Source organism: Triticum urartu, chromosome 2 (genome assembly GCF_003073215.2).
Source record: "Triticum urartu cultivar G1812 chromosome 2, Tu2.1, whole genome shotgun sequence".
NCBI classification, from domain to species: Eukaryota; Viridiplantae; Streptophyta; class Magnoliopsida; order Poales; family Poaceae; genus Triticum; species Triticum urartu.
Genome location: NC_053023.1, coordinates 107,510,938 through 107,583,026, shown reverse-complemented (window position 1 = coordinate 107,583,026; position 72,089 = coordinate 107,510,938).

Sequence of the window (72,089 nt, the reverse complement as noted above, 5' to 3'; positions counted from 1 at the left end):
AGATCGATGAATTGTGGGTTTATGATCAAGTCTATCTATGAATAATATTTGAATCTTCTCTGAATTCTTTTATGTATGATTGGTTATCTTTGCAAGTCTCTTCGAAGTATCCGTTTGGTTTGGCCAACTAGATTGGTAGTTCTTGCCATGGGAGAAGTGCTTAGCTTTGGGTTCGATCTTGCGGTGTCCTTACCCAGTGACAGAAGGGGCAGCAAGGCACGTATTGTATCGTTGCCATCGAGGATAACAAGATGGGGTTTATTTCATATTGCATGAATTTATATCTCTACATCATGTCATCTTGCTTAAGGCGTTACTCTGTTTTTAACCTAATACTCTAGATGCATGCTGGATAGCGGTCGATGAGTGGAGTAATAGTAGTAGATGCAGAATCGTTTCGATCTACTTGTCACGGATGCGATGCCTATATACATGATCATGCCTAGATATTCTCATAACTATGCTCAATTCTGTCAATTGCGTAACAGTAATTTGTTCACCCACCGTAGAATACTTATGCTCTTGAGAGAAGCCACTACTGAAACCTATGGCCCCCGGGTCTATTCTCATCATATCAATCTCCATTACTTTAATCTTGCTTTGCTTTTTTACTTTGCTTTTACTTTTTACTTTGCATCTTTATACCAAAAATACCAAAAATATTATATCTATCAGATCTCACTCTCGTAAGTGACCGTGAAGGGATTGACAACCCCTAATCACGTTGGTTGCGAGTAGCTATCGCTTTGTGCAGGTACGAGGGACTTGCCCGTGGGCTCCTACTAGATTGATACCTTGGTTCTCAAAAACTGAGGGAAATACTTACGCTACTCTGCTGCATCATCCCTTCCTCTTCGGGGAAAACCAACGCAAGCTCAAGACGTAGCATCGGGATGAGACTCCGGACGAAAAATAAAAAAAAGAGGCCATAAAAAAAGAAGGCCCAAACAAAACAAATGAGAGAAAAAGAGAGAAGGGACAATGTTACTATCCTTTTACCACACTTGTGCTTCAAAGTAGCACCATGATCTTCATGATAGAGAGTCTCTCATTATGTCACTTTCATATACTAGTGGGAATTTTTCATTATAGAACTTGGCTTGTATATTCCAATGATGGCTTCCACAAAATGGCCTAGGTGTTCGTGAGCTAGCGAGTTGGATGCACACCCACTTAGTTTCTTTTGAGCTTTCATATACTTATAGCTCTAGTGCGTCCGTTGCATGGCAATCCCTACTCACTCACATTGATATCTATTGATGGGCATCTCCATAGCCCGTTGATACGCCTAGTTGATGTGAGACTATCTTCCCCTCTTTTTGTCTTCTCCACAACCACCATTCTATTCCACATATAGTGCTATATCCATGGATCATGCTCATGTATTGCGTGAAGATCGAAAAAGTTTTGAAAATGTCAAAAGTATGAAACAATTGCTTGGCTTGTCATCGGGGTTGTGCATGATTTAAATACTTTGTATGGTGAACATAGAGCATAGCCAGACTATATGATTTTGTAGGGATAGCTTTCTTTGGCCATGTTATTTTGAGAAGACATAATTGCTTTGTTAGTATGATTGAAGTATTATTATTTTTATGTCAATATGATCTTTTGTCTTTAATATTTTGAATCTGAATATTCATACCACAATTAAGAAGATTTACATTGAAATTATGCCAAGTAGCACTCTGCATCAAAAATTCTGTTTTTATCATTTATCTACTCGAGGACGAGTAGGAATTAAGCTTGGGGATGCTTGATACGTCTCCAACGTATCTATAATTTTTGATTGCTCCATGCTATATTATCTACTGTTTTGGACATTATTGGGCTTTATTATCCACTTTTATATTATTTTTGGGACTAACCTATTAACCAGAGGCCCAACCCAGAATTGCTGTTTTTTTGCCTGTTTTAGGGTTTCGAAGAAAAGGAATATCAAACGAAGTCCAAATGGAATGAAACCTTCGGAAACGTGATTTTCTCATCAGATAAGATCTAGGAGACTTGGACCCTCCGTCAAGAAAGCCACGAGGTGGTCACGAGGGTGGAGGGCGCGCCCCCTGCCTCATGGGCCCCTCGAAGCTCCACCGACGTACTTCTTCCTCCTATATATATCCACGTACCCCCAAACGATCAGATACGGAGCCAAAAACCTAATTCCACCGCAGCAACTTTCTGTATCCACGAGATCCCATCTGGGGGCCTGTTCCGGAGCTCCGCCGGAGGGGGCATTGATCACAGAGGGCTTCTACATCATCATCCAAGCCTCTCCGATGAAGTGTGAGTAGTTTACTTCAGACCTACGGCTCCATAGTTAGTAGCTAGATGGCTTCTTCCCTCTTTTTGGATCGCAATACAATGTTTTCCCCCTCTCTCGTGGAGATCTATTCGATGTAACCTTCTTTTTGCGGTGTGTTTGGTGAGACCGATGAATTGTGGGTTTATGATCAAGTCTATCTATGAATAATATTTGAATCTTCTCTGAATTCTTTTATGTATGATTGGTTATCTTTGCAAGTCTCTTCGAATTATCCGTTTGGTTTGGTCTACTAGATTGGTTGTTCTTGCCATGGGAGAAGTGCTTAGCTTTGGGTTCAATCTTGCGGTGTCCTTTCCCAGTGACAGAACGGGCAGCAAGGCATGTATTATATCGTTGCCATCGAGGATAACAAGATGGTTTTTTTATCATATTGCATGAAACTATCCCTCTACATCATGTCATCTTGCTTAAGGCGTTACTCTGTTTTTAACTTAATACTCTAGATGCATGCTTGATAGCGGTCAATGAGTGGAGTAATAGTAGTACATGCAGGAAGGAGTTGTTCTATTTGTCTCGGACGTGTTTCCTATATACATGATCATACCTAGATATTCTCATAACTATGCTCAATTCTGTCAATTGCTCAACAGTAATTTGTTCACCCACCGTAGAATACTTATGCTCTTGAGAGAAGCCACTAGTGAAACCTATGGCCCCGGGGTTTCTTTCTCATCATATCAATCTCCATCACTTTATTATTGCTTTGCTTTTACTTTGCTTTTACTTTTTACTTTGCATCTCTATACCAAAAATACCAAAAATATTATTTATCATCTCTATCAGATCTCACTTTCGTAAGTGACCGTGAAGGGATTGACAACCCCTAAGCGCGTTGGTTGCGTTGAGCTATTGTTTTTGTGTAGGTACGAGGGACTCGCGCGTAGCCTCCTACTGGATTGATACCTTGGTTCTCAGAAACCGAGGGAGATGCTTACGCTACTTTGCTGCATCATCCTCTCCTCTTCAGGGAAATCCAACGCAGTGCTCAAGAGGTAGTAGTACAGACAATGAGAAATAGTCCCTCGTCTATTGAGAAGAATGCTATATTCTGACGAGATGCTTGAACAACTTCACTGAGAAGTATCTGCATTACAAATAAGAGAGAGTTATGTTTCAAGAAGAAACCATGCCGAGAAGATTGTGTGATGGAGCTGACCCCTTACAATATTGCCGAAGTGGAAAAAAATTCTTTGGTGTGTCTTAAGTAGGATGACTGCAGTCGAGATGTGTGAAGGCGAAGTGAGATAAAGTAATTTTTTTCATTCTTTCTCTTTCTCTTATTTGAGTCATAGGTCTGTCGTACTATTAAGAGGGGTATAGGTATTCCAGACTTAAGTTTGTTATGATGCTTAGCCAAAACCTATGAAAGATCAATCTCTTCCATAGACTTCTCAGACATCATTAAGACATATTTGATTATGAGAAGTGCGACTTCATATAACTAAAAAAGTGTAATATGCACTTTTCTCACTTTTGAAAAATTACATGTTGCACTTTACATGAAATTTATCTTCTCCTCCTTTTTCCAACAAGTTCTCCCTCTCAGCGCACTTCCACTGTGTGGAGGAGGATCAATGGAACGTTCAGGGCAGGGAAGTGACGGCGGTGCTGGACAGCTACCCAGCCCTCCACCTCACCAAGGGGAGAAAGGTCCTCAAGATCAGGCCCTACATCAAGTGGGAAAAAGGAAATCAAGATTCTCTCGGTGAGTTACTCTTATACAACACACCAAGATTGTTCTAATCATAGCGGTTTCTTTAATGAAAATCGATGGTGCAGCCTGTTGTTTTGTTTAGAAAATGTTGCCACGCCCCGCATCGTCTGCAAAGAAATTGACACATGATTATCGCAACCGTGGTGGATTTTTAGGAGAAACTGAATATCATCATACTCGGTAGAAATACATACATACACGAAAATTACATGTGACCAAGAAAAGACCATAGCCCTGGAAACGTTGCAAAAGGAACCCAACAAAAAGACTTAAAAACACAGTGGCGGTTTCTTTAATGGAAATCAACAGCGCAGTCCATTGTTTGGGAAAAAAACATATAGTCCATGCTACTTGCTGAGGACATTAAGTTTTGATGTTTTATTCTTCGCAGGCTATGTGGGGTTTGGAGATATTTTCCCGAGAGACATCAAGGATGATCGCATAGATGAACATGCGTTCAAGGTATAGTGTGCGCTACACATGCCCTTTTTTGTGCTGATGTGCACTATCGATCGAATTCGATGAACTGACGCCCTTTTGCAAAACATTAAAATAGGTGTTGCGCAACATGGGACAAGGCATCAGAATCCTTGTGACCATGTTTCGAAAGGAAACTAGCGAATCCTACTCTCTGCATGAGCCTACTGAAGTATACAATACTCCAACATATATGTTAGGTATATTAGAATGCATGCATGTATATGTGCATAATACCTACATGCCTATTTTTGTGCAGTAATTCTATGCCTTCTAAAGTTAGCACGGCTAGCTACCTACCTAAAGCAACTACTGTTATACGGTGGTCACTATTTGGTAGATCTAGGAGTTTGGTGCATGGCATATATATGCTCTCGAACTGCTTCTCCATAAGGTTTGTTGTTTTAGTATATAAAGCAATGAAATATTAGGAATCACATCCCTCTTCTAGTCATGTGTTTTCAGTTTGAGATGAAATTAGTTTCATATGTGTAATCTGGCATGGTCATATACCTTATATGCATGTAAAGGGGTTCTTGCGCAAGCTAATGAAAATTAGGAGATCTTTGTGGTATGAAGCAGGCGTGGCTTCCCAACGGATGTGATTTACTTTAGAGCTGAGTCGGATGCGGTGCTCCAGATGGAGGTGGGAATGAGTGGCGAATCATCTGATCAAGGATTCCCGGGAGACTCCATGTCGGCATTAAGCACCGTGGCGTCTGTCAGGCTAGTTGACACATGAGACTCCAAGGCAGTGGCTCCCTGGTTTTGGTAGATATTGCATCTTCTTGGTGCACTAACTTGCCGCCTTGGGTTTTGGAGATTATTGACAGAAATAGTAAGGGGTACGATTTGTTTGATAGTGCACATAGAGAGAAATAGTCCTAGATTTATCAAGAAGAATGCTATATTCTGATGAGAAGTTCGAAGGACATCACTGAGAAGTATATGCATTTCAGAGAACAGAGAGTTATGATTTGGGAAGAAACCATGCCGAGAAGATTGTGTGAAGGAGTTAACCCCTTACAAAATTGCTGAAGTGAATAAAATTTTCTTTGGTGTGTCTGAAGAAGGATGACTGTAGTCGAGACATCTGAAGGAGAAGCGAAGATGCAGTATTTTTGTTTTGTTGTTTGTCTATCTCTTATTTGAGTCATAGGGCCACCGTACTATTAAGAGTGGTACATGTATTCGAGACTTAAGTCCGTTGTGATGCTCAGCCAAAACCTATGAAAGATCCGTCGGTGCCATAGCTTACTTAGATTTCATTAAGACACATATGATTATGAGAAGTGTGAATTCATATAACTGAAAAAGTGTAATATGCACTTCTCTCAAGTTCAAAAAAGTGCATGTTGCACTTTAGATGAAATTTGGTTTTTCCTCCTTTTTTCCTACTAGGTCTCCCCCTCGGTGCACTTCCACTGTGTGGAGGAGGATCAATGGGACGCTCTGGGCAGGGAGGTGAGGGCAGTGCTAGATGGCTACCCAGACTTCCACCTCACCAAGGGAAGAAAGGTCCTCGAGATCATGCTCTCTGTCAAGTGGGACAAGGGAAACACCCTCGAGTTCTGGCTCGAGACTCTCAGTGAGATACTCTTGCACAACACATTAAGATTGTTCTTATCATAGCAGTTTCTTTAATGAAAATCAACGGCACAACCTTTTGCTTTTTTATAAAATGTCGCCACACTTGCATCGCCTGTAAAGAAACTGACACATGATTGTCGTAACCGTGGTGGTTTGTTTTTGATAGAAACCAGATATTATCATACCCAGTAGAAATACAAACATACAAGAAAATTACACGATACCAAGAAAAGACCATAGCCATGGAAACGTTGCAAGGAACCCGATAAAAAGGTTTAAAAACACAGTGGCTATTTCCTTGATGGAAATGAACGACATAGTCCATTATTTGGTGAAAAAACAAAACATATAGTCCATGCTACTTAATGCATGTCTTATTAGTTAATCCTACTTGCTAATGACATTAAGTTATGATGTTTTATTCTTCGCAGGCTATGCGGGGTGTGGCGATGTTTTCCCGATATACATCGAGGATGGCCGCACATATGAGGAAGCGTCGAAGATATAGTGTGCACTACACATGCCCTTTTTTGCGCTGGTGTGCACTATCGATCGAATTCGATGAACTAATGCCCATTTGCAAAACATCAAAATAGGTGCTGCGCAACATGGGACAAGGCATCATAATCCTTGTGACCATGTTTCGAAAGGAGACTAGCACATCCTAGTGTCTCCGTGAGCCTACTGAAGTATGCAATACTCCAATATATATGTTAGATATACTATAATGCATGCATGTATATGGAATGCATAATAGCTGCATGCCTATTTTTGTGCAGTAATTTTATGCCTTCTAAAGTTAGCGCGGCTAGTTATCTACCTAAAGCAACTACTGTTATATGGTGGTCACTATTCTTGTTGTAGACCTAGCAGTTTGGTGCATGACATATATATGCTCTCGAACTGCTTCCCCATAAGGTTGATTGTGTCGAGATAAAAAGCAATGAAATATTAGGCGTCACATTCCTCTTCTAGTCATGTGTTTTGAGTTTGGCATGAAATTAGTTTCATATGTGTAATCTGGCTTGGTCATATCCCTTATATGTACGTAAAGGAGTTCCTGCGCAAGCTAATGAAAATTAGTAGATCTTTGCGGTACGAAGTGGGTGTGTCTTTCCAATGGATGTGATTTCCTCTAGTGTCGGGTCGGATGTGGTGTTCTGGATGGAGGTGGGAATGATTGACGAATGATCGGATCAAGGATGCACTGGAGACTCCCTGTCGGCATTAAGCATAGTGGCGTCCATCGGGCTAGTTGACACATGTGACTCCAGGGAATTGGCTCCCTGCTTTTGGTGGATATTGCAGCTTCTTGGTCCAATGACTTCCCCCCTTGGGTTTTGGCTATTGTTGTCAACAATAGTAAGGGGATGAGTTGTTCGATAGTGCACAACAAGAGAAATAGTCCCAGACGTATCGAGAAGAATGCTATATTCTGATGAGAAGTTCGATGGATTTCACTGTGGCACCCCAGCTCACAGGAACCAGAACACCCCGTATTCTAGCCCACAGATCAAGTCTTTTGGAATATGGCACTGCTTGGCATAGTACAAATCAGCTCTTTTATTACAAATGATATGGATACAAGGCTTCTGATAATACAAAGGATCATTGGCACGGCGAAGCTACACCTACTAAGACATGCTAGTAGCGGAACAACTCGTGGAAGCGGAATAGCTTCTAGCAGCGAAACAACAACGACAGTAATGAAATCCACTCTGCGGGGACTCTGGCTGAGACACAATCCTAGCTCGCAAGCTCGGGATCCTCGACAAGCAATCGATCATGGCATGACCTGCAATCTGGCATGACATGCCAGGTGAGTACTTTGAATGTACTCGTAAGCTCACAACAACCAAAGCAATCAATACAAACAACAACATGGCATTTACAGGTTAATTATTGAGCATGATACAACTAGAATAACATGAGAGTGAACATGGCAAGTACATGTTGAACATGATACAACTAGAACAATACGAGATGAGCATGGCATGAACATCTTACTCATGATGTGAACAACGATGATGCTAGCATGCAGCACTAAGGAAGATTGGATGGCTTGTGTTGGAAGCCATCGAGAGTATCGTGCTGGGGAAGATTGAATAGCTTGCGCTCAAATCTTACGTCGGGCAGCTTGCGGAAGAATACTTGGTACCGTACTTCAGAAGCTTCTCCTTTTGGTTGCTTGCTGGGGAAGATTCGGTACCTGATGCCCGAAGCTTTTGTAGTAGCTTACTGAAGAAACCTGAGTATCTTGTACGGGAAGTCATCCACATATCGTACTTGGGAAGATTGAGGAGCCTTGTATTGTAAGCTTCTCTGGTTGCTTGCAGAGGAATACTGGAGTTCCTTATGCCAGAAGCTCCTCCCGGTGATATGTTAATTCAGTGCCATATATATATATATATATGATATTATTGTTGTTGATTACTTGTATGGAAAGAGTTTGTAGGACTATCCTTCTTTCTGAGTACAACATGTTTCCGGGGTATAACGTGTTTCAAATGGTACTCATAGCAGAATCAGACCTTGTATATGAACCATACCTTTGACTCGAAATATATGGTTGGTTTTGCACACAACTTGTCTTCCAGCTAATTTCATCATTACTGATGTGAAGATTTCACACTGATGTGGACTTGATGCTAATAATCAAGCCAGGATATCATTTGCATTCAGACCAGTTATTCCCAATACAATGCAGTCGGCTGAGAATTCCCTAATGTTTAGCTGAGCTTCCAAATATTTGAACTCCTCACTAATTCTCTGGGTCCAGTGTTGGTTGATGAGCAACTTTCATAAGGGGAAGTAAGGTGACACCGAAGGCCCAAAGAAAGAAGCAAAAGAAATGACTAAAACAAAAGCACACAAAGCATCAAGATTACATACAAACAACATCATATTTTACTGCTATACACCTCAATATGCATGCCTAATTAAGCACACAAATCTCACAGAAAACTCCGGTATTATGGTCTAACATGTTGTGGTGGTGTGCACGAAGGTGAATCCATGTGTGGAAGGATTGGTGTAAACAGAGCTATGCCAAGCGCTGGCTTAACAACAGTTGCATATGGACAAACACAGAGTTGAGGACGAACTTGGTGATCATGTAGCGAGACACTGATTTCACGGGCACATTACAATCAAGTAGACGGAAGGGAACCATACACGTCCAAAGAATGGGTGACAAGGTAGGATAGCGGTGAAAAACGAGGCTCACTGGCATTGCCCTTTCCTGATAGCAAAGATCAGTAAGGGCTGCCAAAGCGGCGAGTGATTAATTGTATCTGTGTTGGTAATTCCCCGAAGAGGAGAGGATGATGTAGCAGAACAACTGTAAGTATTTCCCTCAGTTATGAAACCAAGGTTATCAATCCAGTAGGAGAACCAAGCAACACTATGTAAAAAGCATCTGCACAGAAACCACAAAAACTTGCAACCCAACGCGTAAGAGGGGTTGTCAATCCCTCCTCGGTATTGAGATAGATTAAATTTTATGAGATTGGATAAATAGATCTAGCAAAATCACAAAATAAAATAAGTAAAGGAAAAGTGCAGCAAGGTATTTTTGGATTTTTGGATTAATAGATCTGAAAATAATATGATAGGAAATAGACCCAGGGGCGTAGATTTCACTAGACGCTTCTCTCGAGAAAATAGCATGCGGTGGGTAAACAAATTACTGTTCGGCAATTGATAGAAGAGCAAATAATTATGACGATTTCCAAGGCAATGATCATGTATATAGGCATCACGTCCAAGATTAGTAGACCGACTCCTGCCTGCATCTACTAATATTACTCCACACATCGACCGCTATCCACCATGCATCTAGTGTATTAAGTTCATGGAAAAATGGAGTGATGCAAGAAGAACGATGACATTGATGTAGACAAGATCTATTCATGTAGGAATAGACCCCATATTTTTATCCTTAATGACAACGATACATACGTTTCATGTCTCCTTCTGTCACCGAGATTGAGCACCGCAAGATCGAACCCATCACAAAGCACCTCTTCCCATGGCAAGAAAAGTCAATCTAGTTGGCCAAACCAAACCAAAGTTTCGGAGAAGAAATGGCTATAACAATCATGCATAAGAGATTTCAACAAAGACTCAAATAATATTCATGGATAGAACTAATCATAAACTCACAATTCATCGGATCCCAACAAACACACCGCAAAAAGTCATTACACCAAATAGATCTCCAAGAACATCGATGAGAACATTGTATTGAAGATCAAAAAGAGAGAAAACCTATGGACCCGTAGGTCTGTGGTGAAATACTCACACATCATCAGAGGGGCAAGGGTGATGATGAAGAACCCCTCCGTGATCATTGACCCCTCCGGTAGAGTGCCGGAAAAGGCATGTAGATTGCATCTCATGGTTCTGGAACTTGCGGCGGCTGGAATTGCGTTTCGTCAACTCCCCTATGGTTTTTGGGATTTTAGAGTATTTATTGAGCTGATAGTCAGTGGAGAAGCCTCCCGAGGGCCCCACTACCCGCTAGGGAGTGCCTGGGCCTTCTGGCGTGCCCTGGTGCCTAGTGGGCCCCATGGGCCTCCTTTGGTGCACTTCCTTGGCTCCCTGGGTGTCTTATTTACGAAAAAAATTCTCGAAAAAGTTTTGTGGCATTTGAACTTCGTTTGGTATTGATATTATGCAAAGTAAAAAACAAGCAGAAAACATCAATTGGCACCGGGCACTATGTTAATAAGTTAGTCCCACAAAATGATACAAAGTTGCTAGTAAATGAGTATAAAACATCCAAGAATGATACTTTAATATCATGGAACAATAAAAAATTATAGATACGTTGGTGACGTATCAGCATCCCCAAGCTTAATTCCTGCTCGTTCTCGAGTAGGTAAATGATAAAAGCAGAATTTTTGATGTGGAATGCTACCCATCATATTCATCACATATTCTTTTCTTTTGTAGCATGGACATTTAGACTTTAGATGATTCAAAATAATAGTCTACAATTTGATTGAAAATCTCAATACTCAAGCATATCAACAAACAAGCATGTCTTTCAAACTATCAACACTAAAGAAAGTTATCCCTAGCCCATCATGCTCAATCATTGATCCATACATGAAACACACTCAAATATTAGCTACATGCAATTCTCAAGTATGATAATAGTGCTCCCTAGTTGGTGCTTGATAAGAGAAGATGGAGACTCAATAAAAAATAAAAATTGCATAAAGGTAAATAGACAGGTCCTTCGCAGAGGGAAGCAGAGATTTACAGGGGTGCCAGAGATCAAAGCTTAAATTGAGAGATAAAATTATTTTGAGAGGCATGATTTTCCAGTCAACGAAAACGACCGAGAATTCCCAATACTTATGATGCTAGATACATCACAGGCGGTTCCCAAACATAAAATACAGTCTATTCCTTTTTTCACCATGTTTTCACAATCCATGGCTAGCCGTATCCACGAGTGCCTTCCATACCAACATTTTCCAAGGAATTTATTATTGACAACATAAAGTAAATTTCTTTTTTAATTCGGGACTGGGCTTCCCTATTACCGGCCACACTCTTGTGCAATGACAACTGAATAAACACTCATCTTGAGAATAACACATCTAGTATGGAAAAATATTGGCCACCCCCTGCCGCTTCATGAGCGGTACGGGCACACAAAAAGAAAATTCATTTTAAAAATTAGAGTTGGCACATACAAATTACTTGGAACGACATGCAAATACCGCATATAGGTAGGTATGGTGGACTCATTTGAGACAACTTGGTTTAAGGAGTTTGGATGCACAAGCGGTATTCTCTCTTAGTACAAAGGAAGGCTAGCAATCTGCCGCACACATAGGGCAATCTACGACTAGGCCAGCACATGAAGGTAGCGACAGGCTACGATTTATAGCTCAAAAAAATGTGGAATCACAGGGTATCAAACCCAGGATCTCGTCCAAAGAGGCAAGGTGACACAACCAGCTGAGCTAGCGTGCTTTGGTGATTGTAAGACAACACAAACTATTAAGAACCAAACCCCAGCGCATATTTAAAATATTTCCGTAATTTCGGATGCAATTTTTTTAGGCAACGCAAATCATTAAAAACTATAATGTTTTCTGAAAATCGTGAACAATTTTCTGAAATGGGAACATTTTTTCAAATACCACAACAAAATTTGGAAAAGCGGACATATTATTAAGCTCCCAAACCAAATTTGAAACAAGAACATTTTTTGAAAACTGTGAACAATTTTTCAAACTCCTAAGAGATGGAAACATGAAAAATTTAAAAATTATTGAAATAAGATTTTTTATGTTTTGAATAATTTTTAATAACCTTACGAACAATTATTGAAAAAAAAAATTGGAAAAAAATTTGAACATTTTCGAAATTAACGAACAATTTTTGAAATACGAACAATTTTTCGTACTCCTGAAAGATGAAACCTGAACATTTTTAAATTTTTGTGAACTTTGTGAGCGTTTTTTAAACATTTGAAACCACAAACATTTTCCGAAATTATTCGACATTATTTCGAAAATTTTAAACATTTTTTGAAATTTATGAACATTTTTTTTAAACACGGACATTTTTTGAAAATCTGAAATTTTCAACTTTAGGAACATTTTGGAAACACAAACATTTTTTTAAAACTGAGAAAATTTTTGCAAATTTTTTAACATTGTTTTGAAAACACATTTTTTTCAATCCCAGAACATATTTTCAAATTTCTGAATTTTTTTGAATTCTAAACATTTTTATAATTTGCGTATTTTGAAAAATAAACAGAAAAAGCAAGAAAAGGAAAAAGAAGAAACAAAGAGAAAAGATAAAAAACTAAATGAAAACCAGCCACAAAAACAACAGGAAAAAAAGAAAAAAGCAATTCATGGAACCTTCTAGAAGATTCCCAAAACCGGAGAAAACCGTTAGCCTATCGATCCCGGCTTGCACATGAACCAACGAAACGCAATTGCCACAGCGCTACGCCAGCAGTTCCTGATACTTGCAAGGGCGCAACCCACTTGAAGCATGATGTGTCGGTTTTTTTTCATTTACTTTTTTCATTTTCTTTGCTTTTTTTCATTTTTTCTTCTCCGTTTTCTTTTTTTTATTATCTGAACGCCTAGTCAAGACTTTTCAAACACTAGTTACAAATTTTAATACTTATTGAACATTTTTAAAATTTTGGTTAAACATTTTTCAAATACTCGTTCAACATTTTTTTAAACTTATTTAACATTTTTGTCAAATGCTTATTTTATTATATATATATATATATATAGAAGGTCTATTTAAGACCCAGGGTGAAGAATAAGTAATTCTTCACCCGGGTCGATCGACCACGCCAGCCGTACCTTCGGTCCAACCAAGCCACAGTTGTGATATTGAAAAAACCCACCGTCCCCTTCGCTGTAAAATTACATCGTGGTCGACCTAATCTTACCTTTTGGAGGTTGACTGAAACCAGCCCACCTCCGCGTCCTTTTTAATCCTCCGAGGACAGTTTTTCTATATTCCCTAAAAGTAAGAGGATCGAACGGTTTTAAGAGTATATCGACGGCGAACAACGGCGTGGTTCTCCGCCAGTTGGCTCGAAGGCAAGCCGTCGGTGGATGGCAGTATGCTGCTCGGCGGTGTGGTTAGTGGCTAGTGTGCTCGACGTTGTGTTCGTCGCTGGGCAGGTGGGCCAGCGTGATGTTTGGGCGCGGCTGCCTAGGTCTTGGGAGGCGTTGTGGTTGTGATCGCGGATCAGCTGTGGGTTGTGATCGCGGTGAACCTGCACTGGGTGGTCGTGCTTGGTCTGCTTTGTGCGTGTGTGTGCACGGGAGGAGGTGAGCATCTCCAATTCTAGTGATCTCTGTTCCAAATTTCCATCATGAAGGATTCAGTACCAGATTTGCTATGTTGTGATTTGTTATCTGGGAGGTGATGATGTGTTTTATTTTGCAAGCGCTTATAGAAGAACCAGGAGATTTGTTGTTACTCGTTGTTGTGTTTCCTACTTTTTCAATAATGGTGTATTACGGAACGAGTAAAGAGATTTGCCGATAACGATATTGAACTAGGTATGAAGATACCGATGATCGAATCTCGGGCAAATAACATACCGATGACAAATGGAATAATGTATGTTGTCATTATGGTTCGACCGACAAAGATCTTCATAGAATATGTACGAACCAATATGAGCATCCAGGTTCCGTTGTTGGTTATTGACCCGAGAGGTGTCTCAGTCATGTCTACATAGTTCTCGAACCCGTAGGGTCCGCATGCTTAACGTTCGATGACGATTTAGTATTATATGAGTTATGTGATTTGGTGACCGAATGTTGTTCGGAGTCCTGGATGAGATCACATACATGATGAGGAGTCTCGAAATGGTCGAGAGGTAAAGATTGATATGTAGGATGATAGTATTCGGACACCGAAAGTGTTTCAGATAGTATCAGGTATTTATCGGAGTACCAAGGGGGTTACCGGAACCCCCCGGGGAATAATGGGCCTTATGGCTCATAAGAGGGGAGCACACCACCCCACAAGGGGTGGCACCCGCCCTTTAGGAAGGATGCCGAATAGGAGAAGGAAGAGGGGGTTCGGCCCCCTTTCCTTCTTCCCTTCCCTCTTCCCTTTTCCCCTTCCGGTATTAAGGAAAGGGGGGGCCGAATTGGGATAGGATCCCAAGTAGGATTCCTCCTACTTGGGGCGCCCCATGGCTGCTCCCCTCCCCTCCCACCTATATATACATGGGGAGGGGTGCCTAGAACACAGACCAACAATTGTTAGCCATGTGCGGCGCCCCCTCCACAGTTTACGCCTCCGGTCATATCTTCATAGTTCCTAGGCGAAGCCCTGCGTGGATCACTTCACCATCACCGTCACCATGCCATCGTGTTGACGGAACTCATCTTCTTCCTCGACACCTTTGCTAGATCAAGAGGATGAGGGATGTCATCGAGCTGAACGCGTGTAGAACTCTGAGGTGCCGTACGTTCGGTGCTTGATCGGTCGGATCTAGAAGAAGTTCGACTACATCAACTGCGTTGTCAAATGCTTCCACTTTCGGTCTATGAGGGTATGTGGACACACTCTCACCCTCTCGTTGCTATGCATCTCCTAGATAGATCTTGCGTGAGCGTAGGAATTTTTTTTTGAAATTGATGTTACATTCCCCAACAGTGGCATTCGAGCCAGGTCTATGCGTAGATGATATGCACGAGTAGAACACAAAGAGTTGTGGGCGGTGATCGTCATACTGCTTACCACCAATGTCTTATTTTGATTTGGCGGTATTGTTGCATGAAGCGGCCCAAACCAACCTTACATGACCACATTCATGAGACCGGTTCCACCGACAGACATGCAACTAGTTTTGCATAAAGGTGGCTGGCGGGTGTCTGTTTCTCCTACTTTAGTTGAATCGAATTTGACTGCGGTCGGTCCTTGTTGAAGGTTTAAACAGCAAACTTGATAAATCACCATTGTGGTTTAAATGCGTAGGTAAGAACGGTTCTTGCTAGAAGCCCATAGCATCCACGTAAAACTTGCAACAACAAAGTAGAGGACTTCTACACTACAAAAAAATACACTTCCGTGATAATATGTGTTTGTCACAATAGGTCACGTTTTTTTGTTATGCATGTACATCCATGACGATTTTACGACAGAATCAAGATAGTCATACCTGTGCTGTCATAGAAGTGTCCCATAACAATACCAAAATTATCATCACGGAAGTCTCCACTTCCATGACGATAAATGGCACGTCATGGAAGTGCTTTCGTCAAGGGCAACTGACACGTGGCATCCACCGTAACGGGTCGCCGTTAAGCTATCAGGTTCTGGTTTGGATCCAATAACCCGTTAACAGCCTGGACCAATGGGGATTTTCCACGTGTAAGCTCATCATTGGCTAGAGGACACACTCGTCGGCTCACTGTTGGGACAGTTGTCATCCACTCATTGGACCGAAGGCGCCTATGATACGTCGACACATGGCACGGCCCAACAGAGGCCCATTCCTGTGAAAAGGCTAGCCCATTTGACTTGGTCAAAAGGTAGCGGATGGGCCCACGAAAAGCCTATTAACGGCATGTTCGCATATATATAACCCATTTACAGCACGCTAACCCAGGGCCCGTTACGGCCTATCTGAATTAGGCCCAATAGCGTCATCTGGGCCGTCCAATATGATTCCAGCCAGTTGTAACTTCCAGACCAGGTATGGCCCATGAGGTCTTTCGGCCCATATGAGGCCCTTTGTAACGCTTAGCCCATTAACGACTCATGGTGAAACTGGCCCGTATTGAATAGTGTATCGCTTTATACCCATTAACGACCCATTATTCCATTGGTCCGTTTCCATCCCATGTTATCTTTCGGCCTTCTCAGGGCCCATTTATTCATGGACTCATTTCCAGCATTTGGTTACTTACGGCCCGTTACTGGCCTTTTCTGCTTGTGGGCCAAATTCAGCCCGTGGTTACAGTGGGCCCATTTGTGCCCCGTTAATCCTTTGGGCCATTTTCATAGCGTCATTAAATACGGCTGATTAACGAGGACCGTTATGTTCGGCCCATGAACGGACGATTCCAACTCTAGCCCATTTACGACCCATAACACGGTCCGTTATTGGCCCATATTTGGCCAAACGATCATACGGCCCGTAGAAGGCTCATTGATGCTACACCCCATAGAAGGCCCATTGTTTCTACGGCCCATAGGAGGCCCAGGGTCACTACAGTAAATATGTAGCCCATGGTTATTGTGGTCTAGTTCTAAAAAATAGGTTATTGCGGCCACTAGCAAACCACGAAAAAAGAACTTCACTGACTACTAGCAAACAAATAAACAAGACAACAAGGAAATAAATAAGCAAGCAACTTACGCTAGGCTATCACAGCTATTACACGTATTACATCCACTGGGCATCAAATTTTGCCACCAGTGCAAATATAGGGAACAAAGCAACATATCACATACACTGGTTGTCAAAGTTGGCGACCAGTGCAAATAAATGCCGCAGCAAAACAAGTCCAAAACTAAAACCACTTAAAAAGAGCTCAAGAAACAATATCCTGGGTATCCATAATGCTATCAAGATGCTTAGCAAGCTTATTAACTTTCTCTTGTTTGGCTCTTAAATCCTCCAGCGCTTGCTATTGCACCAGAAAGTATGCATCTCTGCAGGGACTTCCTTAGTCATTCGGCTTCCTATCACAAAACATCCGATTGATGCCTTTCAACTTGAAGTTGAGACTCAAGAAGCCGAACTGATTCAGGTAGCGAGTTCGAAGAGCTGGTGCCAGCAGTAGTGGCCAGTAACTCGAACACTACATCAAGATAGGACTTTGGGGTTGTCTGAGTGTCTTCAATATAGTTTTTACCAGCTTTCTTGGAGACCAACATGGATGTATGACTATCTTGAACCTTATCTGCATTACTTCCTTTACCATTTCATAACAGGGTACTCTTCTCCAATATTTTATCCTCATTCTAAAAAAGAAACAAACAGACATATCACAGGTTTACCATGATGTATATGAAACTCATTTTGGTAAACCAGTTCAGTAGTAAGGTGGACAGGATAATAGTAGGAAACAAACATATATCTATGTAGTATGGTCACTGTATGGTCTCTGTCATTCTATTTTTGTTGGAAATATGCCCTAGAGGCAATAATAAAATGGTTATTATTATATTTCCTTGTTCATGATAATTGTCTATTGTTCATGCTATAATTGTATTAACTGGAAACCGTAATACATGTGTGAATACATAGACCACAACATGTCCCTAGTAATCCTCTAGTTGACTAGCTCGTTGATCAATAGATGGTTATGGTTTCCTGACCATGGACATTGGATGTCGTTGATAACGGGATCACATCATTAGGAGAATGATGTGATGGACAAGACCCAATCCTAAGCATAGCACAAGATTGTGTAGTTCGTTTGCTATAGCTTTTCTAATGTCAAGTATCATTTCCTTAGACCATGAGATTGTGCACCTCCCAGCTACCGTAGTGTAGGATCGGAAGTATGTCTAGAGGGGGGGTGATTAGACTACTTGACCAAATAAAAATCTAGCCTTTTCCCAATTTTAAGTCTTGGCAGATTTAAGCAACTTAGCACAAACAAGTAATCAACCTACACATGCAATTCTAAGAGTGTAGCAGCGGAATGTAAAACAATTGCATATGAAGGTCAAGGGAGGAGTTTGGAGGGAGCAAACGCAATGTAGACATGGAGATTTTTGGCGTGGTTCCGATAGGTGGTGCTATCGTACATCCACGTTGATGGAGACTTCAACCCACGAAGGGTAACGGTTGCGCAAGTCCACGGAGGGCTCCACCCACAAAGGGTCCATGAAGAAGCAACCTTGTCTATCCCAGCATGGCCATCGCCCACGAAGGACTTGCCTCACTAGGGTAGATCTTCATGAAGTAGGCGATCTCCTTGCCCGTACAAACTCCTTGGTTCAACTCCACAATCTTGATGGAGGCTCCCAAGTGACACCTAACCTATCTAGGAGACACCACTCTCCAAAAGGTAATAAATGCTGTGTTGATGATGAACTCCTTGCTCTTGTGCTTCAAGTGATAGTCTCCTCAACACTCAACTCTCTCTCATAGGATTTGATTTGGTAGAAATATGATTTGAGTGGAAAGCAACTTGAGGAAGGCTAGAGATCAAGATTTATGTGGTTGGATTGGAATATCTTGACCTCAACACAAGTGTTGGTGGTTCTCTCTAAGAAAATGGATGTTGGAAGTGTAGGCATATTCTGATGGCTCTCTCCATGAATGAAGAGTGGGTGGAGGGGTATATATAGCCTCCACACAAAATCTAACCGTTACACACAAATCACCAAACTCGGTGGGACCGAATCATATAACTCGGTCAGACTGATTTAGTTCAAAATGTGAATGTTAGGATTTTCGGCGGGACCGACATGTCAACTCGGTGGGACCGATTCCTTTAGGGTTAGGGCATAACATAATCTCGGTGAGACCGATTACACAAACTCGGTGGGACCGATTTTGGTAATAGGAAAACATAGAGTTGGTCAGGCAAACTCAGTGGGACCGATTCGCTCATCTCGGTTAGACCGAAATGTCACGAAGGGGGGAAAGAGAGTTTGCATTGCAATCTCGGTGGGACCGATCGCTTATCTCGGTTGGACCTAAATGTTACGAAGGGAAACAGAGAGTTTGCAATCCCATCTCGGTGAGACCGAAGTCACTAGGGTTTCTGGCAGTAGCTATGTCAAGTGAACTCGATGGCGCCGGATAGAAGATTTCGGTGGGGCCGAGTCTGACTTTTGGTTTGGGACATATGTGGATATGAGAAATTAGTTGAGAGTTTTTGGAGCATATCACTAAGAATTTTGAGGAAGCAACTCATTAAGCAACACCTCACCCCCTTTTAATAGTATTGGCTTTTCCTATGGACTCAATGTGATCTTGGATCACTAAAAGTAAAATGTAGAGTCTTGTGCTTTGAGCTTGAGCTAATCTTTTGTTCTTAGCATTTTGAGGGGTCCACTTTCTAATCCATGCCATGCCAATCATTGATATTTTCCTGAAATATTTATCTTCAAGTAGCATTAGCTCAATGAGCTATATATTATTAGGAATTACCAAAACCACCCAGGGATAGTTGCACTTTCAATCTCCCCCTTTTTGGTAATTGATGACAACATATAGATCAAAGCTTTGACAAATGATTATAAGTGTCGGTGTACAAAAGTAGGGGCTCTCCTTTTGACCCCTTTACCTGTGCACGGGCAGTTAGAGCCACGTGCCGCGGCCACACTTAGCAGGGGAAAGGAGAGAAGCCGGAGTGGAGCCAAAGCACAAGGCAACCAAGGCAACACCAAGACCAGAAGTGCAGGAGGGCAAGAGGGCGAGGTGGACTCCCTTGGCAAGATCCTTGCCGAGGCGGCCGCGGCAAGAGCCTTGCCGGGGCAACTTTCCCAACGCCAGCAGAGCGAGCCACCCTTGAGCCCGACGGTTCCGAACACCGTCAATAACTGCATGGAACTAGGGCTCGGGAGGCACCTCTCAGGTGGCATGCAGATCTTCGTCAAGACCATGGACATATGAGTTCAGATGAGGACCAGAAGACGGCGACCCTCGGCAGGATCCTCGCTGAAGAAATCCCCGAGACCCCCAGCAAGACCCTTGCCGGGGATGAAGGCAACGCCACGGCAAGACCCTTGCCGGGCCCCCGGCAAGACCCTTGCAGAGGGCATCAACAGGGCCACTGCCAGGCCCTCACCAGCCAAGGCTCCGCCGCCGTTCGCATGGAGCTGCCAGCCCAACCAACTGGGCAGGCACCTGCGTGGCAACATGCAGCTTCCAGGCCAAATCAGCAAGCACCCGCGTGGCAGCATGCAGGTCTTCATGAAGGCCCTACCACCACGCCACCTCAACTGCTTGCCTGCCTACATGGCAATGCATGCACCACTAGCCTGGGCACGTGTCGAAGCGAGTCAGAGCAGCGACGGACGGGACGTGCCTCGTTCCCGTCCCCGATAAAGCTAATGGACACCTACGCAATGCATTTAATGCGCTTTGTCCCGTAATGCAGTGCGATAAGCTCGTGCACTATAGGCCTTTCCACCTCCTATGTGCCACTGTGGCGTCCCCTTTTTTCTATAAAAGGAGGCCCGAGGCAACCAGGAGCGGGATTCGGCTTTTTGGAACGGCGCAGCCACCATAGCTAGTTCAAGAAGCTTAAGAACACTCAATACATCGAACAAAGCATGAGTAGGGTTTTACGCATCCTCGCGGCCCGAACCTGAGTAAACGATCCGTGTGCTAGCTCCTAAACCTGCTCTCCTCACGACCTCGCGCCTGCCGACCATAGAAGGGATCTCGGTGATCCCATAGGTGTCATTCCCACCGACATCTCTGGCGCGCCAGGTAGGGGGCGCACAGTTGTGACAATTTGGTCTAGCAGTTAGCCTAGCGGTTCTTCGTCGCCATGGCTCCCAAGAAGAAGGCGGCCATGGCGGTCGGTTCATTGGGAGGCAGACGGCCCAAACCGGCGAGGGCAAGTAGCGGGCCGATCGCGGACAGGACCTGAGGCGCGGCCCGCAAGCACCAACACCGCTCTGGCACTCAGAGCCTGGCGAGCGGCGTCGTATGTGCGCCAGACGGCGGGCCGCACGCCACAAAATCCAGAGACGGAGCTGGGCCCCCCGTAGGCGGCGCGGGGGCCTTCGGGGTCGCCATCGCGCCACCCACGGGTGGCGCGACGACCTCCAGGACGCCCACCTCGGCGCCCACAACGCGCTCTTCCCATGGTGTGCGCGACGAGCAGCGTCACCACGCCGGCGACCCTGGACACCGCCATGGGAAGAGCCCTATGCATCATCTGTGGAACGAAGGGGGCTAGCCTGCCCGCCGAAGTGCTGGCGACAATGGAGGGCAGCCGCTGGGCCGTAACAGAGCTCCTTCTAACATGGTCAGAAGTCGAAGCGCGCCACAGTCCACGCATCTCTCGCCACCACCCGTGCCAGCGGAAGCTTTGGCGCGCGCAGCTGCTCCTCGACTTCCCTCCTGCTGCGGTGAAGCTCGACGAATGGAGAGCCACCATCCGGAGCCTCGTCGCCATCACCCACTAAGACGAGCCACGACCGGCAGGGCCCTCGGGCCGGCGCTCCGTCGGGCCACCACACGCCAGCGGTGGAAGGACCGGGGGAGCTGCATCCACAGTGCACTCTCCTCCCCCGCGCCAGCCGCCGCCAGTGTTGGTCCATCGTAACGACGCTGGTGATGACATTTGCATAGCGTCGTCCGACCCCCGGACCCACCGCGACCAACACCAAGTTCTTCGGGAGCGAGCCCACGAAGACGCTCGAACCACTATCGAGCGCCGACGCGATACACGCCACAAGTCTGATAAGCGGGCGGGACCCACTATGGACCACATAGCACCAGGGGGCTCCGGTGGCCTACCTTATGAGGTGGGTTGCCCAACCTTTACCCGTGAGCTGTGGCAGTTCCAGTGGCCGTCCCACCACACGTTCAAGCCCGACGTCGGTGAAAAGTACAACGGCAAGACCCACCCGTCAGAGTTCCTCAGCATCTACACCATCGCGATGCAAGCTGCCGGAGCTCGCGACGACAAGATGCTTGCCAATTACTTCCCATTGGCGCTGAAGCCCAATGTCATGTCTTGGTTGATGCACATGCCAGCGGATTCCGTTTCTTCTTGGTCGGATCTGTGCCACGAGTTCGTTGGTGCCTTCAGCGGGGGCCACCAAGCTCATGGCCAGGCCAGTGATTAGCATATCATTCCCCAGAAGGAAGGGGAAACCCTGCGCAAGTACATCCAGAGATTCAACCGAGTACAGTACAACATCCCCGATGTTCATCCCGCCGCCGTGATTAGCGCGTTCCATCAGAACGTGCGCAACTGCAAGATGTGCGAAGAGCTGGCAATGAACAAGGTTAAGGATGTGGCCGAAATTTATGTTCTGGACGATAGGTGCGCCCAGGCTGAAGAGGGAAGGAACTACCCCGGCGAGGACGCCGGCGTGGAAATCGACTCTACTGATGAAGACACCGCCGCCCCGATGAAGAAGGGTCGCTTTCGCAATAGGAAACGCAAGGGCATGACCGTACTTGCCGTCGAGGGATCCGACGACACCGGCGCCGCCAAGAAGGCCAAGGCAGACGACCCTGACAAGGATATTGCCGGGTGAGCCGCCTGCCGGGCCTTGGCGGCCGCCGACAAGCCAGGAGGCTCCAACAAGCAGTGTTGCAAGATCCACCGCACCAAGGGCCACGACCTCCAGAACTGTCGAAAGGTCGAGCTGCTTGCTGAAAAGCAAAAGGCCGAGTACAAGAGGCGGGACAAGACGAAGGGTCAGGATGGTGCCAAAGGATCCGGCAAGAAGCGCGGCGGGCAAGGAGGCTGCCGCTGCAAGGATAATCAGCAAGAGAGGCCCGCTCGGGGCCACAACAAGAAGCCGGAAGACGATGATCATGACGAGGACGACGAGTCCGGCGAGCAAGAGTTTCAGAAGGCTACGGAGGCCATGTGCGTCGATGGTGGCGCCTCGCTACACACTTCTCACCGCCAGCTCAAGCGGTGGGCGCGTGAGATTACGGCAGCAGAGCCATCGTTCGACGCTTAGAAGCCACTAAAGTGGTCCAGCATACCCCTCATCTTTGATGCCGAGGACCACCCTGACCGTAAAACTGCGGTCGTGTGTTTGCCGTTGTTGGTCTCGCCAACGATACGTAACCTCAAGGTGAACAAGATGCTGGTTGACGGCGGGTCCAGTGAGGGAGTCCTGGATTAGGGGGTGTCCGGATGGCCGGACTATACCTTCAGCCGGACTCCTGGACTATGAAGATACAAGATTGAAGACTTTGTCCCATGTCCGCAAGGGACTTTCCTTGGCGTGGAAGGCAAGCTTGGCGATACGGATATGCAGATCTCCTACCATTGTAACCGACTTTGTGTAACCCTAACCCTCTCCGGTGTCTATATAAACCGGAGGGTTTTAGTCCGTAGGACAACATACACAACAACAATCATACCATAGGCTAGCTTCTAGGGTTTAGCCTCTCTGATCTCGTGGTAGATCTACTCTTGTACTACCCATATCATCAATATTAATCTAGCAGGATGTAGGGTTTTACCTCCATCGAGAGGGCCCGAACTTGGGTAAAACTTCGTGTCCCTTGCCTCCTGTTACCATCTGGCCTAGACGCATAGTTCGGGAGCCCCTACCCGAGATCTGCCGGTTTTGACACCGACATTGGTGCTTTCATTGAGAGTTCCTCTGTGTCGTCGCCGTCAGGCTTGATGGCTCCAACGATCATCAATTGCGATGCAGTCCAGGCTGAGACCTTCCTCCCCGGACAGATCTTCGTCTTCGGCGGCTTCGCACTGCGGGCCAATTCACTTGGCCATCTGAAGGAGATCGAAAGCTATGCCCCTGACCTTTGGGTCAGATTTGGATGTTTAAACTACACGGCTGACATCCCCGGGGACTTGATCTTCGACAGATTCGAGCCACTACCGAGCGCGCTGCACTGTCACGACGAGCATGATCTAGCTCTGCCGCCGAACAGTGCCCTGGAGGCCGCACCCGCATCGGCTTCGACCCTTGGAGCCAACTGCGCCGATCGAGGATGGGTGGTTGGACGCCGCCTTGGGGGCTGCGATCCTAACGGCGATCGAGCCGAATACCAGCCCCGCACTCCGCGAGACTTGTGATTCTAAGGAGCTGGACTCCTCTCCGGACTCTGAACCATTCGCGCCTCTGCCGATCGAATCCGATTGGGCGTTGATCATGGAGTTTACTGCCGCGTACATCTTTCAGCACTCGCCCTTCGGTGATATTATGAAATCACTAGAGTCTCTCTCTTTATCAGGAGAGCCCTGGCCGGACTACGGTCAGCGAGATTGGGATGCGGACGATGAATAAATTCAAAGCCCACCCACCACCCACTTTGTAGCCACTATCGACGATTTAACCGACATGCTTGACTTCGACTCCGAAGACACCGACGGTATGGACACCGATGAAGGAGACGATGAAGAACCAGCGCCTATTGGGCCCTGGAACGCCACCTCGTCATATGACGTATACATGGTGGACACACCAAAAGATGACGACGAGGAGCGGAAGGACGCACCAAAGGCTTGTTCCCTGGAAAAGCAGTCAAAGCGGTGACGCAAGCGCCGCCCCAAATCCCGCCTCGACCGAAATAGCGATCACACAGACCCAGCACTGGAGCGGGGCGAACAGCTGCCGGACAACGGCAATCCAAATAATCAAACCGAACAAACAAATCCTATCAAGGATAATGGTCCGAACGACATAACGCCGGACAGACACCCGGAGCAGCAGACTGCCCGTAAAAGGCTTGTTGCCACCGCGAGGAGTCTGAAAAAGCAGAAGCAAAGGCTCAAGGCCGCGCAAGACACACTCCAAATCAGATGGTGTAAAATACTCAACACTGCAGCAAGGTACGGCGACAATCGCCCCTCCAAGAGCTACCCAAAGTGGAAGCTGCTACCCGAATTCGATGAGGAGGCCTCAGAACCCCCACAACCAAATATCAAAGCAGCCATCTGGTCGGATAGACGACCCCTCTACCAACACAGAGCGGCATACAACGCCGCTCACAATACAATACGCGACCCATGCGAGGGCTCGCACCCAAAGGACGGTGCAACAAGATCCATCTATGGACCACGCAAGCGCGCCCCAGCATACAATGCAACACAACAAACATCCGAACAACGCGGTACACCCAGCTACAGGGGTGCCGCACACCCCCTATGTTTCACCGATGAGGTGCTGGACCATGAATTTCCAGAGGGGTTCATGCCCGTAAACATAGAGGCATACGACGGAACAACAGACCCTGGGGTCTGGATTGAGGACTACATCCTTCACATCCATATGGCTCGAGGAGATGATCTCCACGCCATCAAGTACTTACCCCTCAAGCTCAAAGGGCCAGCTCGTCACTGGCTCAAAGGCCTCCCCGAAAGCTCCATTGGAAGTTGGGAAGAGCACGAAGACGCCTTTCGGGCAAATTTTCAAGGGACTTATGTCCGACCTCCTGATGCGGACGATTTGAGTCATATAACTCAACAGTCCGGAGAGTCAGCCCGAAAGCTTTGGAACAGGTTTCTTACTAAAAAGAACCAGATTGTCGACTGTCCGGACACCGAAGCCTTGGCAGCTTTCAAGCATAGCGTCCGTGACGAATGGCTCGCCAGACACCTCGGCCAAAATAAGCTGAGAACGATGGCCGCATTAACAAACCTCATGACCCGCTTTTGCACGGGTGAGGACAGCTGGCTAGCCAGATGCAGCACCAGCGACCCCAATATATCTGAGGTTAGAGATGGAAACGGGAAATCACGGCGCAATAACAATAACAAACGCCGGAATAAAGAAGACAGCACGAAGGGCACGACAGTAAATGCCGGATTCAAAAGCTCTCGGCCAGGTCAAAAGCCGCCCCCTAAAGGCACCAGGGATGAATTGTCCAGCCTCAACAAAATTCTGGACCAAGTATGTTAGATTCATAGTACCCCTGGTAAACCTGCTAATCATACCCATAGAGAATGTTGGGTCTTCAAGCAGTCCGGCAAGCTCAACGCCGTACATAAGGGGGAGGATACACCAAGTGAAGACGAGGACGAGCCCCCCAAGCAAGACACAGGGGGAACAAAAGAAATTTCCACCAGAAGTCAAAACAGTAAACGTGTTACACGTGATCAAGGGAAAAAACAACGCGGCACCCCCAGGAAAATATACCCAAGTGCCTGTCACCACGAAGCCCTGCCACTGGTCGTCTCAACCGATCACTTTCGACCATCGCGATTACTCAGCAAGTATCTGACACGCAGGATGGGCTGCCCTGGTATTAGACCCAGTAATTGGCGGATATCACTTCACACGAGTCTTGATGGACGGCGACAGTAGCCTAAACCTAATATATCAGGATACAATCCGCGTGATGGGGTTAGACCCAACACAAATTCGCCATAGCAATACTACCTTCAAAGGAGTAACGCCAGGCCCAGGGGCTCGTTGTACGGGCTCCCTCCTACTACAAGTTATATTCGGCTCCCCCGATAACTTCCGTCGCGAGCATTTAACTTTCCACATCGCTCCGTTTCAAAGCGGCTATCAAGCACTGCTCGGACGAGAAGCTTTCGCTCGCTTTAATGCAATACCACACTACGCCTCCCTCACACTCAAGATGCCCGGTCCAGGTGGCATCATTACAATGCACGGAAATATCAAGCGATCTCTGCGCGCCGAAGAGAGTGAGGCTGCCTTGGCAGCCGCACACTAAAGGCGCCCGGACCAGAAAGCGTCCAATAGGTCGTCAAGACCTCAGACACAACTAATCGAGTCCAATGCCGCTACTTATACCGAATAAACGGTCACACCCCTATTCGTCAATACAAGGGGCTCAACACGCGCAGACTAGTGGCAATTTCTTCTCATCTTGAATTATACATGGTTTCTTTAACAAACTATCTTTTTGCATGACAACTTTTTCACCTAAATTCCTCTCTTTTACAGACGATCATCGTGTACACCCGTCCACGATACGGCACAATGGAGACACAGGCACAGACATGCAGCAGGGACCCGCTCCAAGGATTCTTTTTAGATTAAGACCCTGCGTAAACCTTTTTTACTGTCTCTTGTTGATACATATCCACCATTGAGAAGGATGCTGACATCTTGGCATGTGGCCACGCTAGAACAATGCACGTACCTGGACACAAGGGGCTTCTTACAAAGGCCATTATTTAGGCCCGGTTTATACCACAAAGACCGAACACCTTAGGGAGTGTTCGGCATCGCGAGTTTGGCCCTATATGCATCAACTCCGAATCATTGTCTTTGGTCAAATGTTGGGTTTGCCCGGCTCCGGTGTTTTGGTGCCTTACGTTCTGCTTTACCGGCTAAGGTAGCACCAGGAGAACTACTGCGATTGTGCCCTGGTTCATCCGGACGAGCACCTCAGTAGAGAAAGCCGAAAACTGACTGTCATGATATAGCGTGAGACTGGTCAACCACTCGATGACCTGTGGGAATGTTAAAATTCCTCCGCCTTAACGAAGGGCTGTTTTCTGGCCAGGCATGTACGCACCCTGAGATCGAGAGAGTGCGGAGCCACTAGGGGCTATCTAGTAGCCCCACTGTCAAACTCCTATGGCTATGTGAAAGTGCTGAAGCATTATAGTCCGGTTGCCTCGCTCGCTCCGCTATCACCTCTTTAATAGGACCAAGAAGTTGGGTTAAGAGTGAATGCGTGTTTTTGTGAGCACCTCCGCATTATATGCGTGAGGGTTGAAGCCGACGACTGCAATCTTTCAGGTTATACACGTGTATACATAAACGGCCGCCCAGGAGGCATCATATTACTTTCAGGCAAAAGTATAAGAATAGCCTTATAAAAATTTATAAAAGCATTTCGCTTACAATGAGATTACATATCACTCAAGCATAATATTTTTTGAGCACTGGGTCTCTATCAAACGAGCACCCTCAAGAACTTCTTCAAAGTAGTGCTCAGGAGCCCTTCGGCCTATGGCCGAATCCCGCGCTGCAACAGTGGTAGCATCCATCTCCGCCCAGTATGCTTTAACACGGGCAAAGGCCATCCGTGCGCCTTCTATGCACGCCGACCTCTTCATCACATTAATGCGCGGCACCACGTCAAGGAACTGCTGCACCAAGCTGAAATAGCTGTTCGGTTTTGACCTTTCCGGCCATAGCTGGTCCACAAGAGACCTCATGGAAAGTCCGGACAACCTATTTAGTTCGGCCCATTTGGCTAATTGGTCAGTCAATGAAAGCGGACCCTCGGGAGAATGGAATTGTCTCCAAAACAGCTGGTCTACTTCACGGTCCATCTGACCCTGGAAATACTTGGCCGCATCGGCAGCGCTCGCCGCCAAATCCATATATACATCCTCCGAACTCCACAGCCGATCCAGAGGGGCATACCCTGGATCTCCGAACTTCCTCCACGACATAAAGGATTTCCCAGCTACAATATCCCCGGCTTCCCGTAGCTCCTCCTTCTTTGCCCTCATAGCAGAGCGGAGGTCCTTTTTCGTCGCAGCAGACTTCTCAAGGTCCGATGCCTTCACTTGGTTTTCCTTTTCAAGAACCCGGCAATGGTCGGTGGCGGCTTTTAATTCTATGGCCATCTTGGCCATCTTGTCTCGGCTCTTGCCATGCGCGGCCTTCTCGGCTTGCAACTCTTCGGCCTCCTTCAAAGCAGCCGCATTACCCAACCTCGCTTGTTCCTTGGCTCGGGCAAGTTCTGCCCACAAGGCTTCAACAGTGGCAGCTCCATCTGCAGTCACAACATATTAAAGATACTGGCACCATGCCGCTCTTCCTATGTGGCCTTTACCAGATAATGACACTTACCCTGTGCCTCGTCAAGCCTTTTGTTAACAAGCTCGATGTCGGCGTCTGCCGCATCCAACTGCCGTTCTAAATGGGCAAATTCGCTAGTCCGGCTAGCCACCGGAGCTTCCATCACCTGCACATTGAGGCAGTATGGTTATTACCTGGGAATATGATCCTCTGTTCGCCGTCGTTTTCGACGACAACCAGAGTCTCAAGGGCTACTATCTACACAGGGCACACCTAGCATGTGTAGGACTACCATACATTATTTTACGTACCTCAAAGCCTGTCAGTAGACTCATAAAAGCTTCATGCAATCCGCTTTCGGCAGACGATATTCTCTCCATCACCGTATTCATCATCACACGGTGTTCATCTGAGATGGCCGCTCACCCCACCAACTCCCTCAGAGCATCCGATCGCACACTATACGGTGCCGGACTCTTTTGTCTGCTCTCTTCGGGAGCCGGACACTGGGAGCTTCGGGGATCAATGGGATTGTCTTCCGGTCTCACTGGACTCAGAGAGGCCCTCCGCGACGACACTTCAGGGTCGCCCGCTTCAGGAGCGGAGGAGTCCGGAGGAGGCGTTTCGCTCTCCATCATCTCTGGAAGAAGATCCCCTGAAGACGAGCTCATTTGAGAGGGGCTAAGGCCCGAACTGCAAAAATATATGCGGTGGTTATTTTCTTAGAAGAAAAAGATGGCATATCTGTACTACTAAAGTATTTCGGGTCACTTACGACTCGCGGGAGAATTGATCCCCCCGCGGACTTTGTGCGGCAACATCGCCCCCCAAGGTAGGACCCTCTGTGGGAGACTTCTTCTCCCGTTTGGAAGCTTCGGCTTCCGAATCCCTGGGCGCAGTCCTTTTCCTCTTCTCGTCGTCTTCCTTCATGGAGACGCTCGCTCCCTCGGTTAGAATGGGCAGCATTGGGGGCCCGCGTCCACCCGCATTATCCTCCACAGTATCTTCCTTCAAGGGCTCCAGGCAAGGTGCGGTCTGGAGCATCTTTTCCAATACCGGATTTTCCAAACCCTCAGGGAGGGGGGCCAAACACTGAATCAACTTCGCCTTTGTTAGCTAGTCCTGGTCAAAAAGCAAACTCTCAGAAATAACTTCGTAGCAAAGGAGAGATAGTATGTTCGGCCGGAAGATGCCTTACCTGTTCGGCGGCATGGTTACTACTTAGGCCAACGTCCTCAGTGATTTCCGGACACTCCACCTGAGGTCCGAAGAATGACTTGTACATCTCCTCGTGCATTAGGCCGAGAAAATTTTGAATGGCACGCGGTCCCTCGGGATTGAACTCCCACAGGCGAAGAGGCCGGCGTTTGCAAGGCTGGACTTGACGAACCAGCATAACCTGTATTACCACAACCAAACGGAAATCTCCATTGAAGAGATCTCGAATGCGGCCTTGCAGTATAGGCACATCCTTGGCTGGACCCCAGCTCAGACCTCTGCTGATCCATGACATCAGCTGTGGTGGAGGGCCCAAGCGGAAAACAGGGGGGCCACCCACTTGGCACTTCTAGGAGCCGTGCTGTAGAACCACTCCTCTTGCCACAATTCAGACACCTCTGGGATGGAACCTTTGGGCCACGGAGCTGCCGTCTTCTTACGTATTGAGGCACCTCCACATGCTGCATGTTGCCCCTCGATCATCTTCGGCTTCACTTCAAAGGTCTTGAGCCATAGGCCAAAGTGAGGGGTAACCCAGAGGAAGGCCTCGCACATGACAATAAATGTCGTGATATGAAGAAAGGAGTCCAGAGCTAGATCATGGAAGTCTAGCCCGTAGTAAAACATCAAACCCCTGACGAAAGGATCCAGAGCAAGGCCTAGACCTCGGAGGAAGTGGGAGACGAACACGACATTCTCGTTGGGTTCGGGGGTGGGGACGGCCTGCCCTCGGGGAGGCAGCCGATGCAAAATCTCGGCGGTTAGATATCTGGCCTCCCTTAACTTTTTGATGTCTTCTTCCGTGACGGAGGAAGGCACCCATCGGCCTTGAAGGCTAGTTCCGGACATGACTGAAGGTTCGGAGCACCTGACCTGAACTTTGGGCGCTTGAGCTTGAGGTGGGGGAAGGATTCGATTGAGCACGGGAGGGAAAAATAAAAGCCTTGTCCCTTTATAAAGGGGGTGAATATCAAGCGTCCTCTCCGTGTCTGTTTGGACTTGCCTATAATCTAGGAGTCCTAGAAGCGGTTGGGTTACCCACGCCCGTATTGATGAGAATCCCAGAATAAGGGGACACGATCTATACATTAACAAGACGTGCCAAGGAAACCACCTCGCATGACGCGCTGAGGTGGATAATGAAACGAATCGGATAAAGGCTTGGCCGTGGTGTGTCACACGATGGAATACGTCAGCAGATTAGATTTGTGTAAATATTATTCTCTCTATGGCAATATGTGGAAACTTATTTTGCAGAGCCGGACACTATCTTTGCGTTCAAAATCTTCTATGAAGTACTTGGAGGAGGAACCCGCCTTGCAATGCCGAAGACAATCTGCACGCCGGACTCGTCGTCATTGAAGCCTGGTTCAGGGGCTACTGAGGGAGTCCTGGATTAGGGGGTGTCTGGATGGCCGGACTATACCTTTAGCTGGACTCCTGGACTATGAAGATACAAGATTGAAGACTTCGTCCCGTGTCCGGAAGGGACTTTCCTTGGCGTGGAAGGCAAGCTTGGCGATACGGATATGCAGATCTCCTACCATTGTAACCGACTTTGTGTAACCCTAACCCTCTTCGGTGTCTATATAAACCGGAGGGTTTTAGTCCGTAGGACAACATACACAACAACAATCATACCATAGGCTAGCTTCTAGGGTTTAGCCTCTCCGATCTCGTGGTAGATCTACTCTTGTACTACCCATATCATCAATATTAATCAAGCAGGACGTAGGGTTTTACCTCCATCGAGAGGGCCCGAACCTGGGTAAAACTTCGTGTCCCTTGCCTCCTGTTACCATCCGGCCTAGACGCACAGTTCGGGACCCCCTACCCGAGATCCGCCGGTATTGACACCGACAGCCGGCCTGAACCTCATCTCGCCCATCGTGATCAAAAGGTTGCAAATTCCTGATGGAGACCTCGAGGAAACGGGTACGTTTCAAGGGGTCAATCCGGGAAGGAGCCAGCCAAAGGGGAAGGTCACATTGCCCGTGACATTTGGAGGTGAGTTGAACTACAGGACGGAAAGGATCGTCTTCGATGTGGCCGAGCTCCCCTTGCCCTACAACGGGATCCTCGGCCGCCCGGCAGTAGACAAGTTCATGGCGGCGTCGCACTACGCCTACAACACGCTGAAGATGCCTGGGCCGATGACCGTCATCACCGTCCCCTCCGACAAGAAGGACGCGTTGATCTGTGCTGACCAACCCTATCGAGAAGAAGTTGCAGCAGCTGCCGCCAAGGCACTTGCTCCTTCCGTTGAAGCCCTGGGAGGGAAGAAGGTGACCGGCAAGAACTCTCACACCCACTACGTCAAGCGCACCTCTTCGGAGTGTTGTGCTACCATCAAGGACGTGCCCGAGAGCTCTACCAGCAAGAGCAAGAAATCTAGAGTTGCACCACCAGACACCAAGAGGGTGCCCGTCAAGGCGGATGTCACGGGAGGGGCTTTCACCATAAGCTTCAGCCTCGACAGCAAATAGGAAAGCGCGCTCGTCGCTTTCCTACGGGCGAATGTTGATGTGTTTGCGTGACAAGCATCCGACATCCCCGGCATTCCCAGGGAAGTGATTGAGCACCACCTTGCTGTCTGTCCCCATGCGCGATCCGTCAAGCAGAAGGTCAGGAAGCAAGCTTTGGAACGACAGGAGTTCATCACAGAGGAGATCAGGAAATTGGAAGCTGCAGGTTTGGAGAGGGGAGTGCTCCATCCGACGTGGTTGGCCAATCCGGTGGTGGTGCGCAAGGCAAATGGGAAGTGGAGGATGTGTATTGACTACACATATGTCAATAAGGCTTGTCCTTAAGACCCCTTCCCGTTGCCGCGCATCGATCAGATTGTTGACTCCATGGCCGGGTGCGATCTATTGTCATTCCTCGATGCCTACTCGGGCTACCACCAGATCTTCATGACAAGGGAAGATGAAGAGAAGACAACATTTATCACCCCATGTGGTACGTATTGCTTTTTACAGATGCCTTTCGGGTTGAAGAGTGCTGGCTCGACATTCGCAAGGGCGGTCCAGATTGGTTTTGAGCCCCAGCTACATAGAAATATGGAAGCTTATATGGATGACATAGTGGTCAAAACCAAGGACAAGGCGACCCTCGTACAAGACTTAGAAGAGACGTTTGCCAACCTACGCAAGATCAACCTCAAGCTGAACCCTGAGAAGTGTGTCTTTGGCATCCCATCAGGAAAACTTCTCAGGTTCTTTGTGTCGCAGCGTGGGATCGAGGCAAACCCAGACAAGATCAAGGATATTGAGCAGATTGGGGCACGCAAACGGATCAAGGATGTGCGCCGGCTCACTGGCTGTGTTGCCGCCATGAGCAGATTCGTCTCCAAGTCCGCTGAGCGTGCCCTTCCCTTTTTAAAAATCTTGAAGAAGGCAGACCAAATGGAGTGGACCCCAGAGGCTAAGGCGGTGTTGCAGGATCTGAAGAAATACCTTTCCTCTATGGCAATACTGGTTCGCCTAAACCACAAGAGCTGTTGCTGCTATATCTGGCGGCAACGAATCAAGTGGTCAGCGGCGCACTGGTGGCACAGAGGGAGGTCGACGAGGAGGCAGTGGCAACGGCAGGACCGGCAGATGGCAAGTCAGAGATTCCCCCAGCAGGGCCTGGTGCCGGCAAGGCGATGCCCCCGACAGAGTCTGGCGCCATCGGGACAGAGCCCGCGCAGCCAAGTGAAGTGGTGCAAAAAAAGAAGATGATGCAGCACCCGGTTTACTTTGTCAGCTCCCTCTTGCAGGGGGCCAGGTCAAGGTACTCCGGTGTGCAGAAATTGCTCTTCGGCCTCCTTATGGTCTCGAGGAAGCTGCGTCATTACTTCCAAGCCCACGAGATCACTGTCGTCACCCGCCTCCCGCTGCAATGGATACTGCACAACCCAGATGCAACCAGAAGAATTGTGGAGTGGGCCTTGGAGTTATCAAGCTTTTGGTTGAAGTTTGAAAGCACTTCGAAAATCCAGAGCAGAGTCTTGGCGGAGTTCATTGCAGAATGGACCTCAACGCCCGACGAAGATATCCGGGAGACCGCTCTCCCCGGAAAGGAAGCAAGTCGCGACTTGATCATGTACTTTGATGGGGCTTTCTCGCTGCAAGGCGCCGGTGCCGGTGTGCTACATGTTGCACCCATCGGAGAGCACCTCAAGTATGTGATCCAGATGCCTTTTCCCAGGGAGATGTCCACAAACAACACTGCCGAGTACGAGGGGCTGCTTGCCGGTCTCAGAATCACGGCAAACCTTGGGGTGAAGAGGCTCATCGTCAGGGGTGATTCGCAGCTTGTCGTCAGGCAAGTCAACAAAGATTATCAGAGTCCGTTGATGGAGGCCTACGTAGATGAGGTGAGGAAGCTGGAGGAGCGCTTCGACGGTATACAAGCGGAGCACGTTCCTCGAGCGGAGAACGACATCACTGACTACCTGTCAAAGCGCGCTGCATTCAAGCTACCTGTGAAACTAGGTACCTTTTTGTTTCGGTTAACTCAACCATCCGTCGAACCATCAACGGAGCAGAACAAGCGGAGGGAATCAGGCCCCGACAAGTACTTTCCCGCCGAGCCCCCAGGGGCCACCGGAAAGGGTGTTGCCACGGACTGAGCCTGCCAAGGGGCAGCTGGCTCCGGCAGGGCGCCGAGCCCTGGCCGTAGAGACGGCTGCCCCCATGGCGGAAGAGATGCCTTTGGTCCTTGCCGTCGAGCCCCAGGCTCCGGCATGGGCACATCATACCGTCCATTTCCTCCAGACAGGGGAACTTCCCGAGGAGCAGGAAGAAGCGAAAAAAGTAGCCCATCGGTTTGCCTTGTACCAGTTCGTCGATGATGTCCTGTACAGAAAAAGACCGAACGGTGTGAAATTGAAGTGCATCCCCCGGGAGGAAGGACTAGAGCTGTTGGCAGAGAGACATGGAGGCATATGTGGCTCCCACATAGGGTCGAGGGCCATTGCCGGCAAGTCGTTCCGGCAAGGCTTCTTCTGGACCACCGCCCTCCAGGATGCGACGGCACTAGTAACCAGGTGTGAAGCGTGCCAGTTCCATTCGAAGAAGCTTCATCAACCAGCTCAAGCCCTTCAAACAATCCCTCTCTCCTGGCCATTTTCAGTCTGGGGGCTCGACATACTGGGCCCTTTCCGTCGCGCTGTCGGGGGCTTTGAGTACTTGTACGTTGCAATCGACAAGTTCACAAAGTGGCCGGAGGTGGAGGCAGTGAGGAAGGTTACAGCACAGTCAGCCATCAAGTTCTTCAAGGGTCTAGCCTGCCGTTTTGGTGTACCAAACAGGGTCATCACCGACAACAGCACATAGTTCACAAGCCACACCTTCATGCAATACATCCAAGACCTCGACAGCAAGGTCTGTTTTGCTTCCGTGGCTCACCCCCGGAGTAACGGCCAGGCGGAGAGGGCAAATGCTGAAGTGTTGTTAGGCTTGAGAATGAAGACTTTTGTCAGGCTGCACAAGAGCGGAAGGCACCAGATTGATGAGTTGCCGGCGGTTCTTTGGTCGATCAGGACGACGCCAAATCGAACCATCGGCCAGACACCCTTCGCCCTAGTATATGGCGCAGAAGCAGTTCTCCCAACAGAACTCATATACGGGTCACCTCGAGTGCTCGCTTATGACGAGTTTGAGCAAGAGCAGTTGCAGCAAGATGACGCAACGCTCCTTGAGGAAGATCGTCTTCGGGCGGCCGTGAGAGCAACACGCTACCAGCAAGCCTTGCGCCGCTACCATAGCTGCAAGGTTCATGCCTGAAGCCTTGAGGAAGGCGACCTTGTTCTTCGGCGCATTCAGTCGGCCAAGAATTCCAACAAGTTGATGCCAAAGTGGGAAGGCCCTTATCGGGTAATACGAGTCACCAGGCCCGGCGCAGTCCGCGTGGAGACCGAAGATGCTATCCTAGTGAGCAATTCTTGGAACATCGAACATCTTCGCAAGTTTTACCCATAAGGCGCGGTTGCCGGGCCTCTCGGCAAACCACCTTTTGTAGAAGCCTAGCCGGCAAGGCATGTAACCCTCTGTACAAAGCTAGGCGCAGACCCTGAGCATAAATAAACGAAGCGATGGCACCCTAAGTTATATCATGCATGCTAGGTTAAGTCTCTCCCTCGGTTAGGGTTGATATATAATGCTTAGCGGCGACTAACCCCTAGCCTAGAGGTTGAGTGTGCGTCTTTCTGTTCTGTTTGGTTCGCAGGGCACGCGGACACTTCTGCTGAGCCGTTTGGGAAAAAGAGGATGAACCGGCGCTCCGGCCCCGGCAGGCCAAGACTGCCAGGGGCTGAAGATACAAGGATCCAACCACGGCAAGCCAAGGTTGCCGGGGGCTGCGGATTCAGATAAGTCTTTCATCGCCCTGTTATGCATTTCCGTATGGAACTAGGACATATGAAACCCCGTTTATATCCTTAAAACCACCGTGCTCCCCCTTTCCTGTACCCAAGAGCTACCTCCTGGGTCGGACTTTGGTAGTAGTGTGGTGGCAAGGAGATGAGCGAGGGGCCTAACTCTACTTTGCCGCTGCCTCCGCCAAGAGCGTGAGAACGGTCGACTGAAGTAGGAGGACGACAAGGCCTGTTGCCGGGCGACGATGTTTATCTTAAAAATAACAAGGATTCATCCTTGGCATGGGCCTCGCTCACGCACAAGCACCCCTTTTTCATTAAAAACATCCCATACAGGTAAAATTTATACGGAATTAAAAACATGAGCAAGGGGATTACAAGTCTTAAAATTAACAAGTGCCCGCAGGCTTACAAAAAAGATAAGATGCCCGTAATCCTTTTCTTGTCCTTCTCCTCAGAAGGTGGAACAAGAGGGCAGGAGGGCGAAAAGAGCACCTAGGCGAGGTGGGAGGAGCAGAAGGTACGAGGAGAACATCTTGGTGCCGGAAAAGGAGCTGGAAGACGAGGCAGCGAGCCGATAATACGCGGCGAAGGCGTCGGTGCCCGCGTACTCTGACTTGACGGCTGCCACCCGCCTTCTTTGCCCCCTCTGGCCCTCCTATGCCAGCTGCCGAAGGAGACGATGGGGAGCGCCCCAACGGAGAGCTTAACGAGGAAGGCCCTCGGCAGGCCGCAAGGCGTAAGGCGGGGCGGCGCGGTCAGTCGGAGACGAGGTCGACATGACCCCGCTCGACGCTCTCGTCGTTGCTGTCGCTGCCCTCCTCGTTGCTCTCGCTTGAAGAGGAATCTTCACCGTCGGAGGAGCTCTCCATGCAGCACTTCAAGCGAGTCTCGTGATCTCCAAAGCCTTGACGGAAAGCAAGATGCCCTCCGTTAACTTGAAGTAGAGGACAAGCCCCACCGTCAAGCTATGGATGCGAGAGAACATTTTCCATCCGCGGCGGAGGTAAATGACGTGAGGAGCGGGGAAGTCGACCCGCGTGCCGCCGTTCCCTCAGCCCTTCATGTGCAACCAGAGGGTCTGGGGTGGATCGTGGTCCATCTCCCGAGCAAACGCAGTAGGGAGACGGAGGCGGCGATGCGGTGGCTGGCGCACCCTGATGAAGAACTCGCGGGGCTGGTCCCCGACGTGGTGCTCCGTCGGGGGAGGCGTCGCTGGCTGAGGCGAGGCCGATGCACCGCCCCGTCCTCCTCTCCCCCGAGCGCCATGACAACCTCGGCCTTGCCCCCTCTCACTTCCCCTCGTGGTCGGTTCCGCCGCCATGAGCTCTTGGGGAGGAGGAACGCGCTGACGAGCAGCAACCGTCGCTGCCACCGTCGAAGGGACAACGTTTCCTCTCGCCATGGCGGATGAAGGAAGAAGTGGAGGTGGAAGGAGACGGATGACGGAAGAATGCAGAATGCCGCCCCTCCCCTTCTTATAAAGGGGCGGAGTCGGGGCTCGGTCGCCCCACTCGACCAATCCAGCCATCGCGGGCGCAGGGAACCAAGACCGGCCCACTGCCCCAACCAGTGACGACCCGGTTTCCCACCTCCACCTCCTGTCACCTACATGCGGGACACATGGAGAATGAGCAACATTAAAGGGACAGGCGAAGCAGCCGTACCCCACCCCGCGATCGTGGGGCGCGGGCACCTTGAAGAGCATGACCCGAGTCCATCCAAGTAAATGGGCCGTGCCTCTGCGCCTCCCTCCTTTTATGGGGAAGGCGCGAGCCAGCTCTTTACCATGATGTGCCGCATGCCTGCGGAAACCGCCCCACGCATGACCCCCACGTCATGCACGACCCTCCACGTCGCGCGTTCAACGCGGGTCGTGGGGATGCGTAGCGGATGAGAAGTTACTACGGTAAAACCCGCCCCACCTGCCCGCGCACCGTTTTGGGCCTAGCCCAACAAACGCGTTGCGCTTATGTGTGGCCCAGGCCCCGGGGCTCTTGTCGGTGTACAAAAGTAGGGGCTCTCCTTTTGACCCCTTTACCTGTGCATGGGCAGTTAGAGCCACGCCCCGCGGCCACACTTAGCAAGGGAAAGGAGAGAAGCCGTAGTGGAGCCAAAGCACAAGGCAACCAAGGCAATGCCAAGACTAGAAGCGCGGGAGGGCAAGAGGGCGAGGTGGACTCCCTCAGCAAGATCCTTGCCGAGGCGCCCCCCCGCAGCTCCGACAAGAGCCTTGCCGGGGCAACTTGCCCAACGCCAGCAGAGCGAGCCACCCTTGAGCCCGACGGTTCCGAACGCCATCAACCACTACGTGGGACTAGGGCTCGGGAGGCACCTCTGAGGTGTCATGCAGATCTTCGTCAAGACCATGGACATATGAGTTCAGATGAGGACCAGAAGATGGAGTCCCTCGGTAGGATCCCTGTCGAAGAAATCCCCGAGACCCCCGGCAAGACCCTTGTCGGGGATGATGGCAACGCCACGGCAAGACCCTTGCGGGGCCCCCGGCAAGACCCTTGCCGAGGGCATTAGCAGGGCCACTGCAAGGCCCGCACCAGCCAAGGCTCCATCGCCGTTCGCATGCAGCTGCCAGCCTAACCAACTAGGCAGGCACCTGCATGGCAACATGCAGCTTCCAGGCCAAATCAGCAAGCACCCGCGTGGCAGCATGCAAGTCTTCATGAAGGCCCTACCAACGTGCCACCTCAGCTGCTTGCCTGCCTACATGGCGCTGCATGCACCGCTAGCCTGGGCACGTGTCGAAGCGAGGCGGAGCGGCAACGGACGGGACGGGCCTTGTTCCCGTCCCCGATAAAGCTAATGGACACCTACGCAGCGCATTTAATGCGCTTTGTCCCGTAATGCAGTGCGATAAGCTCGTGCACTGTAGGCCTTTCCACCTCCTGTGTGCCACTGTGGCGACCCCTTTTTTCTATAAAAGGAGGCCCGAGGCGACTAGGAGAGGGATTCGACTTTTTGGAATGGCGCAGCCACCGTAGTTAGTTCAAGAAGCTTAAGAACACTCAATACATCGACCAAAGCAGGAGTAGGGTTTTACGCATCCTCGCGGCCCGAACCTGGGTAAACGATCCGTGTGCTAGCTCCTAAACCTACTCTCCTGACGACCCCATGCCCGCCGACCGTAGAAGGGATCCTAGTGATCCCATAGGTGTCGTTCCCACTGACAATAAGATTGAAAAACATCATCGCTTTGAGAAGTATGTGATAAGCAAGAGCTCCCCCTAAATTTGTGCATTATCTAAAATTTGCTTTTGAATGCAAATGCACAATCGATTAGGATCATGGGTTACTCTTCCATGTCACATACATCTTTGTGGAACGCTCAAAATGATAGAAATTAAAAGCATGCACTCATCACCAAGCAAGTGAATGATCATATATGGAATATAAAGGATAGCATCATTCAACCAAACATTAATGTAGCATATGATCAACCACATGATCACATAAGTATCTCACAAGGACATAAGGACATAAAGTATCTCACACAAGCACACAAAAAGTTCAACCAAAAGCAAGAGAGATAAAAAGCAAGACACTCTCTCTCGAAGCCTATGATCTATACATATTTCTCCCCCTTTGGCAACAAGTTACCAAAAAGTTTGAAAATGCATAGTGTTATACGTCTCTTAGGCTTGGTCTTCGAGAGGTGGTGTAGATAGAACTCCAAGGATGAAGGCTTCCGATGATGTAGTTGGAGCTGATGGAGTGGGTGCTGGAGGTGGCACTGGAGCTGTAGCTGCTGGTGCTGACACTGAAGCTCTAGCATCTAAGACTGGCACTGCAGCAGACCTTGGACCTCGTGGCACACGCTTGAAAGCATCAGTGGTTGCTTTTCCTCTCCTCTCCTCTCCTCTGCTTCCTCCTAAAGCTGCTCAACTGCAGTCTAAATCTCAGTCACCTTCAAATCAAGATCATAGAATTTTGTCTCCACAATCCTCTCCAGGCTCTCTCCTGATTCTGAGTCAGGGTGGCCAAGCCCTTCTCAATCCTCAGTGTAGCTTGAATCAGATAGCCTAACTGATCTTGCTTGCTCTTCAGGAAGACTCGGGATGCCTCTTCAACACTTGGCATCTGGGCAGCTTTCTCAGCCTTTTCCTTGGCTCTCTTCTCCTGGACTTGAGCTGATGATGGTCCTTCCTCATTCATCACAACAGTGTTGTATTCAAACTCAGGATATACAGGTAGATGCTCCTTGTCCAGCAAGTAAGTCCCTCTGCCCATCTTAGAGTTGATGAGCTCCTAAATATGTGGAGCATACCCACAACTCCTCTTTTGATCAGCAGTAGTCCTTTTGATCGTTTCTACAATCAAGCTCATCACTTTGAACTTCTGGGGAACATCAAAAATTTGCAGCATGTTGATGGAGTGTCCTCTGATCATCTTGCGATCTCCTGACTTGGGTAGCAATGTGTGCCTTAAGATCCAGTTAATGGTAGGCAGACCAGACAACAGATAGTGTACAGATCCAAGCATATGTGTTTACAAAGCTTTGTCAGGGATCTCCTTGTACATGTTTGCCATGGAGTTGTGGTCTTTCTTCTTGGTGGCATACACATCCAAGTCATATTCATGTTCTTTGGGGGCATTGATTAGCTTGGCCCATTCATCAACTGTGGACTGGTACCTGATACCCTCGGACATCCAAACTATCCTCCCATCTGGATAGAAGTGGGCAGTGGAGTAGAACTGCATGATCAACTCATCATTCCATTTGGTGAGCTTTTGTCCAACGAATTCATCTACACCACAAGCCTTAGAGCTTTCATACACTCCTGGGAAGTGATCTTCATTTTCCTAAATGAATTCCTAGTCCAACCATCTCATGTCACACACTATGGGCTTCTTGTCAAACAGAATGGTTTCATAGAAATCTTGTTGTTCCTTTGTATGGAACCTGTAGTCAACTGCAGTCCTGCTTCTAACAGCATAGGGATCAGACTGTCTCCATAACCTCAATGCTGCATCATTCCTGATGTGCATGTCCTCAGCAACTGGATGAGCATCATTGTGGTCAGGAATTTTAGGCTTCAACTTCCTCAAAACATGAGAATCATCATCTTCTTCTTTCAGCTTTAGGCACTGGGGCCTTGTTCTTCTCCTCGGCAGGTATACTCCTGGTGTTCCTCTTGGGCTTTGGGGGTTTCTAAGCAGCAACCTTGGGAGCAGATTTGGGCTTAGATGGAGCAACCCCTGACTTGATTGCATCTCCCATAAGCTTCCGAGCCTTAGGAGATGGTGCATCATCCTCTTCCTCTTCCTCTTCTTCTGTACCTCTAATTATGGATGATCTACCAAGCACTCTGGTCATGGTCTTCTTGACCCTTTCCTTCCTTTTCTTTCCTTCTCCAACTGTCTCTTCAGTTGGCTTGGAGGTTTCAGCAGTTGAGGCTCTGGCCTTAGACATGGGAATCCTCTTTGCTGGAGCCTTCTTGTGCATCCCTGGCTTTGTTGTAGCAGCTGAGCCATATTCCTTATTCGTCACCTTCCTCTTGGAGCTGACTTTCTCCTCAACAGCCACATAATCCTCATCTTCAGAAGCTGAGGTCTTCTTCTTCCTTGTTCTGGTGGCTGCCTTGGGCAAGTTGCTTGGTGTGCTCCTACTGCCATCATCAGAAGTGCTGGAGGGACTAGTGACCTCACTCAACTGCACCTGTTCCTCTGACTTGTTCTGGCTGTCGCTCTGGTCAGACATTTCTGCAAACTTACTGACAGTAGACCCTGTGAATAGATATAGATGAGGTAGAGCGGATGAGCATCACAAAGTGCAGAGTTTTTACAAAAAGAATGACTCAAAAACTTAGTTTTAGTTCTTCACAGAGAGCATTTCGGATCTACCTACTTGTAAACTCGGTGATACCGAAGCAGCTTTTGGAACCTAAACTAGTGAACTCGGTCAGACCGAGTCACAGTTCGGTGGCACCGAGACTGCTAGGGTTTCACAAAGAATCGAACTCGGTCACACCAATTTGCAGTTTTCGGTCAGACCGAAAGTGCAACTGCAATGGCCTAAGCCAAATCGGTGAGACCGATTTCTACAATTCGGTCGGTCCGAGATGAGTCCGGCGGAGACCTAACCCTAAATTTTCAAATCAAACCTAACCTAAGGGATGTTTTCAGTGGATAGATTGATTGCATATGTGGTCGTGATCATGGCAAGGTAATGTGCTACAAATCGGAGTTAAAGGAATAGCACAAGAGATCGAACTCATACCCTAATTTGGCGGAGTTCGCTACAGCAGCAACAGAGGGGCAGAAATCTATTGACGGCGACGGAAACTAGCGGCGGGAGGTCACTGGCGGCTAGAGGACGATGCGGAGACCTGAGGCGGCAGAGCAGGACACGCACGGGCTGAGAGGTTTTGAAGGAATTTCCAAAATCTCACCCGTGGGTATATATATATATATATATATATATATATATATATCCCGACCCTGTCGGCGTGACCGAGTGGAACAACTCAGTGGAACCGAGATGCAGAACTGCAAGTGGTTACTGCAACTCGGTGTGACCGAAAAGTTCTAATCGGTTGCACCGAGATTGAAAACCTAGATCAACTTAGTGATCTCGGCGTCACCGAAATGGATGATTCGGTCATACCGAAATGCACAAAGAGCTTTTGGAAGTTTAAGTCTATGACGAATCGGGGACACCGAGTGCTCCTCACACAGAGTGGTTCGAATCTGACTTGATCAAACTTTGTGATGTAGCATGAATAGAGTTTGAGACGAGAAAAGCTTAGATAGCTAGAGGGAGTTCTTAGGCATTCTTGTTCGTCCATTTGGCAAAAGAGAAAAAGCCAAACAATCAAAGCAACAAATGGATGTCCTCGAATGAGTAAAATATGCATCCAACATGCTCACACTATAAGATGACAAATGAAATATGTGACAAATCATGCACAATCACTCTAGCATCTATCAAGCAATTTGGTGATGACTAGGTCATCTATATATGAGTATATTGACTTAGGATTCAAATGAGAACATTTGATCGTAGGTCATACTCATCGTTTAAGCACAAGTGGGGTTGCCACTTTTACATAAAGCATTGTTGTGTTCACACCATTAGAGTTGCTTTGGCTCAATTGATTAAAGTAAAGCTCCCCCTAGATGTGATATCCCCCCTAAGAGGGATGAACTAACCTTGGGTTTTGTCGATGATGACTTCATGTAGGTGTTGAAGATGTAGATGCTCAATGTTGATGTAGATCATTTGGAGCAATCCATTAGAGTGAGTTGCACTTCCAATACCTACACGGGTTAGTCCCGCAAGGAACAAACAAGGATACCCATAGACATATAGTGATGTTCACATGAGATGATGTCCATGAATGCATTAGGTTACCTTGTCCCTTTTCTTACCAACAAGAGGGTTTGTGAGTCCTTGAACTAGTGCAAGATATGGAAGTTGTTTGCACTTGTCCTCGCCAAAATGATATGAGTGAAGTATGTTGGCGGAGTCACCCTCAAGAACTCTCTAGTTCTTCTTCTTCGGGATCCACACCATCTTGATGGGAATCCTTGGAGTTGTAGTCGTACTTGATGAAGTAGAACTTGATGTAGTCTTGGGAACCCACTTGACGAAGGCCTTAGGTGCTTCTTCAAATACATCAATCTCCTCTTGAAGCTTGTCCTTGCCTTTTAGCTTGTGGTCTTGTGGTGGAAGATTATCTTGAGCTTGTGTTCCCTGGAAAGAAGTAGGATCATACTTCTCTTGTTGAGGAACAAACTTCGTCTTGGGGTATTGATCTTCTTCCCACTCAACTCCATTGGCATTGAACTTTCGTTCAAAACCAACACCTTGATTCTTCCGATGTCTTCCTTGCTTGCATACAATTTCCTGAAATTGCTTACTTCCGACAAGGATCTTGTAAACACCTTTCTCTATAATTCCCTTCAATAAGCTATTTTCTTGCTTAAGTGTAACTTGCCTAAGAGAATCATCAATGGAATCAAGAGAACTACTAGATGCAACATCATTGGGTTTAGCATGATTATTGTTAATACTAGAAGAAGAATCTTTCTTACTCTTGTTGCTAGATTTAACTTGTGGCATGTAAGTAGACAAGAGTAAACGCTTGGCAATGTAAGAAGAACTTTTCTTGCGAAGATCATCATTGATCGCTTTTTAGAACCCATGCTCTTGCTCAAGGTTGAGCTTTTCGAAGCGTAACTTCTCATGAGTCTTTAAAAGCTCTCGATGATTTTCCAAGGTAGTTTCATGAGCTAAATTGAGAGTGTTTAGCTCTTTAGTTAGACGCTCAATTTCCTTCTTATCATCGTCATTCGTTTTGTCTTGATTAGCATGATTAATAGCAAGTTCATCATAGTTTTCATCACTAGAATTGTCAACAAGTAAATCATCATCACCTAGCAAGTCATCTTCATCATTATTGAAATCAACATACTCGGGGTGTGATACCTTTGGGCCTTTAGTCATGAAGCATCTTCCAATTCCTTCATTTGGTTACTCAAATCTGTCGTAGGAGTTGGTTGACACAAGTGCTAGACCGGCAACACCTTCATCTTGAGTATATTCGGAGTCGGAGTGAAATCTTTTCTCTGAGTGATCGTCGGAGTAGGAGCGGGATAACCATTCACCAACATGATCTTGATGTCTTCGTTTTGTGTAGCTCTTTGATGACTTGTCCTTCCTTTCTGAATCCTTGCTTCTCCGTGATGTTCTTTGTTCATAACGGTCATCTCTACTCCTTCTCTCTCTTGGTGGTGATTCTTCTCTTCTACTTCTTCTTTTGTAGGGAGAATCTTCTCTTCTTTTGTAGGGAGCCGTACACTCATTGGAATAGTGTCTGGGTCTTCCACAATTGTAGCAATTTCGCTCACGACTAGAAGATCTTTTGTTGTTGTAGGACCTTGACATGGAACTTCTTTCCTTGCTTCTACTGTTGTAAAACTTGTTGAAGTTCTTCACCATTAGGCTCAATTCTTCATTGAAGTTTTGTTTCTCACTTGATGATGTGGAAGCGTCACATGAGGCTTTGTAAGCACCACTTGACCTGTTGTGAAGCTCTTCCTTGTCCTTTAGTGACATCTCATGAGAAACAATCCTTCCAATGACTTCCGTTGGCTTGAGATATTCGTATAATTGGGCATCATTTGGATCAATGTGCACACGGTATCATATTTTCCATCCAAGGCTCTTAGAATCTTCTTGATGATGAATATATCGGTCATCTCTTCACTTCCTAAGCTGGCAATCTCATTTGTGATGAGAGCAAGCCTAGAGTACATTTCAGCGACACCTTCGCCATCCTTCATTTTGAACTTGTCAAGTTGACTTTGAAGCACATCCAATTTGGATTCCTTGACAGAGTCAGTACCTTCGTGCATATCAATCAAAGTATCCCAAATTTCCTTTGCAATCTCAAGACGGCTGATTCTGTTTAATTCTTCAGGGCACAATCCGTTGAAGAGAACATCACAAGCTTGAGCATTGTATTGCAGCATCTTCAACTCTTCCGCGTTAGCCTCACGGTTAGGTTCTCTCCCATCAAATAATTCACCTTGCAAGCCAATACACACAATAGCCCAAACGGCGGGGTTATGTCCAAGAATATGCATTTTCATCTTATGCTTCCAACTAGCAAAATTAGTACCATCAAAGTAAGGACCTCTACGGTGGTAATTTCCCTCACTAGACGCCATACTCTCCTAGGTTGTGAAACCAAGGCTATGATCACCAAAGCTATGGAAATCAAGGCAAATGGAGACCAAAGCTCTGATACCACTTGTAGGATCGGAAGTATGTCTAGAGGGGGGTGATTAGACTACTTGACCAAATAAAAATCTAGCATTTTCCCAATTTTAAGTCTTGGTAGATTTTAGCAACTTACCACAAACAAGTAATCAACCTACACTTGCAATTCTAAGAGTATATCAGCGGAATGTAAAACAATTGCATATGAAGGTAAAGGGAGGAGTTTGGAGGGAGCAAACGCAACATAGACACGGAGATTTTTGCCATGGTTCTGATAGGTGGTGCTATCGTACATCCACGTTGATGGAGACTTCAACCCACGAAGGGTAACGGTTGCGTGAGTCCACGGAGGGCTCCACCCACGAAGGGTCCATGAAGAAGCAACCTTGTCTATCCCACCATGGCCATCTCCCACAAAGGACTTGCCTCACTAGAGTAGATCTTCACGAAGTAGGCGATCTCCTTGCCCGTACAAACTCCTTGGTTCAAATCCACAATCTTGACGGAGGAAGATGTCTACTACACAACCTTCTCATTGTAGACGTTGTTGGGCCTCCAAGAGCAGAGGTTTGTAGGACAGTAGCAAATTTCCCTCAAGTGGATGACCTAAGGTTTATCAATCCGTAGGAGGCGTAGGATGAAGATGTTCTCTCTCAAGCAACCCTGCAACCAAATAACAAAGAGTCTCTTGTGTCCCCAACACACCCAATACAATGGTAAATTGTATAGGTGCACTAGTTCGGCGAAGAGATGGTGATACAAGTGGTATATGGATGGTAGACAATAGTTTTTGTAATCTGAAAATATAAAAACAGCAACGTAACTAATGATAAAAGTGAGCGTAAACGGTATTGCAATGATAGGAAACAAGGTATAGGGTTCATACTTTCACTAGTGCAGGTCCTCTCAACAATAATAACATAATTGGATCACATAACTATCCCTCAACATGCAACAAAGAGTCACTCCAAAGCCACTAATAGTGGAGAACGAACGAAGAGATTATGGTGGGGTACGAAACCACCTCAAACTTATTCTTTCCAATCAATCCGTTGGGCTATTCCTATAAGTGTCACAAGCAACCCTAGAGTTTGTACTAGAATAACACCTTAAGACACAAATCAACCAAAACCCTAATGTCACCTAGATACTCCAATGTCACCTCAAGTATCTGTGGGTACGATTATACGATATGCATCACACAATCTTAGATTCATCTATTCAACCAACACATAGAACCTCAAAGAGTGCCCCAAAGTTCCTACCGGAGAATCACGACGAAAATGTGTGCCAACCCCTATGCATAGGTTCATGGGCGGGACCCGCAAGTTGATCACCAAAAAATACATCAAGTGAATCACGTGGTATCCCATTGTCACCACAGATACGCATGGCAAGACATACATCAAGTGTTCTCAAATCTTTAAAGACTCAATCTGATAAGATAACTTCAAAGGGGAAACTCAATCCATTACAAGAGAGTAGAGGGGGGAGAAAACATCATAAGATCCAACTATAATAGCGAGGCTCGCGATACATCAAGATCATGTCACCTCAAGAACACGAGAGAGAGAGATCAAACACATAGCTACTGGTACATACCCTCAGCCCCGAGGGAGAACTACTCCCTCCTCGTCATGGAGAGCACCGGGATGATGAAGATGTCCACCGGAGAGGGATTGCCCCTCGGGAAGGGTGCCAGAACGGGTCTAGATTGTCTTTCGATGGCTATGGAGGCTTCTGGCGGCGGAACTCCTGATCTATTGTGCCCCCGGATGTTTTTAGGGTATATGGAGATATATAGGCGAAAGAAGTACGTCAGGGGGGCCACAAGGGGCCCACGAGGGTGGAGGGCGTGCCCAGGGGTGGTGGGCGGTTCCCCCAACCTTGTGGCCTCGTCGAAGCTTCCCTTACATGCACTTCAAGTCTTCTGGGATTCTTTACTTCCAAAAATGAGTTCCGTGAAGTTTCAGGCAATTGGACTCCGTTTGATTTTCCTTTTCTTCGAAACCCTAAAACAAGGTAAAATCAGAAACTGGCACTGGGCTCTGGGTTAATAGGTTAGTCCCAAAAATGATATAAAAGTGTATAATAAAGCCCATAAACATCCAAAACAGAAGATAATATAGCATGGAGCAATCAAAAATTATAGATACATTGGAGACGTATCAGCATCCCAAGCTTAATTCCTGCTCATCCTCGAGTAGGTAAATGATAAAAACAGAATTTTTTATGCGGAGTGCTACTTGGCATAATTTTAGTGTAATTCTTCTTAATTGTGGCATGAATATTCAGATCTGAAAGACTCAAGATAAAAGTTCATATTGACATAAAAATAATAATACTTCAAGCATACTAACTAAGCAATTATGTCTTCTCAAAATAACATGGCCAAAGAAAGTTCATCCCTACAAAATCATATAGTTTAGTCATGCTCCATTTTCTTCACACAAGAATGCTCTCGTCATGCACAACCCTGATGACAAGCCAAACAATTGTTTCATACTTTAGTAATCTCAAACCTATAAACTTTCACGCAATATATGAGCGCGAGCCATGGACATAGCACTATGGGTCGAATAGAATATAATGAGGGGGTTATGTGGAGAAGACAAAAAGGAGAAAGTCTCACATCGACGCGGCTAATCAATGGGCTAGGGAGATGCCCATCAATTGATGTCAATGCAAGGAGTAGGGATTGCCACGCAACGGATGCACTATAGCTATAAATGTATGAAAGCTCAACACAAGAAACTAAGTGGGTGTGCATCCAACTTGCTTGCTCACGAAGACCTAGGGCACTTGAGGAGGCCCATTGTTGGAATATACAAGCCAAGTCCTATAATGAAAAATTCCCACTAGTATATGAAAGTGACTAAACAAGAGATTCTCTATCATGAGGATTATGGTGCTACTTTGAAGCACAAGTGTGGCAAAGGATAGTAACATTGTCCCTTCTCTCTTTTTCTCTCATTTTTTTGGGCCTTCTATTTTTTTATGGCCTTTCTCTTTTTTTATTTTTTTATTCCTCACTTGGGACAATGCTCTAGAAAATGATGATCATCACACTTCTATTTATTTACAACTCAAGGATTAGAACTCGATACTAGAACAAGATATGACTCTATATGAATGCCTCCGGCAGTGTAGCGGGATTGCGATGATGCATGAGTGACATGTATGAAAGAATTATGAGAGGTGGCTTTGCCACAAATACGATGTCAGCTACATGATCATGCAAAGCAATATGACAATGATGATGCGTGTCATAATAAACGGAATGGTGGAAAGTTGCATGGCAATATATCTCAGAATGGCTATGGAAATGCCATAATAGGTAGGTATGGTGGCTGTTTTGAGGAAGAGATAAGGAGGTTCATGTGTGAAAGAGCGTATCATATCACGGGGTTTGGATGCACCGGCGAAGTTTGCACCAACTCTCAATGTGAGAAAGGGCAATGCACGGTACCAAACAGGCTAGCAATGATGGAAGGGTGAGGGTGCGTATAATCCATGGACTCAACATTAGTCATAAAGAACTCACATACTTATTGTAAAAATCTACAAGTCATCAAAAACCTCGGCACTACGCGCATGCTCCTAGGGGGATAGATTGGTAGGAAAAGACCATCGCTCGTCCCCGACCGCCAGTCATAAGGAGGACAATCAAATAACACCTCATGTTTCAAATTTGTTACATAACATTTACCATACGTGCATGCTACGGGACTTGCAAACTTTAACACAAGTATTCCTCAAATTCACAACTACTCAACTAGCATGACTTTGATATTATTACCTCCATATCTCAAAACAATCATCAAGCATCAAACTTCTCTTAGTATTCAATACTCTATATGAAAATTTTACTAATCTTGAATACCTAGCATATTAGTATTTTAAGCAAATTACCATGCTATTTAAGACTCTCAAAATAATCTAAGTGAAGCATGAGAGTTCATCTATTTCTTTAAAATAAAACTACCACCATGCTCTAAAAGATATAAGTGAAGCACTAGAGCAAATGACAAACTACTCCGAAAGATATAAGTGAAGATCAATGAGTAGTCGAATAATTATGCAACTATGTGAAGACTCTCTAACATTTAATAATTTCAGATCTTGGTATTTTATTCAAACATCAAGCAAAACTAAATAAAATAAAATGACGCTCCAAGCAAAACACATATCATGTGGCGAATAAAAATATAGCTCCAAGTAAAGTTACCGATGAACGAAGATGAAAGAGGGGATGCCATCCGGGGCATCCCCAAGCTTAGGCTCATGGTTGTCCTTGAATATTTCCTTGGGGTGACTTGGTAATCCCCAAGCTTAGGCTCTTGCCACTCCTTAATCCATAGTCCATCGAATCTTTACCCAAAACTTGAAAACTTCACAACACAAAACTTAACAGAAAACTCGTAAGCTCCATTAGCGAAAGAAAACAAAACACCACTTCAAGGTACTGTAATGAACTCATTATTTATTTATATTGGTGTTAAACCTACTGTATTCCAACTTCTCTATGGTTTATAAACTCTTTTACAAGCCATAGATTCATGAAAATAAGCAAACAACACACGAAAAACAGAATCTGTCAAAAACAGAACAGTCTGTAGTAATCTGTAACTAACGCAAACTTCTGGAACCCCAAAAATTCTAAAATAATTTGCTGGACCTGAGGAATTTATCTATTAATCATATTCAAAAAGAATTAACTAAATATCACTTTCCAAATAAAATGGCAGCAATTCTCGTGAGCGCTAAAGTTTCTGTTTTTTTACAGCAAGATCAACAAGACTTTCCCCAAGTCTTCCCAACGGTTCTACTTGGCACAAACACTAACTAAAACATAAAACCACATGTAATAAGAGGCTATATGAATTATTTATTACTAAACAGGAGCAAAAAGCAAAGGACAAAAATAAAATTGGGTTGCCTCCCAACAAGCGCTATCGTTTAACGCCCCTAGCTAGGCATGATGATTTCAATGATGCTCATATAGTAGATAAGAATTGTAACATAAAGAGAGCATCATGAAGAATATGACTAGGACATTTAAGTCTAACCCACTTCCTATGCATAGGTATTTTGTGAGCAAACAACTTATGTGAACAATAATTGACTAGCATAGGAGGGCAAAACAAGCATAACTTCAAAACTTTAAGCACACAGAGAGGAAATTTGATATTATTGCAATTCCTACAAGCATATGTTCCTCCCTCATAATAATTTTCAGTAGCATCATGAATGAATTCAACAATATAACCAGCACCTAAAGCATTCTTTTCATGATCTACAAGTATAGAAATTTTATTACTCTCCACATAAGCAAATTTCTTCTTAATCGGAATAGTGGGAGTATCATAAGAGACTTGAATACTATAAATTGTTTCCACATTAAAAGAGTAATGTTCAGAAAAAGGGTAATCATAATCATGACAAGTTTTATAAATATAATCATCACTACTTTTTATAGCATATGTATCATCACAATAATTATCATAAGTAGGAGGCATGCTATCATCATTATAAATTTGCATATCAAAACTTGGGAGACTAAAAATATCATCTTCATTAAGAATAGCTTCCCCAAGCTTGGGACAAACATTAATTGCAGCAATATATTCTCAAAAACATCATCTTCATCAAACAAAGCATCCCCAAGCTTGGGCCTTTTCATATCATAAGCATAATCACTCTCATCATTAATAGTATGGATAGCACCAATAGTATAGCAATTATTATATTCTTCCAAGCAAGTGCCAAAAAGATTTTCAAGATCATAAGAAGTATCATTATCTTCCACAATTATATTTTCATGAGGCACAATAGTAATGGGAGCAACATTATTTGGGGGAGATATCTTTTTACCTCTCTTCCTTTTTCTTTTCTTCTTCTTCACCATATCATGTGTGGGTTCAATCCACTTTTTGGAGCTCCTTATTAATGAGATTGGTTGAATAGGAGGCTCCTCCTCATTACCTGATTCATCATAAGAAATAATAGGAGGGTATTGGGAAGTCTCTTCCCTTTCATTAGTATTCTCTTCATCTTCTATTTGTTTTCTTCTCTTTATGTAATTGGAAATATAAAGATTCTAAATACAATTCACCGCACAATACATATAAATTTCCTCTAGATCAAAACCAAGAAGTTTATAACGGGCAAATTCTAGAAGATGTTTAGTTATACGTTCCATTTCTTCGTAGCCCATCAGCAAACTATGTTCATTATGATGTGCAAGGGAAATCAAGTCATCACAATTTTTGGACACGATACGATCATGAAACAATTTGCATTGGGTATTGAAATGATCGTGTTCATTGCAAAGCTCACACGTATGGCCAAGATAATTTAAATTTTCAGCACATTCATCTAGCTCTTCTTGCAACAATTTAGTTTCTAAGTGCTTATGCCTCTTGCAATATCTATCTTCCCTATTTGGTGTGTTCGTACAAACCCAATGTACTCCACAAAAATTCACATGTTTATAGGAGACATTTTCATCATAACTAGTGCAATCATCATTAGTATCATGGATATTCAGAGAATTCGTACTAACAATATTGCAATCATGCTCATCATTCATTTAGTGCCAAACATTTTATAGATTTTTTCTTCTAGCACTTGAGCACAATTATCCTTTCCATCATACTCACGAAAGATATTAAAAAGGTGAAGCGTATGAGACAAACTCAATTCCATTTTTATAGTTTTCTTGTATAAACTAAACTAGTGATAAAACAAGAAACTAAAAGACTCGATTGCAAGATCTAAAGATATACCTTCAAGCGCTAACCTCCCCGGCAACAGCGCCAGAAAAGAGCTTGATGTCTACTACACAACCTTCTCCTTGTAGACGTTGTTGGGCCTCCAAGTGTAGAGGTTTGTAGGATAGTAGCAAATTTCCCTCAAGTGGATGACCTAAGGTTTATCAATCCGTAGGAGGCGTAGGATGAAGATGGTCTCTCTCAAGCAACCCTGCAACCAAATAACAAAGAGTCTCTTGTGTCCCCAACACACCCAATACAATGGTAAATTGTATAGGTGCACTAGTTCGGCGAAGAGATGGTGATACAAGTGGTATATGGATGGTAAATAACAGTTTTTGTAATCTGAAAATATAAAAACAGCAAGGTAACTAATGATAAAAGTGAGCGTAAACTGTATTGCAATGATAGGAAACAAGGCCCAGGGTTCATACTTTCACTAGTGCAGGTCCTCTCAACAATAATAACATAATTGGATCACATAACTATCCCTCAACATGCAACAAAGAGTCACTCCAAAGCCACTAATAGCGGAGAACAAACGAAGAGATTATGGTAGGATACGAAACCACATCAAAGTTATTCTTTCCAATCAATCTGTTGGGCTATTCCTATAAGTGTCACAAACAACCCTAGAGTTCGTACTAGAATAACACCTTAAGACACAAATCAACCAAAACCCTAATGTCACCTAGATACTCCAATGTCACCTCAAGTATCCGTGGGTATGATTATACGATATGCATCACACAATCTCAGATTCATCTATTCAACCAACACATAGAACCTCAAAGAGTGCCCCAAACTTCCTACCGGAGAATCACGATGAAAACATGTGCCAACCCCTATGCATAGGTTCATGGGTGGAACCCGCAAGTTGATCACCAAAACATACATCAAGTGAATCACGTGGTATCCCATGGTCACCACAGATACGCACGACAAGATATACATCAAGTGTTCTCAAATCTTTAAAGACTCAATCTGATAAGATAACTTCAAAGGGGAAACTCAATCCATTACAAGAGAGTAGAGGGGGGAGAAAACATCATAAGATCCAACTATAATAGCAAAGCTCGCGATACATCAAGATCATATCACCTCAAGAACACGAGAGAGAGAGATCAAACACATAGCTACTGGTACATACCCTCAGCCCCGAGGGAGAACTACTCCCTCCTCGTCATGGAGAGCACTGGGATGATGATGATGGCCACCAGAGATGGATTCCCCCTCCGGCAGGGTGCCGAAACGGGTCTAGATTGGCTTTTGGTGGCTACGGAGGCTTCTGGCGGCGGAACTCCCGATCTATTGTGCTCCCGGATGTTTTTAGGGTATATGGAGATATATAGGCGGAAGAAGTACGTCAGGGGGGGCCACGAGGGGCCCACGAGGGTGGAGGGCGCACCCCCTACCTCGTGGCCTCCTCGAAGCTTCCCTTACGTGCACTTCAAGTCTTCTGGGCTTCTTTCCTTCCAAAAATGAGTTCCGTGAAGTTTCAGGTCAATTGGACTCCGTTTGATTTTCCTTTTCTTCGAAACCCTAAAACAAGGTAAAAATAGAAACTGGCACTGGGCTCTAGGTTAATAGGTTAGTCCCAAAAATGATATAGAAGTGTATAATAAAGCCCATAAACATCCAAAACATAAGATAATATAGCATGGAGCAATCAAAAATTATAGATACGTTGGAGACGTATCAGAGGATCCCAAGTGACACCTAACCAATCTAGGAGACACCATCTCCAAAAGGTAATACATGGTGTGTTGATGATGAACTCCTTGCTCTTGTGCTTCAAGTGATAGTCTCCTCAACACTCAACTCTCTCTCATAGGATTTGATTTGGTAGAAAGATGATTTGAGTGGAAAGCAACTTGAGGAAGGCTAGAGATCAAGATTTATGTGGTCGGATTGGAATATCTTGACCTCAACACAAGTGTAGGTGGCTGTCACTCAGAAAATATATGTTGGAAGTGTAGGAATATTTTGATGGCTCTCTCCACGAATGAAGAGTGGGTGGAGGGGTATATATAGCCTCCACACAAAATCTAACTATTACACACAAATCACCAAACTCGGTGGGACCGAATCATATAACTCGGTCAGACTGATTTAGTTCAAAATGTGAACATTAGGATTTTCGGTGGGACCGATATGTCAACTCGGTGGGACCGATTCCATTTGGGTTAGGGCATAACATAATCTTGGTGAGACGATTACACAAACTCGGTGGGACCGATTTTGGTAATAGGCAAACAGAGAGTTGGTCAGGCAAACTCGGTGGGACCGATTCGCTGATCTTGGTTAGACCGAAACATTACAAAGGGGAAAAAGAAGTTTGCATTGCAATCTCGGTGGGAACGATCGCTCATCTCAGTTGGACCGAAACGTTACAAAGGGTTTCTAGGTGAGACCGAGAACCCTATCGGTGAGACCGAAGTGACTAGGGTTTCTAGCAGTAGCTATGTCAAGTGAACTCGGTGGAGCCGGATATAAGATTTCAGTGGGGCCAAGTCTGAATTTTGGTTTGGGACATATGTGGATATGAGAAAGTAGTTGAGGGTTTTTTGAGCATATCACTAAGCATTTTGAGCAAGCAACTCATTAAGCAACACCTCACCCCCTTTTAATAGTATTGGCTTTTCCTATGGACTCAATGTTATCTTGGATCACTAAAAGTAAAATGTAGAGTCTTGTGCTTTGAGCTTGAGCCAATCTTTTGTCCTTAGCATTTTGAGGGGTCCACTTTCTAATCCATGCCATGCCAATCACTGAGCTTTTCCTGAAATATTTATCTTCAAGTAGCATTAGCTCAATGAGCTATATGTTGTTAGGAATTACCAAAACCACTCAAGTTTAGTTGCACTTCCACGTAGGAATGCTTTGGGTGTATCAAACATCACAATGTAACTGGGTGGCTATAAAGGTGCACTACAGGTATCTCCAAAAGTGTTTGTTGGGTTGGCATGAATCGAGACGGGGATTTGTCACTCCATATGACGGAGAGGTATCTTTGGGCCCACTCGGTAATGCATCATCAAAATGAACTCAATGTGACTAAGGAGTTAGCCACGGGATCATGCGTTACGGAATGAGTAAAGAGACTTGTCGGTAACAACATTGAATGAGGTATGGGGATACCAACGATCGAATCTCGGGCAAGTAACATACCGATGGACAAAGGGAATTGTATACGGGATTGATTGAATCCCCGACATCGTGGTTCATCCGATGAGATCATCATGGAACATGTGGGAGCCAATATGGTTATCCAGCTCCCGCTATTGGTTATTGGACGGAGAGGTGTCTCGGTCATGTCTGCATGGTTCCCGAACCCGTAGGGTCTACACACTTAAGGTTCGGTGATGCTAGAGTTGTTATGGGAAATAGTATGTGGTTACCGAAGGTTGTTTGGAGTCCCAGATGAGATCCCAGACGTGACGAGGAACTCCAGAATGGTCTGGAGGTGAAGATTGATATATTGGACAAAGGGTATTGGAGTCCAAAATTGTTCTGGGAGTACCGGGTGATGACCAGCGTGACCCAAAGGTGTTTCGGAGGCCCCGACAAGCGTTGGGGGGGGGGGGCTTATGGGCCAAGGGGAGGGGCACACCAGCCCACTAAGGGTCTGTGCGCCCCTCCCACCCCCTCTCACGTAACCTGGAGAGGTGGGGGCGCCTCCCCTAGGGCAGCCGCCCCTCCCGGCTTGGGGGGCAAGTTTCCTAGGAGTGGGGGCACCCAAACCCATCTAGGGTTTCCCCTGTGGCCGCCGCCCCTCCCCTAGGGAAACCCTAGGGCGCCACCTCCTCCCCCTTCCCCTATATATAGTGAGGGAGAGAGAGGGCAGCCGCACCCCCTTCCCTAGCGCAGCCCTCCCCTCCTCCAACTCCTCCTCCTCCTCCGTAGTGCTTAGCAAAGCTCTGCCGGAGAACCACGAGACCGACCACCACCACACCATTGTGCTACCGGAGTTCTCCCTCAACTTCTCCTCTCCCCTTGCTGGATCAAGAAGGAGGCCCGGGCTGTACGTGTGTTGAACGTGGAGGCACCTTCCGTTTGGTGCTTGGATCGGATCTTCCACGATTTGAATCGCCGCGAGTACGACTCCATCAACCGCGTTCTTGTAACACTTCCACTTAGCGATCTTCGAGGGTATGAAGATGCACTCCCTCTCTCTTGTTGTTAGCATCTCCTAGATTGATCTTGGTGGCATGTAGGGAAATTTTGAGTTATTACTACGTTCCCCAACAGTGGCATCATGAGCTAGGTCTATGGATTCTATGCACGAGTAGAACACAAAGTAGTTGTGGGCGATGATTTGGTCAATTTGCTTGCCGTTAATAGTCTTGTCTTGATTGGGCGGCATTGTGGGATGAAGAGGCCCAGACCGACCTTACACGTACTCTTACGTGAGACTGGTTCCACAGACAGACATGCACTTGACGCATAAGGTGAGTAGCGGGTGTCTGTCTCTCCCACTTTAGTCGGATCGGATTCGATGAAGAGGGTCCTTATGAAGGGTAAATAGCAATTGGCATATCACCATTGTGGCTTTTGCGTAGGTAAGAAACATTCTTGCTAGAAACCCATAACAGCCACGTAAAACATGCAACAACAATTAGAGGACTTCTAACTTGTTTTTGCAGGGTATGCTATGTGATGTGATATGGCCAAAAGGATGTGATGAATTATATATATGTGATGTATGATATTGATCATGTTCTTGTAATAGGAATCATGATGAGTATGAAAACTGGCATGAGCCATAGGAGTTGTGTTAATTTATTGTATGACCTACGTGTCAATGAAAAACGCCATGTAATTACTTTACTTCATTGCTAACTGTTAGCTATAGTAGTAGAAGTAATAGTTGGCGAGACAACTTCATGAAGACACGATGATGGAGATCATGGTGTCATGCCGGTGACAAAGGTGATCATGCCGCGCCTTGAAGATAGAGATCAAAGGCGCAAGATGATATTGGCCATATCATGTCACTTTATGATTTGCATGTGATGTTTGTCATGGTTACATCTTATTTGCTTAGAACGACGGTAGCATAAATAAGATGATCCCTCACTAAAAAAATTCAAGAAATGCGTTCCCCCTAACTGTGCACCATTGCGAAGGTTCGTTGTTTCGAAGCACCACGTGATGATCGGGTGTGATAGATTCGAACGTTCGCATACAACGGGTGTAAGCCATATTTACACATGCGAAACACTTAGGTTGACTTGACGAGCCTAGCATGTACAGACATGGCCTCGGAACACAAGAGACCGAAAGGTTGAACATGAGTCGTATAGTAGATACGATCAACATGGAGAAGTTCACCGTTGATGACTAGTCCGTCTCACATGATGATCGGACAGGGCCTAGTCAATTCGGATCATGTATTACTTAGATGACTAGAGGGATGTCTATCCAAGTGGGAGTTCATTAAATAATTTGATTATATGAACTTAATTATCATGAACATACTCTAAATTGTCTTTGCAAATTATGTTGTGGATTAATAGCTCGTGCTTTAGCTCCTTGTTTTAATACGCTCCTAGAGAAAGACTGAGTTGAAAGATATTGTAAGCAATTGCGCGGAATAGGGCCGTAGTCTCAGGATTGTCCTCACTGCTACACAGAAGGCTTTTGTCCTTTATGCACCGCTCGGTGTGCCAACCCCTCTGGCATCGTCTATGGATGTTGTGAACATCTGGCAGACACGTTCCGATGACTACTTGATAGTTTATTGCACCATGCTTTATGGCTTAGAGTCGGGGCTCCAAAAGCGTTTTGAACGCCATGGAACATATGAGATGTTCCAAGAGCTGAAATTGGTATTTAAGGCTCATGCCCATGTTGAGAGGTTTGAGACCTCTGACAAGATCTTTGAGTACAAGATGGAGGAGAATAGCTCAGCTAGTGAGCATGTGCTCAGAATGTCTGGGTACTTCAATCACTTGAGTCAAGTGGGAGTTAATCTTCCAGATAAGACAGTGATTGACAAAAGTTCTCTAGTCACTATCACCAAGATGATAGACTTTCATGATGAACTATAACATGCAAGGGAAGATGATCCCGTAGCTGTTCATCGTGCTTAAGGCCGTAAAGGTAGAGACCGAGAAGGAGCATCAAGTGTTGATGGTTAACAAGACCACTGGTTTCAAAGAAGGGCAAAGGCAAGAAGGGAAACTTCATGAATGGCAAGCAAGTTGCCGCTCCAGTGAAGAAACACAAGAACCCAAACCCGAGACGAAGTGCTTCTATTAGGGGAACGGTCACTGGTAGCAGAACTGCCTCAAATACTTGGTAGATAAGAAGGCTGGCAACTTCAAGAACAGTATATTTGATATATGTGTTATTGAGGTGTACCTTACTAGTACACCTAGTAGCACATGGGTATTAGATACCAGTTCAGTTGCTAATATTGGTAACTCGAAACAAAAGCTACGGAATAAACGGAGACGAGCTAAGGGCGAGGTGACGATGTGTGTTGGAAGTGTTTCCAAGGATGATATGATCACCATCACATGCTCCCTCTACCTTCGGGATTAGTGTTGAACCCAGTTAAATGTTGTTTGTATTGGTGTCTGCGTTGAGCGTGAACATGATTAGATCATGTTTATTGCAATACAGTTATTCATTTAAGTCAGAGAATAATGGTTATTCTATTTACATGAATAATACCTTCTATGGTCATGCACCCAATGTGAATGGTTTATTGAATCTCGGTCGTAGCGATACACATGGTCCTAACATTGATGCCAAAAGATGTAGAGTTGATAATGATAGTACCACTTTCTTGTGGCACTGTCGCTTAGGTCATATTGGTGTAAAGTGCATGAAGAACCTCCATACTAATGGACTTTTGGAGTCACTTGATTTTGAATCACCTGACACATGTGAACCATGCCTCATAGGCAAGATGACTAAAACCCAGTTTTCTAGAACAATGGAACGGGCAAGTGACTTGTTGGAAATCACACATGCTGATGTGTGCGGTCCGATGAGTGTTGACGCACGTGGTGGATATCATTATTTTCTCACCTTCACCGATGAATTGAGTAGATATGGGTATATTTACTTAATGAAGCATAAGTCTGAAATGTTTGAAAAGTTCAAGAAATTTCAGAGTGAAGTTGAGAATCATCAGAACAAGAAGATCAAGTTCCTACGATCTGATTAAAGGGAGAGTATCTGAGTTATGAGTTTGGAAATCACTAAAGACAAGGTGGAATTGTTTCACAGTTGACGCCACATGGAACACCATAGCGTAATGGTGTGTCCAAATGCCGTAATCACACCCTATTGGATATGGTGCGATCTACGATGTCTCTTACCGATCTACCGCTATCATTTTGGGGTTATGCATTAGAGACAATTACATTCACTTTAAATAGGGCACCATCTAAGTCCATGGAGACGACACCATATGAACTATGGTTTGACAAGAAACCTAAGTTGTTGTTTCTTAAGGTTTGGGGCTACGATGCTTATGTCGATAGGCTTTAGCCATAAAAGCTCGAACCCAAAGCGGGAAATTGTGTCTTCATAGAATACCCAAACAAGACGATTGTGTATACCTTCTATCTCAGATCTGAGGGCAAAGTGTTTGTCGCTAGGAACATGTCCTTTCTCGAGAAAGAGTTTCTCTCGAAAGAATTGAGTGGGAGGAAGATAGAACTTGATGAGGTTGTTGAACCTTCACTTCAACCAGAGAGTAGCGCATCACAGAAAGATGTTTCTATGGAACTTACGTCAGTTGAAGAGAAAGCAAATGATGATGATCATGAAGCTTCAAATCAAATTACTATCAAACCTCGTAGGGTGTGTACAACTTCCGAGTGGTAACCCTGTATTAAAGGTCATGTTGTTGGACAACGATGAACCTATGAGCTATGAAGAAGCGATGGTGGGCTGGATTCCAACAAATGGCTGGAAGCCATGAAATTCGAGATAGCATCCATGTATGAGAACAAAGTATGGACTTTGGTGGAATTTCCCGATGATCGGCAAGCCATTGAGAATAAATGGATCTTTAAGAAGAACACAAACACTGATGGTATTGTCACCATTTATGGATATCGACTCGTCCCAAAGAAGTTTCCGACAAGTTCAAGGAGTTGACCGTGATGAGACTTTCTCAATCATAGCGATGCTAAAGTCTGTTAGAATTATGTTAGCAGTTGCTGCATTTTAATTTACGAAATCTGGCAGATGGATGTCAAAACAAAGTTTCCTTGATGGTTTCCGTGAGAGAAAGGATGTATGTGATACAACTAGAAGGTTTTGTCAATCCTAAGGATGCCAAAAGGTATGCAAACTCCAGCGATCCTTCTAAGGACTGGAGCAAGCATCTCGGAGTTGGAACATACGCATTGATGAGGTGATCAAAGCATTTGGGTTTATACAAAGTTTGCAAGAAACTTGTATTTGCAAGAAAGGGAGTGGGAACACTACAACATTTTGGTAAGTATAAGTGGATGACATATTGTTGATCGAAAATGATGTAGAATTTCTGGAAAGCATAAAGGGTTGTTTGAATGGAGTTTTTCAAAGGAAGACCTGTGTAAAACTGCTTACATGTTGGGTATCAAGATCTATAGAGATAGATCAAGACACCTGATAAGACTTTCACAGAGCAAATACCTTGACATGATCTTGAAGGAGTTCAAGATGGATCAGTCAAAGAAGGAGTTCTTGCCTGAGTAGTATGGTGTGAAGTTATGACTTGAAGGTCGACCATGGCAGAAGAAAGAGAAAGGATGAAAGTAATTCCCTATGCATTAGCCATAGGCTCTATACGATATGCCATGCTGTGTACCGTGATGTGCCTTGCCACGTGTCTGGCAAGGGGGTATAAGAGTGATCCAGGAGTGGATCATTGGACAGCGGTCAAAAATTGTCCTTATGAATAAGGAAATGTTTCTCGATTATGGAGGTGATGAAGAGTTAGGTGTAAAGGGTTACGTCAATGCAAGCTTTAACACCTATCCAGATGACTCTGAGTAGCAAACTGGATACGTATAGTGGAGCAACCTAGGGAGTCCTGGATTACCGGGTCTCCGGACAGCCAGACTATATCCTTTGGCCGGACTGTTGGACTATGAAGATACGAGATTGAAGACTTCGTCCCGTGTCCGGATGGGACTCTACTTGGCGTGGAAGGCAAGCTAGGCAATACGGATATGTATATCTCCTCCTTTGTAACCGACCATGTGTAATCCTAGCCCCCTCCGGTGTCTATATAAACCGGAGGGTTTTAGTCCATAGGACAACAGACAATCATACCATAGGCTAGCTTCTAGGGTTTAACCTCTTTGATCTCGTGGTAGATCAACTCTTGTAATACTCATATCATCAAGAACAATCAAGCAGGGCATAGGGTATTACCTCCATCAAGAGGGCCCGAACCTGGGTAAACATCGTGTCCTCTGCCTCCTGTTACCATCCGCCTTAGACGCACAGTTCGGGACCCCCTTCCCGAGATCCGCCGGTTTTGACACCGACATTGGTGCTTTCATTGAGAGTTCCACTGTGTCGTCATCTTAAGGCTTGATGGCCCCTTCGATCATCGCTAGCGATGCGGTCCAGGGTGAGGCTTTCCTCCCCGGACAGATCTTCGTATTCGGCGGCTTCGCACTACAGGCCAATTCTCTTGGCCATCTGGAGCAGATCGAGAGCTACGCCCCTGGCCATCAGGTCAGATTTGGAAACTTGAACTACACGGCCGACATCCGCGGAGACTTGATCTTCGATGGATTTGAGCCCATGACGGACGCGCCGCACAGTCACGACGAGCAAGACGTAACTCTGCCGTCGGACAGTGTTCGGGAGATCGCATCCGCAGCTACTCCGACCGTTAATCCGGAGCAAATCGCGCCATCCGAGAGGAGAGGGATAGACCCCGCCATGGAGGCCACACTCTCAGGGGCGATAGAGCTAGATACTGACTTCACCCCTTTTGAGAGCCGTGTCGCCGAACCACTGGATTTGACCCCAGCCACGGACTCTGAGCCGCCTACATCCGTGCCTATCGAATCCGACTGGGCGCCGATCATGGAGTTCATCTCCACGGATATCTTTCAGCACTCACCTTTCGGAGATGTGCTAAATTCATTAAGGTCTCTCTCCCTGTCAGGAGAACCTTGGCCGAACTATGTCCGTCTAGAATGGGATGCGGACGACGAAGAAATTCGCTGCCCACCCACCAGCCACTTAGTAGCCACTGTCGATGACTTAACAGACATGCTCGACTTCAACTCCGAAGACATCAACGGTATGGACGACGATGCAGGAGACGGACAGGAACCACCGCCCTCAGGGCGCTGGACCGCCACCTCTTCATATGATATATACATGGTGGACACCCCCAAAGAAGGCAATGGCGACGAGACAATGGAGGATGACCCCTCCAACAAACAACCCAAGCGCCGACGTCAGCGGCGCCACTCTAAGTCCCGCCACAGCAAGAGCACTGATACTGGCACAGGAGATAATAACAGTTCGGATAGCGCCGAAGACAACAACAATCCCCTCCAGCACGATGTAGAGCTGGAAGACGAACAAGCTAGTCCTCTAGAGCAGGCAACAGATGGAGAACCGGAGGAGGACAATTACATGCCTCTCTCCGAAGACGAGGTGAGCCTCGGCGACGATGAGTTTATCGTGCCTGAGGACCCCGTCGAGCAAGAGCGCTTCAAGCGCCGGCTTATGGCCACAGCAAATAGCCTGATGAAAAAGCAGCAATAGCTTCAAGCTGATCAAGACTTGCTAGCAGATAGGTGGACCGAAGTCCTTGCGGCCGAGGTGCATGAACTCGAGCGCCCGTCCAAGAGTTACCCAAAATGCAGGTTGCTACCTCACCTCGAGGAGGAAGCATTGAAACCGCATTCACTAGTGTATGATGCGGCTGACCGGCCACTACGCGGCCGAGCCAGAGAGGCATTTCAGCCTGAAGTTCAGCCCGCACCCCGTCGCCACTCAATCAAAAATAATAAGGCCAGGGGTTACACAAAGGACCCGCGAGACATATTGGACAGTAAGGCAAAAATCGCAAGGTCAATATACGGGACACGAGCATGCGCGCCAACACGGGACGATGATCGTCGCGTCGGATACACCAAGAGTAAATCCGGCCGGGCCGAATACAGCAGACAAGACTCATACGAACTGCTTCGGGATATAGCCCGGCACAAAGGCGCTGCACAGCCCCTATGTTTCACTGATGAAGTTATGAGTCATGAATTCCCGGAGGGTTTCAAACCCGTAAATATCGAATCATACGATGGCACAACAGATCCCGCTGTATGGATTGAAGATTTCCTCCTTCACATCCACATGGCTCGCGGTGATGATCTACATGCCATCAACTACCTCCCACTAAAACTCAAAGGACCAGCTCGGCATTGGCTGAACAGCTTGCCAGCGGATTCGGTCGGCAGTTGGGAGGATCTGGAAGATGCATTCCTTGACAACTTCCAGGGCACTTATGTGCGGCCACCGGATGCTGATGACTTGAGCCACATAACCCAGCAGCCAGGGGAATCGGCTAGACAATTCTGGACATGGTTCCTGACTAAGAAAAACAAAATTGTAGACTGTCCGGATGTAGAGGCCCTAGCGGCATTCAAGCATAACATCCGCGACGAGTGGCTCGCCCGCCACCTCGGCCAGGAGAAGCCGAAGTCCATGGCAGCCCTCACAACACTCATGACCCGCTTTTGCGCGGGCGAGGACAGCTGGCTCGCTCGTAGCAACAACACATCGAGGAATCCGGATACCTCGGATGCCAAAGATGCTAACGGTAGGCAGCGTCATAACAGACTAAAACGCCGCAATAACAGCGATAACACCGAAGATACGGCAGTCAATGCCGGATTCAGAGGCTCTAGATCCGGTCAATGGAAAAAGCCATTTAAAAGAAATACTCTGGCTCCGTCCAGTCTGGATCGCACACTGGATCGCTCGTGTCAAATCCCCGGCACCCCCGACAAGCCAGCCAATCACACCAACAGAGAATGCTGGGTTTTCAAGCATGCTGGAAAGTTAAATGCCGAGAACAAGGACAAGGGGCTGCATAGCAATGACGAGGAGGAGCCCCGGCCGCCGAACACAGGAGGACAAAAAAGGTTTCCCCCACAAGTGAAGACGGTGAACATGATATACGCAACCCACATTCCCAAGAGGGAGCGGAAGAGTGCACTAAGGGACGTCTATGCGATGGAGCCCGTCGCCCCAAAGTTCAACCCATGGTCTGCTTGCCCGATCACCTTCGATCGTAGGGACCACCCCACTAGCATCCATCATGGCGGATCCGCCACACTGGTCCTAGACCCCATCATTGACATATTTCACCTCACTCGAGTCCTTATGGACGGTGGCAGCAGCCTGAACCTGCTTTATTAGGATGCAGTGCGAGAAATGGGTATTGATCCCTCGAGGATCAAACCCAGCAAAACCTCCTTTAAAGGAGTCATCCCAGGTGTAGAGGCCCATTGCACAGGATCAATCACACTGGAAGTGGTCTTCGGATCACCGGATAACTTCCGAAGTGAAGAGTTAATCTTTGACATCGTCCCGTTTCGCAGCGGCTATCATGCACTGCTCGGACGGACATCATTTGCAAAATTCAATGCAGCGCCGCATTACGCATACCTCAAGCTCAAGATGCTAGGACCTTGCGGGGTCATAACAGTAAGTGGAAACATAGAATGCTCGCTCCGTATGGAAGAGCACACTGCGGCCCTTGCAGTAGAAGCACAAAGCAGCCTGTTCAGGCAGACCACTCTTTCGGCATCACGGTCCCTGGACACCTTCAAGCGAGTCCAGAACAAGCTGCAACAGGATCGCCTGGCACGATCAGAGCTCGCCTAGCAATTTGGCCCCCGTCCAGTCCTAGTGAAGCGACAAAATCCATGCTGCGCGTACGTAACTACGCATTGAAAATACCATGGACATAGGCGAGGGCACGATCAGGACACACCCCGCATTGTGGCTTAACCACACTAGGGGCTGTATACCTTTGACATTCCTTTTCTCTTTCAGGGCCTAACTCTTTGGAAGCCCTTTCCGGCAGTACGATTGCCGGACACATTCCGGAAGCAACAACCAAGGCGCCAAGAAGCTAAGATGAACACGGGAACCGCCACTTGGTCTCTAGTAATAATTGATATACCCGCTTTTCACTATTTATGCATAGCTTGCCCTGGGATAGGACATTTCGAATTGTGCTACTTTTTGCTTATTGCACTACTTGTACCAAGTACGCTTCGACGTATCATTTAAATAGCAATGCATATCATTAATCTGTCATTGCATTATTTAAGTTTTTCTCTTTCTCTTATATGTCCATTTACGACAATCCGCACCCGCACGTGCGGGTACGGTCAGTTCGCCACGGGTCCTCGTTTATCCCATAGTATGACGCAAGAAGTCTGAAAACTTTCGACAGTGCGGCACCCTGAACTTATAGCATCATATGCATCAGCTCCGAATCATGTCTTTGGTCAAATGTTGGGTTGCCCGGCTCCCATGCTTTGGTACCTTACGTTCCGCTATATCGGCTAAGGTAGCGGTGGGAGAACTACTGCGATTGTGTCCCGGTTCTTCCGGATGAGCACCTCAGTAGAGAAAGCCAAAAACTGACTGTCATGATAAGGCGAGAGACTGGTCGCTGTTCGAGAGGTCTCAAGTCCTTAAAGACCTTTTCCGCTTCGGGCGAGGAGTCGGCCTTGTCCGGCTTAGGTGTGTATAGCACCCCAAATTTGGCCATCCGAATACCAGGGGCTTCACCAAAAATTTAAAATCATAGACTTCTATGGCTAAGTGAGAGTGATAAAGCATTATAGTCCGATTGCCTGGTTCCTTGTGCTAAACACCTCCCTTGAAGGACCCAAAATTGGGGTAAAGAGTGTTCAGGTTTATCCCAAACACCCCAGTACTAGTTACATGGGGATAAAAGCCGACGACTGGCCAACTCTCAGATTTTATAAACGGCCGCATAGAAGGTAATATTTTAAATTAAGAAAGCGTCGCATGGCGCAAACGAACTCGTTTCATATTATAGGATCACATGAGCATGTTCATTCAAAAATTACATCCTTGGCACACTCATCTGTCACTAAGCGGGAACCCTTCAGGACACTCTCATAGTAATTCTCGGGGCAGCGATGCTCCTTGCCCTCCGGTGGCCCCTCCTTCACCAGCTTCACGGCGTCTAGCTTCGCCCAGTGCACCTTCGCCCGGGCAAAAGCCCTGCGTGCACCCTCGATGCAGACGGACCGCTTGATGACTTCAAGTCGTGGGCAGGCTTCCACAAGCCGCCTCACCAGACCGAAGTAGCTGCCGGGCAGGGGCTCATCAGGCCACATCCGGACTATAAGGCCCTCATGGCCTGTTCGACCGCCTTGTGAAGTTTGACCAACTGCTTCAGCTGGTCGCTCAAGGGCACGGGGTGTTCGGTCCCAATATACTGAGACTAGAACAACATCTCCGTTGAGCTCCCCTCCTCAGCCCGGTAAAACTCCGCGGCATCCAGTACACTGCGGGGAAGATCTGCAAACACTCCTGGAGAGCTCCGAACTCGGGTAAGAAAAAGGAAAGTCTCCTTCATGTGCTTGCTTTGCATAATGAATGCCTTACCCGCTGCTATCTTCTTCACCGCGTCAATCTCCTGGGGGGCCTTGTGGGCTTCGGCCTTGGCGCTCCGGACGCTTTCATGCGCCTACGCAAGATCGGACTCTCGTGTCTTGGAGTCAAGCTCCAAGGACTCGTGCTTTATGGCGAGAGCCTCGATCTCTTGCTGCACCTCGCCTACTCGGGCTTCCTGTTTCTCCCGTTCAATGCGTTCTTTGGCTGCTTTGTCTTCGGCCTTGGACAATTCCTTCCTCAGGGTCTCCACCTCGGTCGTGGCCCCTAACAAATCCATGATGATCCTATTACTTTACTCCCGAACTTCTTTTTAACTATATAGACATGGGTATTTCTTACCTTTGCTCTCTTCGAGCTGCCTCTTGGTAAGGCCAAGCTCATCCTCGGACCGCTTCAGGTCCTGCTTCAGCGCAGAGACCTCCGCAGTACGTGCGGCAGCGGCCAGCAGTGAATCCTGAACATACACATAGACATACTCTAATTAGACTCCTCAGTTATCATCTGATCCTCTATTCGGCTTTTCCTCGCGAACGCCAAATAGAGCATCAGGGGCTACTATCTATGTGGTAATATTTTCTTATATTTTGATTGCTTACCTCAAAGCCTGTTAGGAGGCTGGCGCAAGCTTCGGTCAGTCCGTTTTTGGCGGACTGAACCTTCTCGACCACCGCACTCATAATAGTGCGGTGCTCTTCATCGATGGAAGTGTTGTGAAGTGCTTCCAGCAAGTTGTCCGGTGCCTCTGGTTGGACAGAGGACACCGACACGGATGATTGGGCCCCCTTAACGGGGGACCACCTGCCGGAGTCCAGAACCATCAAAGGTTTCGGCGCAATGTCTGGCTGGGGGCCGAACTCGGAGCCCGTAGGGACCTCGCTCCCTTGGTACCCAGGGTCCGAGAAGTCGCATCAAGGCGCCCCCAGAACCACCTCCCCTTGCCTCGATGCCTTTTGAGACAACACCTCGTCGTTGTCCATAGGGCGAGGGGTGGTAGCGGTCGGGAGAGAACTGTTGTTCATATCCGACGAGTCCAAAGAGCCACTCGACGAGGGTATGTCGCAATGAGCTCGGGACGGACTGCATAATCATGTTCAGCATGAGGAGAGGCAGTGTAATAAAAGATACCACGAAGTGCTATGGTGCCCGGACACTTACGATTTCGCCAGGGGCTTGACCCTGGGCAGCCACTCGTCGCCGCAGTCGGCGGCCATCGTGGCATAGTCCGGTGGGAGGGTCCTTCCCTTCTTGGACCCTTCGGCCTCCCCAGTTGGGACGACCTTCCTTTTGTTGTCTCCCCCAGCTGGGGGGAGAACTTTCCTCTTCCTCCTCCTCGTCTTCATGGGAGGAGTGCGCGTCGGAGTCATCGGACGATGAGTCCAATACAACCTTGCGCCGGAGACCCTTTTAGGTCCCCGCGGCTTTCTTCTTGGTCTTCTTCACCGGCACCTTATAAGGTGCCGGGGTCAGCATCTCTGTTAGGAGAGCGCCTGCAGGATCTTCTGGCAGGGGGGGCTGGGCAATCAAGCTGCTCCGCAGTCTCTATCCAGTCCTGTTGAAGGCATAGAAGCTTATATCCTGCATATAACTAAACTGAGGCAAATAAATACCCTACGAGATATAAAAACTTACCGGATTGGCGTGGCGTTTTGCGCTGAGTCCACGGTCCTCGGTGAGGGAAGGAGGAATCTCGGCGCCCTTGAACAGCACCCTCCAGACGTCCTCGTGCGTCGTGTCATAGAGCTCCCGCAGCGTCTAGTGCTTGGCCGAGTCGAACTTCCACAGGTCGAATGCCCGTCATTGACACGGGAGGATCCGGTAGAAGAGCATGACCTGGACCACGTTGACGAGCTTGATTTTCTTGCTCGTCATGTTCCAGATACAGGTCTGGAGTCCGGTCAACTCTACCGAAGAACCCCAGGACAGGCCCTTCTCTTTCTAGGAAGTGAGCCACGTGGGGATTCCGGATCGAAATTTGGGGGCCGCCGCCGAGTTGGAGTCACGCGGCTCAGTGATGTAGAACCACCCCGATTGCCACCCCTTTATGGTATCTACATAGGTGCCCTCGAGCCAGGTGACATTAGGCATCTTGCCCACCATGGCGCCTCCGCACTTTGCTTGCTGGCCACCCACCACCTTCGGTTTAACATTGAAGGTTTTCAGCCATAGGCCGAAGTGGGGCTTGACGCGGAGGAAGGCCTCACACACGACGACAAACGCCGAGATGTTGAGGATGAAATTGGGGGCCAGATCATGAAAATCCAACCCATAGTAGAACATGAGCCCGCGGACAAACGGGTGGAGGGGAAATCCCAGTCCACGGACAAAATGGGTAAGAAAAAATACCCTCTCATGGGGTTCGGGCGTTGGGACGATCTGCCCCGCATTTGGCAGCCAGTGCCCGATATCCGCAGCCAGGTATCCGGCTTCCCATAACTTTTTGATGTTCTCCTCCGTGACGGAGGAGACCATCCACTTGCCTCTTGCTCCGGACATGCTTGGAGTGGTTTGAGAAGAAGAACGTGAGCTTGGGCGCTAGAGCTTGAGTGTGCGGGAATGGGTAAGCGAGGAGGAAGAAGGCGTGGGTGAAAAAAGTAAATCTTTGTCCCTTTATAAGGGCGGAAGAGGCGATGTGTCTCCCCACTTGCCTGGAAAAACCGCTTATTCCCCAGGCGTCGTAATTGATGGCGCGGTTGGGTTACCCACGTCCGTATTGATGAGAATCCCGTGATAAGTGGAACACGATCTCTACTTTGACAAGACGTGTCAAGAAAACCGCCCCCAATATGTGCGGGGCTGGTTGAGAAAAGCGGTTCGAATAATAACCGGACCATGGCGTGATGTCATGCTGTCAAAACATGTCAACAGATTAGATTTGTGGAAATATTATTCTCTCTACGGTGGTATGTGGAACTTATTTTGCAGTGTCGGACACTATCCTTGTATTCAAACTCTTCAATGGTGTATTCGGAGGAGGAACCCTCCTTGCAATGCCGAAGACAACACTGCGCGCCGGACTCATCGTCATTGAAGCCTGGTTCAGGGGCTACTTAGGGAGTCCTGGATTAGGGGGTCTTCGGACAGCCGGACTATATCCTTTGGCCAGACTGTTGGACTATGAAGATACGACATTGAAGACTTCGTCCTGTGTCTGGATGGGACTCTACTTGGCGTGGAAGGAAAGCTAGGCAATACGGATATGTATATCTCCTCCTTTGAAATCGACCTTGTGTAACCCTAGCCCCTCCGGTGTCTATATAAACCGGAGGGTTTTAGTCCGTAGGACAACAGGCAATCATTCCATAGGCTAGTTTCTAGGATTTAACTTCTTTGATCTCATGGTAGATCAACTCTTGTAATACTCATATCATCAAGAACAATCAAGCAGGACGTAGGGTATTACCTCCATCATGTAACATCGCAAATTTTCAATTTGGAATGTTATACACTAGATCATCATTACATATCATATTTATTGCATTTTGGTTGATCCTAGAAATTTTTGCAACTCAAGGACCCTCGGAGAGAGTTGGAGATTTCGTTATTTTCATATTTGAGTTGTCTCAAATTTTGAAAATAGGATCATTTGATTTTATTTATTTTATCTTCAGTTATTTCTAATATAAAAATATGAGAGAGGGAATAAAATGACTTTCCCAAAATAAAGAAATATTGAGGATTTAATAAAAAATAAAACAAGATTTTATTTGGTTTTGTTTGCTATTTTATTTGAATTTAGGAAAAATGCGTGTTTTTCAAAATTGCATTTAGGCCCCAAATAAATGTTCATCCTGTGCAGCTTGATTTTAGAAGCCGGGGAAAATTTATTTCGGGATTTTTGGAATCCGTTTAGTAGTCCTTTTGTTTTTTTTCTGAGCATAACTATTTAAAAAAACACAACCGACCTACGGGCCGTGTCTGACCCGGACACGAGGCCCGTTCGGCTTTATAAGCCGGGGAGGCCCAGCCAGAACCCCACCCTAAACCATAGCAGCCCCAAGCCGCCCGAGCCGCCCGCCGCCCCGCGCCGCCGCCGCCGCCCGCCGTCGCCGCCGTCGCCGCCGGACTCGCTGCCCGAGGTTTACCTCGATCCCGCCGTTGTGTTTTTAGAAAAACCGTTCGGAATCAGGTTTTTGATCCGATTTTTGTTTTAGTTTAACATTTCGCTCGTTTATCGGAATCAGGTGATTCAAACGACTGGAGTTTCGTCTCGAAACCCTCTTTCCGTTTAACCAAATCAAACAATTTTTTGCCACTGTAAAAATTGCCCTAGATCCAGAATAGTAAACGAAGCTTGTTTCTTTTGTCGTTTTGTCTTTCGTTGCTTCGTTCGATTTGATTCTTTTTGCCAA